The following is a 72089-nucleotide window of genomic DNA, read 5'->3' on the forward strand; positions in this document are numbered from 1 at the left end:
GCGACGTTTGAGAGGCTGATGGAGAGGGTGCTCGTGGATATCCCTCGTAGCCGCTGCGTTGTGTACCTGGATGACCTGTTGGTGCACGGTGGCGACTTCGACAGTGCACTGTCTCACCTGAGCGAGGTCTTGAGTGCCATCCGACGAGCTGGGCTGCGGCTCAACCCCGCGAAATGCCAGCTGTTGGCGAGAGAGACCACGTTCTTGGGCCATGTGATCAGCGCTTGAGGTGTCGCCACTGACCCTGCAAAAGTGGCTGCGGTCCGGGACTGGCCGACTCCCTCGAACGTCCAAGAACTGCGGAGCTTCCTGGGCCTAGCCTCCTACTACCGTCGGTTCATCAAGGGGTTTGCGATGATGGCCAGCCCCCTCCACCGCCTGACTGACAAGGGACAGCTGTTTGGCTGGGGGGAGGCCTGTGCTGCGGCTTTTGCACAGCTGAAGGAGGCCCTCAGCAGAGCCCCAGTCCTGGCCTACCCCGACGCCCGGCAACCTTTCATTGTGGACACTGATGCTAGCAATGTAGGAGTCGGGGCAGTCCTTTCCCAGCAGGACGAGGCTGGAGAACGGGTGGTGGCGTACTTCAGTCGTGCCTTGGGGCGAGCCGAGAGGAACTACTGCGTGACCCGGCGGGAGCTGCTGGCCGTAGTGCTAGCGGTGCGGCACTTCCAGCCATATCTGCACGGCTGCCGGTTCCTCCTGCGCACTGACCATGCATCTCTGACTTGGCTCCTGAACTTCAAACACCCAGAAGGGCAGGTGGCCCGCTGGCTGGAGGTCCTTCAGGGTTATGACTTCGAGATCCAGCATCGGGCAGGTCGACAGCATGGCAACGCTGATGCCCTCTCCAGACAGCCCTGCATAGCTGTCGAGTGCCGCTACTGCCTGCGACAGGAGGAGTGGGCCCAGGAGGTGCTGGGGGTGGCTACTGCTCAGGCCACAGCCGGCGGAGGGGGGTGGCTCCCATTGACAACGCAGCAGCTGAAGCGGGAGCAGGAGGCCGACGCGACGTTGGTTCAGGTGGGGGCCTGGCTGGAGGCGGCGCAATGCCCCGCCTGGACGGGGGTGTCGGGACAGGAGCCCGAAGTGAAGGCCTACTACTCCCAGCACAACAATCTGGAGACCCACGACGGCCTCCTGTACCGGAGATGGCGGGCCCCCGGTCAGGGCAGAGATCTCCTGCAGCTGTTGGTGCCTCGGTCGCTGCGGTCGCAGGTGCTTGAGCTGGTCCACGGCTCGGTGGGGGCAGGACACTATGGGAACACCAAAACTCTCCGCCGCCTCAGGGGACGGTTCTACTGGCCTGGCTGTCGACGGGATGTGGAACTTCATGTGCACTGCTGTGACACCTGCACGGCACAGAAGGGCCCAACTCAACGCTCCACTGCCCCCCTTCAGCAGTACCTGGTGGGGGCCCCAATGGAAAGAGTGGGAGTGGACGTCCTAGGGCCTTTCCCCGTCACAGAGTCAGGGAACCAGTATGTGTTGGTGGCTATGGACTATTTCACGAAGTGGCCAGAGGCCTACGCGGTGCCGGACCAGAGCGCAACGACGACGGCCGAGAAGCTGGTGGAGGAGATGTTCACCCGTTTTGGGGTCCCGGCTGAGCTCCACAGTGACCAGGGGCGTAACTTCGAATCGAAGGTCTTCGGGGAGATCTGCCAGCGACTGGGGGTGGAGAAGACGAGAACCACACCGCTCCACCCACAAAGCGATGGCTTGGTTGAGCGCTTCAACCGCACGCTGGCCACCCAGCTTGCCATTCTCACCAGCTGCCACCAGCGGGATTGGGACCGACATCTGCCCTTGGTCCTTTGGTCGTATCGGACTGCGGTGCAGGAGTCCAGCCAGTGCACACCTGCCGCTCTGATGTTTGGATGGGAGCTCCGGACGCCTGTGGATCTGGTGTTCGGGTCCCCCCCCGAGCCGGAGATTGATGGTGGGCCAGAGATGGACTACTACAGGAGGCTGAGGGAGCGGCTGCAGGTGGTTCATGACTACACCCGCCAGGCCCAGGCCAGCGCCGGAGTACGACAGAAAAGAGCCTACGACACCAAGTGCCGAGGGAGGGTTTTCATGCCTGGCGACAAGGTTTGGGTGTACTGCCCGGTTCGCAAGAGAGGAGTGTCCCCCAAACTCTGCAGTCACTGGCAAGGGCCGGTGGAGGTCGTGGAGCGGCTAACAGACGTGGTGTACCGTATCCGCATGCCGGGCCCGGGGCGCATGGTGGTGTTACACCGGGACAGGCTCTCACCGTACCGACCGCTCGCTCCGGCAGACGCCAGGGCAGGGGATGATGGTGGCACCCCATGTTCTGACCCGAGTGACTTTTCCCCCGCCGGTCGTGACCGGCCGGTGCGCCAAAAGAAGGCACCTGGACATTTGCAGGACTTTGTGTGGGGTAATGGGGTCGTCGGGGATGACTGACCCCTTAGGTGGGGGCTATGTAGCGGGTCAGGGCTGTTCGGGGTTCTGTTTGTACAGTTATGTTTTGTTTATGTTGCCATAGTGACGGGTGACGCCCTCTCGCTGCGACGGTGTGTCCTTCTGGGGTCAGAGGGCGCCCTGTGTGTTGTTGTTGCCGCGCTGAGCAGTTAGCTAGCGGCAGTGTTCTTCTGCAAATGTTAATAAACGGCTGTGCTCCCTGGCTAGCTCACGGGAAGCAAGACCAAACGATACCTCCGTCTCCTCCTTGTCTGAGCTCGCCACAGTATGCATGTATGGCTGTTCAGTAATTCATTTTATTTAATCAATCAGGGAGGAACTTACTATAAAAACTGCTCAGGATACCAGCAACATGTAGCTAATGCTACAATGGTACATTCGCTATGTAAGCTATAGCTAGCTTGCTAATTGTAGCTTTGTTCCCCGTTAATGTTACTGATAGCAAAATCATTCTAAATGGTAATGCTTGTAGGCTTGTGTGATCAAATAACTAATTTATTTAAGGCGTAAAACAATATTTATTTTACATAATTAATCAATTATTAGCACAAAGAAAATGAGTGCTGCTAGCTACAGTGATATGTTAGTGCAGAGCTGGTCAGCCAGGTGTTTTATTAGATCCACAGCAAACCTCTATTATTATACTCAGGTATACATGTATATTTGGGCAACTCTAAACCATTTTTAGCACCAGCCTGTAAATATGTTTATTTCAGTGGTACTGCCATGTAAGTTTAACATCAGTCTTCCCCAAACTCACGTTGGGAGCCAAGGTCAAGTGGCTACAAAAGACACTGCATTTTTTCTTCTGCTTTGTCTTTATGTTGTTGCTGCATATGACAGGTAGCATGTCAAACAACTCTTAAATTAACGTTTATAACAAAATAATGCTGTGTAACCAGCAATAATATGACATGATAGGAAAAGTGACTCTTGCTGAATATAGAGGCTGATAAGAGGACATAAACTATGATTTGGAACATTAAGAGTGTAAATTTTATAAAAATTAGTAATAAAACATGTGCCTCATTGTTAATTATCATTATCTTCAATTTAGAACAACACACCACAGAGATAAGTAACAACTGAAACAGCACGAGTAAATCAGAGCAAGCTCTGGTTTCAGTAGCCACAGCTCCCAGTGGATAAAAACTGATTCTGCTCAGCTGACTGAGAGGCTTGTTTTTCTCTGTGATGTCAAAACAGAGATTGAAATAATTACCAAATAATTCGAATTGGCTTCTTAAAATAGAAGGATCACAAGAGGAAATCCACGTGGAAAGGGATTTTTGTGTAACCAGGACTGAGTGTCAGTTCTTGACGTGTCTGTTTCTGATTTCGTATACTTTTTCCTATGTTGACATGCTAGAAAGAGCCATATCCACTTTCTGCTGGCCCTCACATCCTCCACTGTTGTCTGGAGACGTCCTTATGGAAACAGTAGCTTTAAAAAGCTAGAAACCAGATACAATCAGAGGATTAGAGACCAGGAAAACGTTTTTTTTCTCTCAGAATACGAAGTGTCCTCCTTACCTCCTTAGGTTTGAGTGCCTGTTAACAGTTATATTTTTAGGAAACTGATGTGTTACATGTGATACTTTGGAAAACAACTTTCATTGAGACAACCATCCAGAGTGTTGGTGGTTTGGGTTGTTTTTGGGCAGATGGTTCCCTCTTCATCATCTCTGTAAGCTCCTCCAGCTTCCAGAGTATCAACACTCGATACAGGCAGCCGTAACAAGCTCTGGTTTCTATGGAGACGCCACCTACACAGCCAGCAGTGGAGGCAACACAAATGTGTTCATGATGCCAATCTTCCCCCACCCGCCATCTCCTTCCAGTGTATTAAATGCTGCTGTTTCTTACTCTCCACATGGTGTCTGCCAGCAGGCTCTTTGGGCTCCGCAGAGACTCTGCTGTACAGTTTTTCCTGTCTGAAGCCACAGGTCAGAGCCTCATCATCAGCTCAGCAGACTCGTTAGCTGCTGCAGTCGTTACATAACTCTGTTATTCTGAAGTCTGAGAAGTAATGTGCATCTTCTTCTGGAGTTGAAACCTTCCGGAGTTCAGAGTTTTTGTTTCTTTATGTGTTTGTTTACAGGTCAAACTGCACAGAGATGCTTTTATTAATCCAGTTTTATTTATACAGCGCCAAATCACAGTAACAGTCACCTCAAGGCGCTTTATATGTAAAATAAAGACCCTTCAATAATGTAAAGAAAACCCCAACAATCAGATGACTCACTTATGAGCAAGCATGGTTGACAGCGGGAACAAAAAACTCCCTTTTAACAGGAAGAAACCTCCTGCGGAGCCAGGCTCAAAGAGGGGCGGCCTTCTGCAACCGGTTTGGGTTGAGGGGAGGGAGACACGACAAAAGACACTGTGAAAGAGCAGGAACGGGAATAGAGAACCGCTTCCTGGAATCTGAATCGTTAAATTCTTATAAATTTCCATCCTTATGAAAGAGAGCCAGCGAGTCATAAAAAAGGACATTAAAAATTTAAAAAATACAACCTCCACATAACTGATGACACACACAGTGACCTGCAGTCAGTCTGTCCTGCACTCTCATGTTGCACTGTTGCATGTACACTATGTCACACATCCTAAGAGAGAAGCGCTTATGCCAAACAGCAATATCCTGAGCTAAAACCAAAGCTAACGCAAAGAGACCTAAACTGTTGTTGAGGGTCCAAAACATGTTTACAGTCTTGTATAAAAAACGGTTTGGCTTCTATGAGTTGCAGAGTGTGTGAGTGTATCCTTTTGAATGCTGGTAAGGTGTAAAGTTAGGCTGCTTCGATTGACAGATGTGACGATTCAGGCAACTGTAGCTGTAACTGTGAGGAAAATGCATTTGTGGACTGAGCAGCAGATTTGACTGTGTGTGTTGGCTATGACTGATTTATTGGCTAAAATGAGTAGTTCTGCCCATAGGCTAGTATGCTTATATTAGCTAATGAAACACTCAACTAGCATTTGCATTCAGGCAGGATTTTTCTACCAATAACTTAAAAAAGCAATGAATTCAGCCATCTAGCTAGAATTAACCTCACCTGAACAAATCTGCTATTGAAAAATCATAACATGAGCTGATAATAAGCTCAAAACGTCTCATATGATGTTATGCACCTATTGCTTGAGAGCTGTCTGCCATATCTGACATGATATAACCACCAACTGTATTATGTTGCTGAATCTGAATCTGGCAGTCTGCTACGACCAAAACAGTTGTATGGATGCTTTTGGTGTTTGATCCTGTTTGAGAATGACAGGCAGCAACCTCGAGGAACCAAATGCCAGCCAGTAGGGCTGATAGTGCTGTCACCGACTGGTCTCTACGTCTGCGTCTGTAGGGCTTTATTCACCAGACCCTACATCGTCACTTCCATTGTCAAACCTCTAAAATTGATTATTTGTTTAATCTTAGATGGTTATCAGTCACATGACAGCAAAACCACATTGTGGGGATTGACTTGATTCAGGAACCAGCCTCAAGTGTTCAACTTTGTTCAGTGTTTTTGTGTCTTTAAAAGTGCATATATCCTGTTCAGAAATCCGTCTTTATTTTGATGTAATCCCAGAGTGACTGTGGTCAAATATTTGCATCAGTGTCTTGCTAGAAACCCAATTTCTCTCTAATACAGTTAAGTTTAGTTAAGGGCACCGTGGAGGAGGATATAAAGTGTTTTTGCACAGCATTGTCTACACCAGACAGTACAAGGCAGCCCAAGTGAGGAAACACCTTCGACAAAGCGGCTTAATTTAGCTCCTCATCACAAAGGAGGAATGTGGGAACTCTGCAGGGCGCAGACAGGATAATTGTTTCACCGCTGCCTGGGCGTCAGAACAACATCGACACAGAAACAAACCATCAGCGAGCAGATGTTTTATAAGCTCTGCTGCTTCTTAGTCTAATAAACCAGGAATTTTTATTCCTCGGTCGGTGATTCGGTTTCACCTAAAACACGTACAGTATGTGTGCGATGGATCAAATGTGGTCTTTGTTTTAGGAAACGTCACGTATTGTACATCAGGTGTACTGAGTCCCTAGTTTTTAATATCATTTGGAAGCAAACTAACCCAAAGGTTGACTCAGCTGCACTAAATTATGTTATAAAATTTTATCCTTGGCAACAGAAACTTAGACAAAATATTGTCACAAGATTTTTGCTTGGTTGTGCAACATGATTTAATCTCCCCCTCCTGCCCTTTTGTTGATCTTTTTACCATCTGGGCTCTTAGATCTTGGAAAAGGCTACAGCATCCACCATCCTACAACAAAAATACTTTTCTTTGGACTTCCTGGTTCATCTCCAACTTTCCTTCATGATTAAAGCTTAGAGTTCAGGTTACACTGGACCATCCTTTAGTTATTCTCCTTGTCCCGAGTGCATGCCAGTAACTTTTATCTTCCGTTTTTAGTATTTTAAGGAGCTTGGAAAGAAAAGCAATTGGACTTCTTTAAGTTTCTTGAAGACGTTTCATCTGAGAAGCTTCTTCAGTTCTAAGACCAAACGGTGAAGAGTCCCAGATTTTAAAATCCTGGTTGGAGTTATCCCTTCAGTCTTCGGTAGTTGGCAGTCTTTCCCTGAGAATAGTTCTGTTCAGGGGGTTTGTTCCTGTTGTTAAAAGGACGTTCTTCATCTCCACTGTTGCCATGTGTTTGCTGAAAGAACCATCTTGGTCTTTAATGATTGAAGCATTTTAAGGACACCATTGTCCAGACTAGGCACTGTATAATTAAAGTTGGAGTGGTTTAAATAACTTTAACCTTATCAAATACTTTTTAAAGTTTCCTTGCATGCTAAAACATGTGAAGCATATTAATTTCTGACCAACTTCATATTATTAGCTCTCTGTAATACAGTGCCCTTCAGAACCTCATTTAGTGTCACGGTGCATTCAGTTTTGTGGTTTCTGTTTCTTATCAGGGTTTGATTGGTGTGCCACAGCCTGACCCAACATCTCTGTACACGAGGCAAAAACACCAGTAGCTGGGCCGCGGTTACCTGAACACTTTTTTGGCATAAGTGTCAGTTGTTTCCCTCCAGATTTCAGTCCTAGAGTGCAGAAGACTGCTTTATAAGAGAGTTCTGGTGACGTAAAAGCTTTTCTAATACGATGTTGTGTGCATAATTTGGTTTTCCACTGTTATACTAACCTTACCGGTTTGTTCCTTTGGAAAATGTGCATGTGAGGATGGCTCAGACACAATAAAGTAACCTGAACCAACGTTTTCTGATGGATTTTTTCGTTTCTGTAGATTTTGCTTCCAAGGAACAGTTTTCGAATGAAGTCTAACGTCTAATTTCTTTTAATTTTTTTGTTTTGAGTGGTCTTCCGTAATAGTTCTTCAGGCTTTCTGAAGGTCTTTCAAAGATTTTCTTTGGCTACTTTTCACTTATCTTCAGTCCAGTCCTTGTACCTGATCATTTTCAGGAGTTGTCCTGTTAAGCCACTTAACATTAATCTATGAATCATTCAAGGACTAAGGGATTGAGACAAAAGTCAACATCCCCCCCCCCAAACCTTTTGGGTTTGATAGGCATAAAATAGTATTTTTCACCAACAAGGTGATTTCTGAAGTCCACAGAAAACCAGCATACTCTGACATCTGTGTATAGCACGTCCTTAAAGATAGAAAACTGAGGAAACGGGACAAGTGGAAGACTGATAGGTCTAGAGAGATGATGAAGTCAGGAGAGGTGCAAAAGTCAGTGTTTGTTGTATCTCTCCTGACAGCTGTCTGTAAAACATGGAGGCTCTGTCATGGTTTGGGACTATATTTCAGTCAGTGGTGTTGGAGATTTGTCAAAACTGATGGAATTATGAACCCAGAAGATCTGTCAGACTTTCATCCACATTTTTAGGCTTAAAAATCGAGCTGCCCCAATGACCCCAAACCCACTGAAAACGCAAAAAAAAAAAAAAAAAAAAAAAAAAAAAAAAAAAGCATAGTAGAACACCATCAGTCATTGATTGGCTTCCAGAGCCTGAACCTCCATTACTGAAGCAGTGTGGGATCATCCTTAGACTGGAACAAAAGGCAGCCGACATCCAAAGAGCCTGAATGTCAGTGAAGCCTGGAGAGCTATTCCTTATGAGTACTTAAATTACAAGAAAGCTGTCTGAAAGAGTTGTGGTGCTGTGAAGAATTAATTTGGTCAAATGAACAACTTGATTTTTGTCTTATATTGTTTTTCAATGGCTGTTGGAACCTATTTCCCCGTTTTCTTAACATAAAAACAACAAAAAAGGAGGGGTGGCTCAAGACTTATGAGATCACCAACTGAGCATGTTAGAGAACATGATAAACATGCTTTTCTCACCAGCTGACATATTTAAGGATGTTCCAATGCTGCCCCCTGGTGGAGGAGTGGAACTATAACCACAGTGTTTACCATTTACTGAAAGGGGGAAAAAAAAAAAAAAACCACACGCACACTATATAGATGCACCACGGAAGCAAAAGATAAGGGGGGAAAAAAAAGGGACGTTAAATTAATTTATTTAAAAAAAACAAAACAAAAAAACAAAAAACAAAAAGCATTTCTCCACTGAAGCAGAACAAACATTTTTGTTTCCTTTTACTGTTGGTTGAAACATGTACAATCAGGAAGAAAAAAAATAAAAATAAAAAGGAAACAGACTCGCTGGGTCGCCAGAACAGAGCAAAAGTTAATTAAGCAAAAAGGGGGGGTTGGGCGGGGTTAGCCAACACCACAACGTCAACACAGCCGGGAAGGACCAGGAGGAGGAGGAGGAGGAGGAAGGTGTGAGGAGAAACAGAAAACAAAAAACAAAAGGGAAAATAAAACACGAACATTCAATTAAGTGCAGGTCTGGTTGGGACAAAGCAGTCTTTTTTTTTTCCTCTTCAATTTACATTTAACAACGTCTGTTGTCGGACACATGCAAGGTCAACATCTGGAACTACACAAGGAGATTTCATATGCTTATATCGGTTATCTGTGCACGTATTAAAATATGTAGGCGTAACGAAGCAATTTCATACGGATATGTCAGAACGAGGGAAATAAAGTTTATGAAAAAAAGTTACACTGTTTCACTGAACAGAAAAAAAAAAAAAAAAAAAAAAAAAAAAAAAAAAAGAACAAAACCGAAAGTGAGATTTTTATCTTGGTTACCGAAATGTCACCGACCTCACCGTTTTGTACGCTTCCTTTAATTAAATTATTTCTCTTCTAGGTAAGTGAAAACACAGTTTAAAAAAACCAAAAAACAAAGACCCTACGCTCCACATTTTGAACAACAAAATACTGCATATCTACGTACAGCTGCGATTAAGGAAGGTCAGTATCATGAGAGGCTAGCTGCCAGAGTTTCAGGAATATTGGCTCCGAGTTGATCCCTTTCTGAAAGTCTAATTTAAATTCATTTTTTAAATCTAACCACTGAATGCTCATCGCGCTCGCCGCTTGGTTGGTCACGTCACGCTTCCCGACGGGTCAGTGGGGAGAGATGTTCTCTGTTGGCTGCCGGAGTCTCCGATCCGCTCTGAGGTAGATGCGGCAGAAAGGCAGCATCCAGCCTGAGCCGAGTCAGGGCCTCTCCTAGTGGGATCACTTGAGGTCAAAGGTCAGCTCTTAAGTGTTAATTGTTGTTAAGGCTTCCTGTGGTCTCGCTTCAGTCACTCTCCAGTTTCAGGGGCTCAGGGGGGTGGGACACCTACAAGTTCACCTTTGTCCCGTTCCTATATTTTCTTCTCAACCCACATTCCAGTCTTTAAAGGGGCAGACAATTTTTTTTAGTTAATCTTTGATGGTGTAAAACAAGATTATCCAAAATGAAAAGGAACAGAATCTTCTCCGTTTGGCACCTCGGGCGGCTGTGGTAGGAGGAGGAGAAACAAAACTAACAACAAGGACGAGAGAGAGAGAAACTGTGGATTAGGAGGGGGAGCGAGTGGTGGTGGTGGCGCGCTGCGTGTGGAAACGAACTAGTTGGGTTGGCTGCCTTGGTCGTTAGCTGCCGACGAGACTGAATCTGGTGCGCCGGCCGGGGCAGGCTCTTCTTCCGACTTGCTGCGCTTGGCTTCCGGCTGCTCGGCAGGCTGGTCCCCGTTCTGCCGCTTGGTGGGGAGGGAGGCCGAGGCCGAGGCGTGGGCCGCCAGCAAGTGGAGGGGGCTTGCCACAGCTGAGGCTGTTTGGGGGAAACAAGCAGGAAGACGAGGGTTAAAAGAGGAAACACTTCACTGTTGAGCTGTGGTTCAATAACATCTAGAAGCAGAAGGCCTGTGGGGAGTGTGGTTTGGATCAGCTGCCACAAGTGAGCACACCAAAAACCTTTTCAGATCCAGAGGAGGCAGAAAAATTCTCTGTGGCGACGCTGCTGCTGGATCTCGTGTTTAACTTCAATTTGTGTGGTTTGTTCAAAATAGTTCTCATTTATTAGCCTTTGTGAAACCCAGCCCACTTCCCCCTCCCCTGAAGCAAGCTTTATTCTGATTGGAGGCCTCACTGGGGCTCTCTCCCTCTTGATGCTTAACAGGTTTCAGGTTTAACTTCAGTAAAATAAGGGTAAGTTTATTTTTATTTTGTCCTCTAACATCCAGATGTCAAAATCCAGAAGGAAAAGAATAGTTGCTTAAATGTCCAGTGACTATTTTGGCACATTACACCAAAAGCAACAAGAGCGCATGCTTGTTTCTAAGCTTCATACCCCATACACCACCAGAAGTAAAAGCAATAATGTCTCAGTTCCATCCAAGCATCTAAAACATCTCGACTTGTGCCCTGAACCAGCCTTGATGTCCCTGCTAAGTGTTCCTGTGTCTCACCTGAGCTGGAGGGTCCCTGGATGGCAGTGGTGATGCTATGGGTGCCATTCTGTGTGATGGCCTTAACAGGCAGCTGGTGTTGACCCATGGGGGCCTGCTGAACTATGGTAACAGTCTGCAGGGGGGTGGCTGCTTGGGAGCTCTGGATGATCCGACTGGAGGGACCTATAGAGGTGATGGTAGGAACCGTCTCTACTTTGACTGAGGATGAGGAACACAAACACAAACGCCGGCTTTAGTGGTGGAAACTCATCGCAAGTGTTAGAATGAGGTATGAGCAGGGCTCAGTCAGTGTAGTGACACCAAACAAACACCGAGTGTAAGTGATCAGATCTGCTGAGGCGCTCAGTGTTTGGGGTACAGCAAACAGCGAAATGTTTTCAGAACAACACCGAGGTGACTTTCATGAAGCTGTGCCAAATCCTGGGGCTTCCCCTCAACCTGTAACGCGTCCTTTACCTTTCTCAATATGACACGTTTGATCATGTGACTTCAAACAACTGTCAAAGTTTAAAAAAAGGCAGAATCTCAGATTAGACTGTCACATTTTTGAGAAACTTTCTAATCAGATCACTTGATCCGATTAGAAAGTTGATGCATTCAAATATACTGCGACCATGAATGGCAGCAGCAGCTGAATGACTGGTTAAAAAGCTGCTGCTTTTAACCAAGTGAAACTTTGGAAGACGTCAAGTCTGGTTCAAGAAATATTGTCACAGAAAATAAATACAAGTTTGTTGAATTTCCAAGCTTCTGGTTGAGATGCTAAACTCTTTAGCTCTTGGAAGAAGACTAGGAGTAACCCTTGAAGTTGAGTTTGTCACATATCAGACGTGCTTATAGAACAACACGAGTGTGTTTGCATCAGAGGTCAGTGATGGTGGTCTCTGCAGCTACTCATGGAAAAACCCAGAAACTACTGAGGTATCAAAACTCGTTATTAAGGCTACAGCGGGGCTCAAATGTCTTCCTGTGGAAAGAGTTAGTCTTTTAAACTTGGTTCTGTTCTGCTACTAACTCCTTTAATTTCCTGTCATTTTATTATGATTACTCATTTTGTTGCACAGTACAAGTCTGTGTAGAGACTTAAACTGTACCTCCTTCCATCGCAGGTTAATGCAAATCTTCCTTTACTTTAGATTCTCTTGTCATTGACTGACTGTATTGCACAACTAGCCGAGATGAACAAACGTGGCCCATTAGATGAAGACCCAGGTTAGATTATAACTGTGTGCAAGTTTTAATAAACATCTGACCAATACTGTAAGAGGAGCAGTGATTCCCGAGGACGAATGGACGGACAGATGGACACCTCGCCATGACATGAGCTCAATCCTTTGACTGGATGAGCTAAAAATGAAAGCGCGTGTTAGAAACTGCTGGAACTGGATCAACGTGAAATCAGAGCCGCCCCGCTTTAGCTGTTGATAATGGAGATAACCCTGCAGATTAAAGGGTCATGAACAGTCTAAATATTGGTCGCTTATATTAGTCTATCATATTTTTAATCATGTTTCTGAGTTGTGGAAGAATAAAAGTTTAAGAGCAAAGCCACTAAATTATCCAGCCTATTAATTAGTTAAAAAGATTCAATGTGGCTAATCACGGTGACCCTCAGCATCTTCGGGCCCACAGAGCACAGTGGGGTGTCCCCTGTTGTATGAATGCTACAAGCTACATGCTAGTGAAAATGGCGCCCATGTCTTGTTTGAAGTCTGGCACCTCCTTCGCTGCTCATCTTTTCATTATAGGTCAATATTTCGCCAAAATCTTCTTTAAATTAGTAACAAATTAACAACAGTTATTAATACTGATGAAGGAAATCTTTATTTTACATGGTTAGGAGGAAAATATCTCTTCAGGAAACCGTCCCCAATTCTTGGATTAAGGTAATATTGTGTAATATGGTGAAGAATTCAAGCAGGGTTAGAAGCCAAACATTTCACTCTGACAAAATTCAAAGCCAAAACACTCCTTGTAGAGAATTTAATGCCCTAGCTGCTGGCTCACCTTTGACCTCCGTGTGCTCTCCATTCTCCTGCGTCTCGCTCTTGATGATGGTGGCTGGCTGGGCGATGACAGTGGCGGGGCTGAGCGACCCTGCGGGGATCTGCTGCAGGACGTGGACAGTCTGGACAGTGGGCTGGGAGGTGCTGGTGCTCACTGGGGAGGCCATGGTGTAAGTCACTGGCTTGATGGTTTGAGGTAACTGACGCTGGACTGCTATGAGTACCGGCTGGTTGTTAACAGGCGAGCCTGGCACAGCAAAAATCGAGGTGCACAGAAGTTTTAACACATTGAACAAGAAACAGAAAAGAGTCGCGCAGTCAGTATGTGTGGCGCAAAGTGTCGTCTCACACCTGGTGTGTTTTGTGCAAAGCGTGCTTCCTTGATCACTGCCAGTTTGGGCTGGACTGCTGTGGTGGACACTGGGGTGGGAGCAGAGGAAGTCTCCAGCTCCAGGGGAACTGGGGAGCCCTCTCGGGAAAGGCTGTCAGGGGTCTGGACACCGCTGGAGTGCGCAGAGAGCACCCCTGAGTGATTGGGAGATGCCGGGGCACTCCTGAGAGTCAGAAGGAGTTGTTGGAATGAGAAAAATCACACCATGTCCGCTAAAATGTACCATTAAATTTGTCACGGAAGGACGCAGCCAAACCTGGAAGAGAGGGGTCCATGTGGGGTCCTGAAGCAGGGGACGCCCCGCGGCCTTCGTTTCCTGAAGGCCTGCTCGATGAGCTTGGCCTCCGAGGACGGGTCTATCCTCCAGAATGAACCTTTGCCGGGCTCCTCCTGCGACCGTGCCACTTTGATAAAATAACGGTTCAGAGACAGATTGTGACGGATCGAGTTCTGCAACAGAGAACAGTCTCGAGTTACTTATTGATGACTGAGGTCACGTGTGTGACCGTCTCTGAGGAATCTGTACACTGAGGCAAAGAAACGCACCTGCCAGCCCTTATCTGCTGTCCTGTAGTAAGGATAGTTCTTTGTGATGTGATTGTAAATTCCATTTAGTGTGAGCTGCTTGTCCGGAGCCAGCGTTATGGCCTGGACTATCAGCTGTGCATAGGAGTACGGAGGTTTGGAGTCGTCCTGTGGGGAAGGGACAAGGAACGCAGATTTAGACACCAGAGCAAATTACCTGTGCAGTGCACATGAAGCAAGCTTTCAACAGACATGAATACATAACACTGCTGACATGGGTCACTTTTCCCACAGTGACTGAGCGTCGTGATAGATTTTAGCTCCGATGCTGAAGGTATGCAAGAAACTAGACTAGAAACAGCTGCAGGCTGCAAAATAACCTCAGCTGCTGGTAATGTCTGACAAAAACCTGAGGAGGAGAAGGAGAAGAAGAAGGAGGAGGAGAGGAGAAGGAGACAAATGCTTCAATCTCATTAATCTGACCGTCACAGCGTCCTCATCTTAATTTCCACCTTTACATTCATGTTTGCTTCTTTTACAGCAGCGGCTTTAAAAGCTGTAAATTAAAAGCTCTCAGCTCGTCACCATTTAGTGCAGCTGAGATGACCAAAAGAGAATCTTTGGTCAGAAGTTAAACTCATCAGGTGTTAATAGGTGAACCTGTAGAAGGACTGTTAATGGCTGCCAGCAGCTGCCTTTATCACTCTCACCATCTGCTTTCAGAGGCATGCAACAGTTGGTTGTTGGCTTCAAGTCTAACGGTTCATCCCGTGGGGGCATCCGCAGAGAGCCTGCAGGCCAGCACGAACTGTGCATCGCAGGTTATACACTCAGACGCACATACTAATTCAGGGTCGAACCAGGAGGCATTCAGATGCCATCAGGTTAATAAAAAGGTTGTTTCAAGCCGTTTCACTATAAATCACCACACATTACATACACGAGTCGGTGAACATCAATAATAATTTGCATTTTGAGTTAAAGGATTATGATTTTATATTTCAAGAACCATATTCATTCCCTATTGCATGTTATCCATAAAAGATATCTCTCAAGGCAGCAAGGAATGAGTTACATAGTCTGAAGTGAAGTGTGACGCAGGAAAGTGAAATAAGTGATTAAATGTTGGACCAAGGCTGAAGTTTGGAGCGGGGTGGGAATTCTCACCTTGGGACTGTCCCCTCCAGAGGCCTCTTTATCGTTCTCAGGCTGGGAGTTGTCGTTTATGAGCTGCAGTTCTGCAGAGCTCACCATGCGACCACCCATCCTGTAGCCTGAGGAGCCCGCACCCCGAGGGCTGGAAGGGCAGGAATTAGCAGCACTGCAGGAACAAAACAAAAGAGGACAGTCAGCTGCCAGGAGATTTTATGCTGAAGCATAAACAGCCAACATTATGTTTGGATTAAACCTCAACATAAGCACCTGGTATTTTTCAGAAATGGGGTCACTACATTCGGTGGCTCTGCTCATCCGCAGTCTTTGCTGCAGTGACACGCTTTCTGACGACATCTATGCAAATCGCTCTACCACCCAGATCGTACGGGAACACTGCAATCACCACAATCAGGCCTAAAGCAGCGCAGCTTTAAAACCTTAATCAAGCCTAATTATCTGGTGAACAGTGTGAAAAACCAGGAGCGAACAGGCCTAATGTAAAGGATGATTTGCATATTTCATGTCTGGTTCTGGAGATGCGGGTGCACCAAACAAAATGCACTGCCTCACGACCCCTGCATATACAGCACCTGCTGCCTCGAGCGTCGGTCTAAATGTTTGTTTCTTAACAGCAGAACACTCTAATGTTTACATTTTACAGATGGCGTAGATGTCAGAAGAAAGCAGCCATCTGGCTGAGAGGATCTGAGTGTGAGAGATGGATCCGCTTTCCTCTCTGAGCCCTGTGGCTGGAGGACTAAGCTTAAGCTGATCAATATACAGTGAACATGTCGAGGTCAGCTGACACCTTAAGGTAAACTAAAGCAGCGTGGGAGAGCGTTCTATATCCCTGTGCACTGATCCAGGATCAGGCACTAATGTAAACCTAAGTTAAATTGATTGAATATTGATTTTTGCTTATTAAAGGAATTCTAGTACATACAAACATACAATTTTGTTTATGTGAGAGTTTGTCCCAGTTTTAACTCTTTTCCATCGTTGCCTGTGTCGGGTCAACTCATAGTTTTTTAAAAACACAATTTTTTTGAATTCTCCCACATTTAAATTCAGGGTTCTCTTATTAACACACATCTCTCCTGCATAAATCTATGCAATATGCACTCTGGTTAAATACCCAGCATTCACCTGTGAGGCACATTAGAATTTGCATATTTAAGCCATTTAAAAAAAATAAAATAAAAAAAAGGAGCATTCAGACTTCAATCCCACATCTACTGCTGAATACATCATTTCCAGTAATGAATACCTAATGGTGCCAGTAGGCGATGGCAGAGGGCTCATTAGGTGAGCAATGTTTTCTGGAATGTTGATGGTCAGCGGGGAGATCTGGGGCTGCACTGGCTTCACGGGGGACTCGGGCGCCTCTCGCTTCACTTTCTTCCCGCTGGACAGGGCCGTAAATGCGATCTTGATGTTTGTGCTGGGGAACCTGAATGTGCACCTGCAAAACAGGGAACCCACAGATTTTAAAAACTCAGCAGCTGTCAATGAAAACTGTAATTCAAGGTGACATGAACCTCTGACATTCTTGGTTTAGAGGTTTGTGAGGTATTATCCAGCGCTCAAACTCATTTACACTGTAGGCCACATAAAGCACGCCAACGTCTGTCAATGAACAGAAGTTTTAACTGCACATTTAATCGCAGAGATCCCAACATAAGAAGAAGAAGCACAATTACGACCGTAAGTCTTCAATATTTTCAATTTTTTTAAAAACATGATTGAGAAATGTTGCTGTAGCAAACGAAAGAAATCTGTCAATGTGATTCCTTAAATTGTAAGAAATAAGTGGGAAAATAAAAGGAAGAAACTTTCTGTCATTTAACGATTCATCTGTTGCTCAATGACTTTGATGCAGCACGAACAGCCACCGGTTTACAGCTGAGAGGCCCAACATTTGTGCTCTCCTTCAAATCTTCCAAAGCCGTCCAGTGGGCCGATTTTGGCCCCCGGGCCTTACGTTTGAAACCGTGGAACGGCTTCCCTGCCTCGCTTTAAAGGAGAACGCGGTGGCTTGATGACACCGTGATGTGTGCCTGCTGTGGTGAGGAAGGGAGTGGTGGCCTCACTGCAGCTAAATATATAACGAGCTTTAAGTGTCGACACAATACAATCACATGTAATTAAGGAGAAGATATTTTAAGTATTAAAAGTAGAATCTCACAATATGAGTCAAGAGAAAAGGCGGTAAAATTATTGGATACTTTAACAACCACCACATCGTAGGGTAGGACTTTATTTTTTTATGTGGGTCTGGAGGTAAAATGCAAAATTGAATTCATTCTTGCAAATTTGCCACACACAGTTATAGCAATCTAATAATGCCACAGAGGTAAGAGATATTAAAGCAATGCTTTGGCTGGAGGATAATTACTAAACAGAGGCTGAGGTAAGAACATGCAAATGTTTTGACATTTCACACCCTGATCATTGAAACTCAGTGAGATATCCAGAGAGAAAGGAATCCTTTTCCAGAGAATTTGTCACTAGAATTATATAGACAAAACTACACGTGCTCGGCCATGGAAACCCACGCCATGAAGCCATGAAGCTCCCAGCACAGTTTTTGTGCCGATGCCGGCGGAGGATTGGAGCTCTGCGCTTATAGAGTCAGAGTGTTGGTGGAGTTGCGTTGGTCCTCAGACATTCCCGATCAGCTCTGAGTTTTATTGTTGCAAAGAGAAAAAATTTAAGAGTGAAGAAATTTAAGAGACTTGTTGCAACAGCAGCATCCTATTGCAGTACCACACTCAAATTCAGCGAACTCTTTAGCGTGACCCCGTCTTTCACAAAGGTTTGTACAGGCAGACTGCACAGCTGAGCGCGTGATTGTATACACCTGCAGCAGCGGGAGTTCAAAGATTCAGACAGGTGTGGTCCAGAGGTTGTGAATTTTAGACTGGCTGATATATGAGATCTAAAGAAATCCCAACAGCTGTGGATCTCACAGCTGTTTACTCATTTTCAGATTTTTTATTTTAAACTACAGGATAAACAGAAATACTGAGTGTTGGTTTACATAAACAGTCACACAACGTATACAAAACTGCATATGAAGAACAAGAGGGACTAATGTTATAGAGTGCTGCTGGAACAGGGAAGGAATGAGCGTGTCATTGACCCTCAAACTGTCTGGGGGGGAAAAAAAAAAAAAAAGAAGTTGTGGGTGTGAGAGTTGACAACAATAAATGGGCTGAGATCCTCTGGTAAATCTGAGGATACGCCTTATACAGCCATACAGTGACTATCATGAAAATCACAGTTTGCACAGCACACACGAAAGCCTGCTTCATAAAACAAAACTAAACATTGGACGGGTAATTATTAATTAAAATCCCAGCAGTTATAGCTCAGGAAGTTATTTAAGACCGTCACATCAGCCACATGTAATATGCAAACAGTGTGGGACTTAATTCACTCATCTGTTTTATCCAGCTTCCTTGCAGCCTTTATTTATTTTCCCAGATTGCCTTCCAACTCGCTGCAGGAAATGCAGAAAGTGTTGTTGGTGCATCGTCAAATGAGGAAGTGTTCAACAGACTGTGGTCTCTTCGATTCTAGGTTAGATCTGCTACATGTTCCGTTTTTCTCTTAGTAAACGTGGTTATCGCTGCTCTTTTCATTATTACAAAAATACATATATAATAACAACGTTGCTTTTGCTGATGGTCCAGTCCATGGAAATCAAAGGCTGCCAATTCCTTTGATCGTGGCAGCGGGGCTTTTACACGCCTCGAAAAACTAATACAAATACAAACAGTTACACCAATTATCCAGAACTGATAAAGACATGGCATCAATATAATCTTTTCAACATCCGTCCCTATACTGCTGAACATCATCTGAGGAGCAATCAGGCGTTTCGGGAAACCGTTTAGTTTCCGATAAAAGACTGAAGTTTTATTATTAAAACTGTGGCATCACAGTTAGGCTCTCTTGCTGTTGGTTCATTCAGTCTTTATCTAGTTCAGGATTGGCACCTGCAATAGATCCCATTTTTTATAATAACGCATTAAATTTTGTCCAGTTCATTTCAGCCCATCACAAACACACACCTGCCTGGTTAATGCAACAAGAGTAATGTATTCACATGTATTTAGTGCTTAAGATTACAAGTCACATTTAAACCATACATTAACTTACATCAATGGCCAACAGCCTCACCAGTCGCCTAATAGGCACGTCTTCGATACATGAGGGAAATCTCTATAGGTAAGGTCCCAGCCATGAAAACCACTGTGTTGCTCAACTCTGTTATTGATGCTTAAAAGTTGGTTCTGAACTCAGGCGACCAGATGCACCAACTGGTCATTACCAAGTCTCAACATATGTACAAGAAATCCCAATGAGACCAAAACGGCTCCCTGTCAGACAGCTCTGTGAGCACAGAAGCCCCACTCACCCGCTGTTCAAATCTTTTTTCGAGGGGCAGCTAATCACAAGCGAGTGATTAAAAAGAGGAGCTAAAACAAGCCGCTTCAGTCGGTGGATGAACCGCAGGCCTCACCGAGGCCCAGGATTACCTCAGTTTCACCAACCGGCTGGCTGTTGCCTAGCACCTGCATTGCAAATTTTTCATTTGTGATTTGTAGCAGCTATGGAGGATCAACGAAGAAGAAAAGACAATTTCACTGACACAGAAATGGGAAAATAAGGGAAGTAAGACTAAGAACACACTGGATGGGAAGCGGTCCAACACTCGGTCAGGAAATAAATACACCATTAAGCTGCGTTCTGACTGAAAACAATGCAACAAAAAATAAAAAAAAAAAATAAATAAAAATAAATAAATAATTCATCCACTACCCCAAAAAAAATAAATCTTAGCAGAAACTAAGATTTCAAGTGGATGTTTTTAATGAAACGATTCTGGATTTGACAGCAGCTTCACGGCTGCCGTACACGAGAGGAGATGAAGGGAAAGAGTCGAGAAGGAGGTCTCGCAGCAGTCACAGTCTGATTAGAAAGAACTCTTCTAAATGGCTGCCTGACACCCTGGAGACCGTGCAGGGACACATTTTACTTAGCTGAAGTCTGCCAGGCACAGCAGGGTTTTTTTCTGCCAGGCCCTCACTGAGCTGGCATCTGCTGAGAGAACTCTATCCTCGACACCTACATCTCAAATTAGCTTTGTCGCTAACAGGAGGAGACTGAAACACTTTTTGGAGCCTGGCTGGTGAGGTGAGGGGGGACGCTTTGATTATTCATGCACCCTTTCCAGGAAGGGTTGTGCCTTCCCTGTAGATCTGTTAAAGATATAGAAGATCCTTAAATAAACATCAGACACTTTCAGCGAGTAGCAACTGACAGGGTGGGAACAATGAAATCTAAATATATCAGTAAATCATAAAATCTTAAAAATAATTTGGTTCCTTTGTCTTCGCTGCACACCATCCTGCTGTCAATGAACACTGCTGCATTTTGAAATATATATGATACTTCTGCTTTCTATACTGCACAGGTAGGCCATTAATCAGCTGGTTAATCAACGGTCAGAAAGTAGCAGTAGTATAGAAGGAAACCATTTTGATAATTTAACAAATGTCTTAATTTGCAGTGGGAGTATTTTTAAGGTACTGTTTGACCAAAGTTCAATTCAATTTGATGATATTTACAGCACAAAATTCCAACAACATCGGGTGGGTTATATTGTAAGGTAAAGACCCTGCAATAACACAGAAAACCGCAACAATCAAATGACTCCCTATGAGCAAGCACTTAGCGACAGTGGGAAGGAAAAACTCCCTTTTAACAGGAAGAATCATCTGGCACAGCGAGACTCAGGGAGGGGCGGTCATCTCCCGCGACCAGTTGGGGGGTGAAGTTAAGCAAACATGTTAAGGACGTCTTGAAGCCTCTAACCAAGCAACCAGTGTTTGCTGTTAATAATCGCGGTGCACAGCGGTGAAAAACTAGTAACACGCAGCTAGCGTACATGGCACGTGTCGGGAAAGTTTGTCAGTCGCATAATTTATGCAGCAGCAAGGAATCCAAGTTGTAGCCGGAAACTCCTTTTAACCCTACGCTGTAATTTCCACGCGACATGAACTTAACAGTTGTGATGTAAGGTTACGAGGACTTGGTTACAACACAAGTTGGGACAGATTTCCCGCAGAAGCGTAAATCCAGCCGGACTCTGAACTTTGACATAGTTCCACAGCACTTACACTGACCACATAACAACAGGTTTCCATGGCGCTATAACAGCATTTATACATTAATGGAACCATTAATGTTTTTTCCCCCTGTCATACATTGAGACTGCTCCAGTTGTGGCTGCTAACAGAAATTGCCGCCAATGTCAATGTGCTTACAAGTAATTTATCGGAGCCAAAAATGAACTTTTGTCCTACTTTTAGCTCTGTATGATGTTAGTGAGAGGGTTATCACTAATATGATGACAGCTCTGGCTGCCAAAATTGAAACCCCCACCTGCTGTTCATATTTTTGCTTGCTAAGGGTAACCAATCTGATGAAAGTTGGCTTACGAGGAATTTAAGTTCAGCAGGGTTGCTGCGTTTGCTATCCGTTAGCAGTCGGGGGATGGGCCGTCTACCTGCAGAGATGGAGGCAGTGAGCAAAGTATGTGGAACAACCAGTCGGTGGGCCTCTCGTACTTGTGCTGTTGTTGGTCCATCAGCCAGCCGTGGAGAAGAGCGAAGCTACTGTATAAAAAAAAAAAAGCTGAATTTCAAATGTTCACTGCAGCCACTGTCTGTGCTTTTCATTCTGTATTTTTTGATCTCGGAAACTTCCCCCCCCACAGTCCTCCCATTCCCTTCCCCTTTCTGCCCACATGTCAATCAATTAGCATTCGGCAGACGCATTTATCATCAGCTTCCAGCGACGTGCAGTGAAGATTCTGAAGTGCTGTGCACTGAATGACCCCAGACGCTGTACAAGGTATGTAAGGATTGTGATGACAGGGGCTACTTCACTCTTGATCCACAAGTAAAATTACAGAGTTTCAAAAAAGGATGAATGCAGGCCACAAACACTATGCTGAGAGGATTTAACACATCGTCGCATCATTTACCAGACAAACTGCTGCCAGTCACAGACACAGTAGTGACATAAACTTAAGGACCACCAGGTAAGTTTCAAATATGTTCCGAAGGATTTTAGGTAATGAACGAAAACATTAACATCCAATCAGAATCAATCTGTCATTTCTGCTCATGACTAAATAAACAGATTAGAAAAATATCAAACATTTCTGTGTTGTTTGAAATGATCAGAGGTGGCCTAATTTCAGAGGTAACAAAATGACACTGTTTGCAAGATACATAAAGTAACAAGTGCTAATCACCTCGGCTACTCTAATATCCATTTTCACAGTCTGAATGAGGCTCAGAGAGGGGAAAGCTGTTTACGGTATCCAACACCCCCCTCCTAACATGCAATCACAGAAGCCTTTTTATTTCTCATTTTCCTCTGTGTGAATAATGAGGCTTCAACTCAAAATGCTCAGTTGCTACGCTGCTAAGCTGTGAGGACGGCAACAAACAAAGCTGGTTTCGCTGAAGACTTTCGCTTGATGTTCACCCCCACCCAGCCTGCACAAGAGAATGTAAACAAAAGAAGACAGGAAGAGCACCAACTTGGAGTGAATTTTGGGGTGTGGGAGAGGACAGGGAAGGGGGAGGGAGGATGGGAAAGGGAAGGCTGTTGCTTTTTGTTCACTCCGTTTACATCACCAAAAAGGAATCCCTGGAATACAACCGACCTGTCCCCTGAGCCGCGGCTCTACGAGTTCTCTCATGCTGTCAATCTGCTTCCTCAGCTACACCCGTCTTATCAGTGAGGCTCTTTTAAGGGTCTTCTGTGACATGAAGGTTACTTTTAAAACACGTGAGCACGAGCTGGGTGGTGTTCCATTCATGGAAGTCGTATTAACCGTGATTATAAGCTCACAGTTGGCCTGATCAATATGAGAATTTGACACCCCTGCTGTTCCTTCCTTGATCCTTGTAGTCCTTTTACATATGGGAATGCACTGATCTTTGTATGCTGCCGAAAAAGAGCAGTGCAGAAATGTATTCAGCTTTCAAACACATGCCTGCAGAAAAGATTTTTCTGCAAAAGGACAATTTGGAAATTGCTTCAAGTCAGAACAAGTCCGTGTTGTGTAAAAAGTGTTTTCATATTGAGATGTTGCACAATAGCTGAGAGCAGTGTGCAAAGTCTGACCAGAGCTGGCAGAAGTTTGCAGGCTTGTCGAGATTGCCGGGCACTGCAGTGAATAAACTGTAAACACTTTCTTGCACGCTTAAATCCCAGATAACCGCTTTGGCAAAATGGAAACCAGGAGGTTTTTTTTCCTCTTTAAACCGAATCACACGCAAAAGGCTGAATTAAGGTTTGGAAAAATCTGGGTTGAATACAATACACTAAAAACGGCACATTTTTAAGACATTTCACAAACTTGCAAATTTTAAAATGAAAAATTAATACTCTACATATATTTTTCAAAGTTTACCAAATTGCTTCAGAGATTTACATATATTATTGTATAGAAATTTTAAAAAGGGAGTCCAGCAACAAATATTTATGTTGAAGGTGAGTTTCGGATAGTAATTAAAATATTGCTTATTTTAATTGTTGGGTCTCTTCACAGATCAGAAACATTTCGAGGTGATGTCTTCAAATACTTCATTTCTAAAATTCATATATATTTTAGATTTCATTCATAAGTAGAAAAAAATGTAAATAATCACATGACAAAATAAAGTGACACCATTATGAAAACCGAATCAGTACAAATGAAGGAATGATCGTTAAAACTAGCACATTTTGGGAACTGGCCAATTAAATTAAACAATAAATGACTTTTCTTTTTTTTTTTTTTTTAAACCATAACTGAGCATTTAAAACATTGATTTACTGGTCTGGCTATTTCCTGGCCAGGGCTGGTTTTTGGCATATACATTTCAATATTTGGCATTTAAAAAAAAGAAAGGAAAAAAAAAAAAAAACAGACAGTTGTCCCCACTCTGGGCTGGTCAGCAGTGTAGCTCCTACAAATCTGTCAGAATGAGTACATGTCACGGGTAAAAACCCCGGAGCCCAGAATAGCACATTCAGCAGAGCTGTGTTTAAAGGTAAGGTAGCGGTTATCAATGAAGTTGCAATAAACATCACAATGTGACCATGCAGCTCCACAACCATGCTCCTTTTGAACAACTTCCCCATTACACTGAAATCCAGAATAATGAACTTTCCTGCAGTAACATTTGGTGAAGGCTGGGCTCCACCTATGATTTGGAGGCTAGCCTATCCTACCATTTCTATATTAGTAGACTGTAGGCAATATTATTTTTAAGCTTGCTATATTACTTTTATATAATTTTTTTTGAGCAGTAGTTAAACTGGAAATGTGTATCGAGTCCTTATACCAGTTATCAGTTTCCATAATTACTAATAATTCATAGCCAATTCACCAGTTCTGAAAATGCCAAATCAGTACCCCAAAAAATAATGCCTTAAAAATATTACCTGTAACTGTGTCTGTATAAACAACATGAGCTACATTCATACAGGGATTTACTGGAACAAGGAAACCAAACTGAAGTACCAATCAGACCTGTCCCCGGTCTGGCAGATAGAGTATTTCACAAGAAAACAACGTCATCAAGCCTAATAGTTAAACAATGGCGAGAAGCAGGCTACAACCTGCAACTCGGAAACCAGCCTCTCAGGACATCAACATATGTCAGAAAAGACGTGAATTTCGTGTTTAACAGTTGGATGGCACACACAGCTGTCCTGACCTCCATATGTGCGGACCGAGGTCAAAGGTCCTGCAGGTTGAGCTGCTGTGAGCAGACAGGGCGGGGACGCCAGGTTTGTTTACGTTTAGGGGTCAAACAGAAGCTCCATTCAAAGTACAGGGAGGGAGGCTACAGCTAACCGCTAACTAACGTGTTGACATGGCCGAAATGACGGATGTTTACAGTATCACGAGAATGCATTTCTCGCTTAAGGGTGTCCACGTGACAGAAAGAGAAAAAAACACTACCATTCAATGTCAACAACAGCGTCCCCGTAGCTACGAGTTAAGTTGATTATTTTTAGCTAACTAGGTTAACTAGCTAACTATGGCTGAAATGTGGTAGTTAGGCAGGCGGCTAAATAACACTGCTGCTAACAAAAATGTCAACAAAGAAAAATGGCATTGGGAACAGGATGCGGGGTTCTTGCTAACATGCTAAAACACGTGGTGCTGTCGACTCCACTGCTAGCCTACATAAACCCAATGTTGTTAACTTTAGCCGCCTGGCTGCTGGAGATGGGAGCCCACATGTTCACTGAGGGGTAACTTACATTCGTGGTAGCTGCAGAGGAGGGGCGCCCCGTCTGAGGAACACTCCGTCTACAAACACCCCGTTTTTACCCAGACATTTCAGGTAAAAATCTCCGGTGCCGTCGTCGGTGAATATCTCCAGATGCCTCCGCGAGATGAAGCTGGAGTGGCCCATGCTCACGTCCACGGAGCCCTGCGACGAGTTCCGGCCGATGGTCACAGAGCGCTTTTTCATCATGTATTCGAATTCACGGCCCTCGAGCCGGGCAACCGGCCCAGACGATCCGCTCACCACAGCCATGTTCGGGTTAAAGTCTCTAAACGCCAAAAATACCGGGGGGCAACTAAAGCACCGGAGTACGGACGCCCGACTGTGGTCCTTCAGAGGCGCGTGTAACTAAAGCAAAACTACAAGAGGGGCATCAAATCCAAAACAGGAATCTAAAGGGGAACATGCGAGGCCAGGGACAGCGGCTCCGACCCACCGCCGAGAGAAAGGCTAGCTACCAAATCGAGCAAGGGGAGGATATGGCTTTACTGACAGCGCTAAAAGCCAATCACGAGCAGGGAAGCTGGTGCGGTTCCGCGTCTCCGACCAATCACACGTGAGAATTAATCCGAGGACAGATTCAAGGTCGGTTGAGGGGCCCATATGGCTGGGTGGAGAGCTGCAAGCTGCGGGGGGACGAAAAACGAGCAAAGGAGCGGATCGATGGGTCTACACGTGCAATCAGTCGCAGCAATCACCCCCTCAACCGATGATCTATAATCTGCGAGTGTGCGTCGATATAATCGATTAATCGAGGATCCAGGGCGAGAATCTGACGCTTATATTGTGGGAGTTTGCAGGATTTAGCTCGGCACGGTCTGCGAGGGGTATCAGCGCAAAGCCACCATGCGCCGTTTCTCTTCCTCCTCCACTACAGAATCCACGCCTGGTTTTGCGCAACGCTTCCTTTGCAGCATCTTGTTACTTTGTAATATGAGGTTAGATATATTTTTAAGTGATTATAGTTACGCTCTGTAATCAGTACACACATCTGGCGGCCATCACAGACAGGCAGACCTCATTTTGGTTTGCTGCAGCTTTGTAGCCCCGCGCTGTAACGGTCTGCAGGTGAATGACCTCCATCTGCATGCCACTTGTTTGTAAACAGTGGCTGGCACAGGCGCGCACGAGACTAGTCAATGCATCTGTCAGACAATACGACATCTGATCAGGTGCGAAGTGATAATTAGGTGTTAACAGCCTGTGGGTGCATCCACGAGGTAAAGCCAAGGTTAGTTAACATATCAATGGTTTGAATACACAGTTGGTCAGAGTGTTTGGAAAGTTTAACAAAAGGAAAATGCTGGAATCTGCAGCAGTTTAAGCAAACAGATGATCAAGAATGAAGGAGAAAAAGCTTGGAAATCCATGTTTATGCAGTAATAAAGATTCAGTTTTATTTTGTGGACTTGATAATATAGCCTTTAGTCCCGGATGGCATATCACAGAACATCAAGAGGCTAAAGTAAACTTTGGGTCGTTCACTTTGGGGGTTGCTTGAGACAAAATTACAGCTGTTGGCTTATGTGGTGCTGTACGCTTGGGTCCACCCTTCGTTTTCCCAATGCTTTGTCTATTTTTTAAAAATTTAAATATAGCACCAAATGCCAACATCAGTTGCATCAATTATGTTTTTTTTCCTTTTGTTGTTGTTGTTTATATTGCAATGTAATCTGTACTTGTACGTTAAAACCTTCTATGTTCTTGCTCTTCCTTCGGCTGTGTTCTTTTGGGATTCTCACAGCAGATCATCTGCCTCCATCTCACCCTATTCACACCATCCTCTGTCACATCAGCCCTCTCCTTCACTCCACGAATCTCCTCTGTGATCTTTTCCTCTTGCCTCAATGCTCATCAGAATTTCCCCCTTTATGAGGTTTGATAGATTTGTTATATATCAATGAAAAAAAAAACTAAAGCAACACTGAAACCAGTATGAATCGCAGCACTAAAGTTGCAGCCACCAATGCTACGTAAAATAAGTCCTGCACCGGCCCCAGACAATTACAACCTGGCCCGCTGTCTTTCAGAAAGAAAATTGTAGAAGAAAATCAGTAGCAGCATTATGTTAAACAGTCTCAAAGCAGTCTGTGACTGCAGTGAGTCAGAACTGCTTTTTAACTCAATTCCAGTCAGTCAGAATCAGATCCAGCTGTCACGCCTCACTTCCAGTTTCAAAAACACCAACACAGCAACAGCAAAAGTGCTCAGCAACAGGGTTCCTCCACAAACCAGTGGGTGACATCCAAGTGGCTACATCCATCTTTCAGACTGTCAATGGGCCAAGCATGGGGACACCTGTCACACCTGTGAGTATCTGAGGGTCTGTTTAACATCATTTTCATCACTGGACTGTGAGTGAGAGGGCCCGTGTAGATGTTTGCATGCCTTCCTGTTTTTTGTGACTTAGTCTTTGGGTGTTTTCACACCTATAGTTTGTTTACTTTGGTCCAAATCAGTCGATGATTTCTTTTTAATTTGTAGCTTTTTCCCCCTGTGGTGTGGTTTGTTTTCACACAGAGAAAAATGGAATTGAACTCCAAGTGAACCGACATGCATCACCACAGACCACATTTGAGTATTCAGTCTGCTGATTGGCCAGATGCGTCTGGGACAGGAGCAACAAAAGTAAAAACAGGAAGAAGGTGTTGTCTTCTGGACTATTGGAGAAAACTGAGAATTTCTGTTAATTTCACAGCTAGTTGCTAGACTGTACAGATCTTTACACATCTATAGTACCTTACCATATCCCACATTATCCCAAACTGACACATACGCACATCTGAACTCCGCAGTTGTGCAAACATCCTTACATTACGATGCACCAGCTACATGTGCCCAGATGGCTAAGTTCACGAAGATTTCAAAGAAATATAAAACTTTAATTATACTCAGGTTTGGACATGGAGAGAAACTGCTAGAGACACAATGGCCAAGTAAAAACTGACATGGATGTAGTCATTGTGACTTGTAACAGATTTATGGAAAATACCATCAAGGCTTAGCTTCATCATCCACATTTGAGTTATAAAAATAATCTTCCTTATAGTGTTGATCAAGAGCAACCTATCCATAAAGGACAGATATTTTGTATCATTCTGTAAACATATTTGTGCTGTAAAGCTGGACATTTTAATACGGAAATCTGAGGGGTCTGACTCACTGCTATAGCAGCCTCACGTGGCCAAAAGAGGAACTGCAGTTTTTTGTTGCCGCTTGCTTAAAAGAGGTAAAGGAGTAGAAATAAAATGAAGTAATAGTAAAGATTAAGTAGACATAAAAAAGATAAAAATAAATAAATAAAAAGGACCATTTAGACCATGCAGGAACTAGAGTAAACGGGGATGGCTTTAATTTGGTTTTAAACACTGATACCTCTGGAAACATCTAAATGGCTCTGGTGAAATTCTAAAATGTACAGGACAGATATAAAGATATTTAAACAGGAACAGGAGGTTTGTTGAAAACATATACTTTAGAGGTTCTCACTGGTTATTTCCAACAGGTTGGAGATTGATATCCACATAAAATACTATGCTTTTGTACACTTGGAAGGGTAATGCATTTGCCTTGACTGAAAGTTACTCAGGGTCAATTCCTTTTTGTTTTTAAATGTCCAAAACAAAGAAAAGCAACCTTTTTGAATAAACCTCAAAAATAAATAAAGGCTCACCTGTTGGTTTATTCCAGTGTACACGTTATACATGCGCACCTGCCACTTTGTTAGGGCGTGGCATGGTTTATGGTGTCAGACAGACTGGTCTGAGTATTTTAGAAACTGTTGAACATTTAATGGTTTGTGGAAATATCCAATGAGTGGCAGTTCTTTGAGAAAAAATGCCTTGCTGATGCCAGAGGTCCGAGGAAAATGTCTGCTTTGAGCTGATATGAAGCTCAAGAGTAACTGAAATAACCACTAGTTACCACCAAAGTTTACAGAAAAGCGTACTGGAAAATGTAAATCTCAATTTCAGCTGTGAGATTTAAATAGTAAGTTCATAATTTGGTGTAAACAGCATGACAGCATGGGTCCATTCTGCCTTGTGTCATTTGTTCAGGTGGTTGTTGTTGTTGTGATGCGTTGGGCCCCTTTACTTCATAACCACACTGCGCCCTGATGGCTCCTTCCAGCAGGACAACACACCAGGTCACAAAGCTTAAGTCAAACTGGTTTCTTGAACATGACGATGAGTTCACTGTACTCAAACAGCCTCCATGCTCACCAGATCTCGATGAAACAGAGCACCGTAGGGATGTGATGGAACGGGAGATTCACATCAGAGATCGCAGCTGACGAATCTGCAGGAACAGTGTGATGGTGGTTGAATCTATGCCACGAAGAGTCAAAGCAATCCAGAAAGTAAAGTAAAAATGGGGTCCAACCCAGAGCTAGCAGGGTGTACCTAACAGTAAAATCAGATGTAAAATTAATTTTATAAAATGGTTTTACTGAGATAATTTTGTACAATTGCAATGACGCAAACACAAGAAACTATTTTTATTTTTATTTAACTATATATTGATTAAAGACATAATCAGCTGTAATTTTACAGTATAGTTAATGTAAATTTCCACATGTGTAATAACTCAAACAGTTTTATTTATAGGCTGTAGCCTCATAAACACAAATATTATTTCCACAGATTTAATAGAGAGAATAGTTTGGCCAATTCTGCACTCAACTGTAAGTAGAATCAAAATAAATACAGGGTCACTTTCTCTCCAAAAACGAGGTCATGTGGTTTCATTTCTTCTTCCTTTTCCGTTCTGCAGTAGTGTCAACAATATTCCAACCAGAGACATAAACCTTACTGACCACTGGGGGGAGACATACACCTTCCCTGGTGCTGGAACGATGACATCATGAAGCCAACAGCCATTTTAAGCTGTTAGGCTGGAGATAATAAACACATTATGATCACTTCATCGCCTGCCAAAAGAAAGATTTATCTGCCTACTGCCAACACAGACATTCATCTGCTTTTTAATAACAACATTCAAAGAGTGCAGCTTATCAAAATAAGCTTCCTAATGGGCTGATGTTTATCTGATAATACATTAATACACAATAGAGATTTTCAGTAATTGATAGTTCTCAAACATTAGGTTACAATTCATGATTTATGGACTCAAAATGATTCATTGACGCCTAACAGAAACCACGGCAGAAAAACGAAAGACAAATTTATTCTTCCTGATCTTTATGCTTGTCATACTTTCCGTAGTGACAGTCAGGCCAGTTTTCGCTACAATCCAGGAAGAGTGGCATCCACTAATGGCTAGAAAATATTGGACAAAGCTCTTTAAAACCACAGGCGCTTCTCTGACGTGGTGTATGCTTTACCATATTGTGCTAACCACCCAGGATTGAAATTTGAGTCTCATGGCCTCATTCTACCCCCTCATAAACAGCGTGTCACATGGGAAGTGCAAGTATTGATTGTGTTACGTGTGGCTGTGATTAAGATTGCAACAACATATACCATGTAGGCAACTTTGGGATTTTAGCATAATAGAGAAGGTGGTGTCCCCAGGGGGAGAGGAGCAGCTGAGCAGGAGGGGTTTCCATCTCTTTCCAAAGAGAGAGAGACCCATTACGCCTCTTCTCCATTTCCTCTCTCAGGGGCAGAAACCAAATGGACACATTAATAACAGTTCGCATGTCTGAGGGAGCTAATGGCGCCTTGAGTGCTGATTAAGGCTGGGAAGAATTGGGTGCGGAGAAAGAATATTAGTTTCACTCCCTTTAGTGACTGTTGCGGTGCGTAAACTGAATCCAGCATTCAGGTTGCGCATTTTTGTTTCTTTTTAAGGTAAACTACTTTAAATGAGCTGCTGGTGTGCCGCTGTTTCTGACCTCTCTACTTACATTTCTTTGTGTGAGAGCGTTTAGACTGGGTGGATCTAACTAAAATTAACCCCAACCCAAAACCCACAGTGCCAGTTTGGCCAGTTTGAGGAGCTACCACACAAAGATCACACGTCAGTCATCCCAGAGCATATTTAGTTACTAGTTTCAAAGGCTTACATGAATGTGCAAAGTCAGGTTGAAATATAAATATAAACTCACAATATATAGACAGATATAACAGTGACATAAATAAGGCACAATGCATCAACTTGGCACAAGTTTTCAAATGCATGAAAGTGCTGTCAAATATATTTCCATCAAAGTGTGGGGATCGCTGCTGTCCAGTGCACCGGAAACTTTTAGCCTGAAGACAAATGGTGGAGTTTTCTTTCTCTCCTGGGAGTAGTCAGATGTGCTCCTGGTCTTTGCCAGATTTGGATGTAAAGCACAAAACCTCAGTGAGTTCCAGAGAACCACAGAGTCAGCTCAGTTTGACCTGCTCGTGCGATCAGTTGGAAAGTGATCAGAAGCTCGCCCAGACACGACTCAGTCCAGTTTCACTCACACTGTAGTTACAGGATGTCATGTTTGGGTAAGTTGAGCTCCTCCTCAGACACAGTCAGGTCCCCCATGTACCAGAATATCCAGAAGATCAGACTCAGGAAGATCAGCAAAGGTCCAGATATCACAAAAAAGTCCCAGAAGCTCAACGGGGCGAAGATCCCGATGAAGAAGAGGATCAGGCCGACGATGTCTAAAATCAAAGCCAGCGCCAGGAATGTGCTGCTGCACTTATTTGGCTCCATAGCCGGGACGGATGAGACGGGCAGATGGACGTCGTCTGAAGGCCTGACGAGACTGAAAAGTCTGTGCTTCCTGTCTCAGGGAACATTCTTTTTTTCTATCCAGCACACCTCTACATTTCTTTCATAGCAGAGCTTTGTGGCAAAACTGGTCTAAAAACCAAAACAACGGGTTTTGCTCATTAACAGATCTTTAAAACCCCACAGCATGCCTTCATTCCTCTGAAGGGCTGACTTGTTTTGCACCTTCCACGTGTCATTACTGCGACACCTCAACCCATTGTCTCAAACCAGTGTGACAGATTTATGCACATATATTTCATAATCAGCTGCCACCGAGCTTGTGTTTACACGGTGATAAGCTTGCAGTAATTATTCAGGGACCCCGGATCTTTCTGTTCAGCTAATGAAACCAAAGCGATTCGAGGCGTCGCATCTTTTATCAGATCGCTCAGAGCCTCCTCGTCGCTTCAGTCTCACTGACTAGAGATTTATCCCTGGAGATATACTCTAGTTACCTTTTGTATTTGCCTTGGGAGCAGCTCTGCAGGGTGGATACACTGCATTAAAGCATTTCCAACTATTTGATATTTCACGGTTCGTGAAGCTCGACAATAGTGACACGTATTATAAAGTGCAGCCACAAAGAGGAAATGCACGTAATGGAAACTTCTCTGTGAGTACCTTGTTTGACCAGTCATGCTGCCACTATTTGTCTTTTTGTCTCCGGCTTTGACTCGCTGTCCTCTCTACTGTTAGAGGAAGTGTGCACAGCGGAGACGGATTCAGCTTTATTTACTGTAACGCCGCGGCTTTGATTAAAGCGAGCTGAGCTGTCAGTCACACTGACTCTGTTTGTCAGAAGCCATTTCAGTGCTTGATCAACTGAACCCTGCAGAGGCCGCGTTTGCATAAGGTGTGCCGTCAGTGGAACTTGAACCTCCGGATCAAACAGAGGCTGCTGCTCCCAAACATATCTATAAATATAAACATACTATCAGAAATGTACTCTCCCAAACAAATCCATATCATATCTGCGTATGGAAAATGCTATAAAGTAAAGTTACGCCTTGTCTAGCTTTGTTTTGCCATCACCACTCTGCTGAGTCAAACCAGTCTGACCAGTGTTTGTTTTGAACTGACAGCAAAGCAAACAGCAAACATGACCTATCTTTACTGTGTCTAGTTATCAGTGGAAAAGTGGAAAAAATGAAGTAATGGAAGGGTATCAATAATCAGTCCTTTCTCCTTGTAATTGTAGCTGTGGCTCAGAGGTATATCTGCGCATTCTCTGCTTATCCAGTTTATATTAAATCTACAATCAGGTACAGAAAAAATACAAATAAAAAAAAAAGTCTGATTTTCGTAGACTCTAAATCTGTAACAATTGTTAAAATGAATGTTAATGTTCATTTTTTTATACAAGCAAAAAGAAATAAATAAACATTGAGCATCCAGAATTGTATTTCTAGCTGCAAGGCTGTCCGTCTGCTCAGGGCCCCTGATGTCCTCACTGTTTCTCCCAATTCTTTCCTTTTTATTGCACAATTTTATATATTAAATTTGCAACACAAGCTGAAAATAAGCTCTAATAGATAAAAGCCTCAACAAAATGGGAAAGAGGGGGTCACAATACTAGACTATAATGTAGGTGATTCATAAAAAGAGTTACTGCAAACTATTAGTTGGAAGAATCTAAAGAGTCCGGGGCCAGTGAGGTTCTGGGGCCTGAAGCAGCTACAGCACAACAGGTCGTGTTTTATCTTCTATAGATCCACCGTTCCTAATCATTCTTTTTAAAAGTTTTCTGGAAAGAACAAAGAAAGTTCTGCTTTAACACATTTTCAAATTAAAGTGCCCCGCTGTGCTGAAAAGGACTCACAATTCATTTTGAATTGATTCGCTGAGAATGCCTCGAGTGAACTCTCTTTCTTATTTCCCTGCAAATGGTGGCGAATTCTTTCTAGGAAATGTACAAAGTCATTAATATGAAATTGCAGACCAGAAAAGTAAAGTATAAGCTCAGTGAGAAAGAACAGAGTATAAAGGGCCTTGTGCCTCAGTATTTCTAACATTGTGATTTACAGCCTATTTAAACATGTTTGACAGAACAGGTCCAGACATAATGCCCATCTAAGTTTGACTGAGAAGCCTGGAAAATATAACTTGCAGTAGTATCATCCCTCTTTCTCTGCATACTGTACAGAAGGCTCCAGAAAGAGGCACAATAAAGCGGCCAGATGCGCATTTTAACATGGAGGTACTCATCATGACATCAGGTCGTGTCATTTTTGGCCATTTTGCTCTCCACGTCAGGGATGTCCGATGAGGTATCGTAGCCTTCGTTGGAGTAGGCGGTGGATCTGCCCCACGTCACCCTGCTGGCTTTGTGTGGAGAGGATCCCCCATGGCTGCTCTCCTCATCCTCCACGCACTTCATGCTTTCCTCCCCTCCCTTCAGCTTCATGGTTAACCTCTCGGATAGTTTCCTGGCCAGCTGCACGATGCTGTTCCTCTTCTTACAGCCGTCATCCACCGACACCTGGACGTTGCCCACGTACCACATGAGCCAGCAGGCCAGGCTGATGAAAATGATCAGGGAGCCGGTGTAGATCAAGAAGTCGCCATAAAAGAGTCCGTTGATGCGCAAGTTGGCGAAGATCCCGATTAAAAGCAGGATCACGCCGAGCACGTCAAACACGACGGCGATGAGAAACATAAGAAAGCAGTTTCCGATGCACTTGATCGCATCCATCCTAGACAGATCACAGCCGCTTCAAGCTTGTATAACGGCAAGCTGCTTCATCCTTTATACCTGAGCCGAGGCTGCGCACCTGTGGAGAGAGACGCCCCGCCTTAAAGTAGAAATAAACAATGTGTTCACGCAGGTGCATTCAGTGTACACACAAAACAAACACACACGTATGCACACTTCCTTTTTGCTCGTTTTTCACACTGAAAAGTCAAACATCCTGAATTCTCCAGTTCACAACAACAACAGTCATTTCAGGGAACTTTTCACTGTAGGCGCACTGTGAAATATTAGAAAGACCAGGAGTTCCCCTTATGAGGAAGCGCTCAGCCAGGTGGAGCAGACATCTGCCACGTGGTGAGGGGACAGAGGAAGCAGATACAGCAGGCAGGTTTCGTTTTTGATATTTATTGATATTTAATAAAGGATACAAAATTGTAGTTAGAGTCCAGAATCTCGCAGGCTGGGTCGGGGCAATGCAAATAATGCAGGACTCACAAGACTCCTTAGCATAATATTTGGCTGTCAAATTATACAGATGTATGCATCGTGTATGTTGTGAATATCAGGAAGAAGCAGGTGTATTTATTTGTTGTGCTGATGTTGGATTAGAACTTCTTCGGGTGTTTTTTCCATTCATGGTTGTTTTGTTAACTCCCCAAACATTTTCATTTTCAGTTAGTTTGATTTTAGAGTGCGAAAGGTTTACCACGTCCTTCTTTAATTTCCAATTTTAAAGGGATTTCAAGTTGACTTTTATTTTATTAAGTTATTTGTACTTCTCACATTGCGATACGTGTATGTGCACATACATGTTTGATTGAATCATTTTTACTAACACTTCTAAACCTCCAAACAGGGAAAGTTTTGTTGTGATCAGAACTTGAGTAGTAGAACTTGTTGTGCCCCAAACACTGCACAGTTACATGAACACTGACAGACGTGGTCGTAACTGAGTAACGACAGCTAAACCTTCAAATTGTGCTCGGCCACATGAAAACCTGAAACCGCTTCTTCACAAAAATCAAAATGTAAAAGCATCATAACTAAAATAATGATTAAAACATTAACACTGTCACCTTTGATTTTCAGCTAAACTATTACATTTGATTTGAGTCTTTGCACTTAACTTGCAGGACTCTTCTGCATTATATTTAAAAAAATAAAGGATGAACAACTCCTCAACACAAAGGTCAAAAGTATTAATAATAAAATATAATAAAAATATTAAGCAAGCTTCAAAGACTAAAGTTCAAGTTATAACGGCACTAATTGAAAAGACTTTGCATATACAGTGCTTCTGACATTATGAATGCATCCTACTGGCCTGTGAATAATGATTATTTTCAGCATGAATTAATCCGTTTGTTTCTATAAAAGGGTGAAATATTCAAAAAGCTGTTTTGCTGTCTAAAACCAAAAGGTTTGTATTGTTATATCCAAGGTAAACAAATGTGAAGACCATGAACTTTGGATTAAAAAAATCATTGTAATATTCTGTTTATTGCAAATAAAACTCTGATTACATCAGAGGATCATTTGTAAATGTCTATAAATCTTAAATATAATAAATATATCTCAATATAAACCTGTAGCAACACACCAATAACAACTTCACTGTTATTTTGTACATTTAGACTTGATTTATGTTGATGACTGGAGGTGCATTAATCACTACTGCAGTAACTTCAACTTGTGTAAATTAGTATTTTAGTATTTTTTTAGTTTAACATTTATTTTTAGATGTTATATGTTGTATATGTTCCTGGTTTTGTGTGTTACCTGGCAACCTGTATGACAAAATGTATAAATAATTGCTCAAAGATTAATTCACTTATTTATTAGCCACCTTGGGGAAGCAGACTGACACATGAAAACATTGGATCAATAATTACAGATATTGCATTGTTTCAAATTCAACACATAGAGTAGAAGTATTGGTATTGAAATAGAAATAATCCTGATTAAATAAAGCAAAGATTGCAAACTTACATGTCTTTGCTAATTAAATATTCAGAGTTTCTCTAACATTTTCATCTTCTGATTATTTGACATCTGCTGTGGTTGTTATATTAAATAAAAATATTTAAGCTGAGCAGGCATTAGAATTTAATGTAATGATACATATAAATGAAATACTTTAATTCTGAACAAATTTGAGTGAGTTACCAGATATTTGCACACGTGTCTCTATCTAATATTTCCTCTTCCATTACCTCTGGCTTTGTTCTCGTTAGAAAGCTGCCTCATGGCTGCAAAACACTTTATTGTGTTCGTTCAGCTTGTGTCTGACTCTCTGTGGTGAACAATGCTGCGCTGCAAGGGTTCACATTGGTCTTTGGAGCTTTTTCCTCTGAAGCTGCCTGCCGTCATCACAAATGAGAGCTTAGTCGGTGAACCAACACAGTAAACCAAACAAAGGAGTTAAAGAGGCTAAAATGCTTCTCGGAGCTGAGGGGAACCGTGGAGTTTGGTGATAATCGTTGTTCATTCATTACAAAGAGTGATTCCTTTCTGTAGCAGTCATAGGATTCTTTGTAAATATACAAATATTGATTATTGTTACTTTAAATATGATCTGCACTGCTAGCCCAAAGAGTGCATTTTCAGTGGATAGAAGGAATTAATATTTAATGCACATTACAGTGGAATCTGGCTGTGAAGGGGTTACTTTAAATTGGCTGCTACCTAATATTGAAATCTTATGTAAATGTGCTTTCAGGTCACACCAGTCAAAATGTCACTCTTTACATAATTCAAGGATGAATACATTTAGATTCAAAGCATCTTTCCTTGTGGTTCTTTCAACAAACACTCACAGCCACATTCAGCTGGACACAGTAAAACACAAAGTGACAATAAGAAGATGTCGTGACTTCGACTGACACGGTCAGTCTTTGCATAATTTTTTATTTTATTCTTTGCAAATATTCATAAGGACACTTTACTGCCTTGCATCTTCTTGCTAAATTGTTTGTGCAGGTGTAAATAATTGCATTTTCTGCAGCGCATTCCTGTCCATGCGCTCTCATCCTATTTTCAACAACCGCTGTTATTAATAAAATTACATCATGCACACTAGAAACTTCAATAGTGTCGTCAATCCAGAGAGATAAACATAATTGTTGTCAAACAGTCTTCTAATAATCATTTTCCACAGAGCTGAAAATATTAACCTCAGTTCAGAGTGCTCTCCACGTTTCTCCTGAAATTACATCCAAACATAAAGTTGTGCTGAAAAACATCACAGCCGTCACAGGTTAAACACCGGAGGCCTGTAATAACTCAGGGGCTTCTTCATTTTCGACCGCTTCCTGTTCTCTTTGGTAATAGGAATCAGGACCACGCCCACCACAAAAACCATCAATCCAATGGACAGCAGGGCTGGTCCCAGGATGTTGGTGACTTTCCGGCAGTGGCCAGCGAAGTAAAGGCCGCTGATGATGATGCCACATGCCAGGAAGCTGCCCCCGGTAGACATGAGGTGGATGGGGAACCAAAAGACTTCAGACTTCTTGGGGGAATTCTCCGTAGTCCAAACTGACTCGGTGCGGGACAGGCTGAACACGGTGCTCTCCGTGCGGCTCGGGGGCGTGAGCTGGTCCCTGGACTGGGACAGCGTGCACTCCCCCAGGGGGATGTTCTCTGGGCTCCCTGGCATGACTTCCTGGCTGACTGTATGGAAGCAATGTGGAATAAAAATCAATCTGGAAGGGAGGATGTGTCTTTTTCCTATACACGCACGTTACTAAGGATATTGTAGAATATTTACAAGATACTGCAATAAGCAAAACACTGTGTGTCACAACAAATCCACAAAAGCGCAATGAGGAAGTTTATGCTGCAATCAGAAATTTTAAAGAAAATACAAACGGCTTCTTTGCCCACTGGAAACGAGTCCACACCCAGGAAAGGAGCAAACAAGTCAACAAACACCTACCTTCGAATTCTGGATCAAGTCTCTTAGTCTGTATTTTTGAAGAACTGACAATAAGTTACAGTGAAAAATCACAAATCCTGAAGGAGAAGCCGACAAAATCTCTGCCCACCGTCTGACCAGAGAACCCAGTAAAATACAGCCATACAGATTTAGCAAACATCTACCCACCCTCCTACATTATCTCCACCTACTCAAGAGAACCCTGTGACCACCATCCCCTTACCATCTTCTACCATCGCAGGCGGTCTGTCCTGATATTACATGCAGGGCGAGGTGCTTGGCTTTCTTTCCCCAGAGGATATCCATAGACTCCCCCCAAACCACTCAGACTCACGGCTCCATTGGGCTCTAAAACGATTTCATGAAAACTTCAATAAACAGCTCCAGTACAGCCTTTTTTTTTGTTTTTTCAGAAAAAAAAGCCTCAAATTTTCCAGGACAGGACAATGAGAGGAAAATATCTGCCTTACTAGCCTGAACTCTTTCCATACAAAGAAGAGTAGGGGCAGGAAATAGCTCTCTGTTATAGGCAGATTGATGCAGCAAGCTTTCCAATACTGACGGTTATGTTGGTACAGTATTGATCTCAAAGTACCCTGGAGCAATTATCTGCAAGTTGTTCACTGGTCATGAGATCTGTGTAGTAAAATTAACCCTGTGAAAGTAAAGGAAATCGACCAAAGAAATTTGGTCAAATTTGGGATTTTCCTTTGTCGTCTTCTTATTGAGCTTCTGAGATTTCGCACCTCGGGTGTGTAGGGGACCACAGCGTCAGAGGGGTGTTGCTGCAATCTGATGCTGCTGCTTCCATTAAACCGGCCTGATATTACATTTGTGTCTGCTTCGCTTCATGCGCTCTTTTGGAAAGACAAGTGCCACTATGTGGCCATTGATCTGAACACGAGCTCACACATTAACACAATTACGCTCGATGGAGAGCTCCTCAGCCACGAAGACGGCTCTTCAGGGCTGTTTCTACTTAGCAAAGGCTGCACCTACTCCCTGGTTTCATTAGATTACTGCTGTCCTCTCTTTAAAATGCACCATCATGTGGCGCTGATACATGAAGCTTGTCTATACTTGCAATGAGCAGCATGATCCAGCAGAGGGCAGCGCTGCCATGTGGCTTAGAATTGGACTTCGGGCTTGCTGTGTCATTAACTTTTAGTGAAATTTTAAACAGTACGAGCTGTTAATTGATCAGCTAATTCAATGTTTTACTAATTAACTTAGTTTGTTCTTTTACTTTGCACTGACATATGAGGAATTAATTGCCCGTTCCATGTAGTGCTTGTGATCATGACGTGCCTAATTCTCTTAAACGGCCCATTTAGATGGGCTTTATCTCATTCATTTGATCAGTCATCTGAGGGCATTTTCCACCTGCAGGCCTGCAGACTAGATGTGATGTGAGATTGAGTTAATATATCATTTTAGACAAAAGTTAAAGAACCGTGTCTCATTTGAACGTGTTTTTGAACATAAAGTTTTGTGCACAAGCCAAAAGGTTGGAGGATGTAAAAGGGTCAAAAGATTACCTGATAAAGCTACAAGGATGTGCAGCCCTGATGTGTTTGGATGACTGCACTAATATGCTACAGTATAATATTGTTGTCTGTTTCACAGTTCCTAACTTAGTGGTCTGCCACCCTGAGAATTCAACATGCTGACATTAATTAACCTGTAACCTGATCATAACCACGACGTGGTGGCTCTTTTGCTTCTTGCTGTAATGAGCTAGCATTGGGAGATGAACACAGAAACATAGAAATGATGGAAAGCTGGCCTTGTAATGTGTTTGATACTAAGCACTGCAGAATAAAGTTTTAGTGTGGACGTCTGATCCCTACGTTTGAGAAATGTCTGAGCTAAATAGCTGTCCTGGAATCCAATCGTTTTGCTTGCTTTTCTAGCATCATGTTGCTACAGGCTAACTGTAACGATCCAGAGTAGCGTTTGTGCGACCTTCAGTTTATAGATAAATAAATCTGATTGGTAGTTTCATACATAATAATGTTAATCAAGTTAATTGTTCTTGATCATTGGTTGTTTTCTGTGATTTCATGTGCTTGAGTTGCCAGAGGCATGAGGAAGCCTGTCTCACCTGTCTGTGTGACACTCAGGTTAATGTTGGCTATTCCTGGGTGGAACAAACATTAAGAGGAGCTGAGGTTCTGTTCCCTTCAGCTTCATAGGATCCACATGCTCGTGCCCAAAGAAATACAGTTACAGCAACTGTATCCTCATTACTCATTCGGAGCTGTGAGTTTTTGCTGACAGAAAGAGAGGAATAAGAAGCTGATAATACAATCTGCTATGTGCAACTGAGTCATCTCAACTGAGTCAGTGTTTTAGGGTTAATCATTTGTTAGACAGCAGCAGGAGTCAGAGGTCCTACATTTTAATCAAGCTTTAATATTTATGAATGTTTTTTTCCCTTCTCCTTCAATCCAAAGCCAGGAATGGTATGTTGGCGTGCTGAGCCACGAACTTTAGAAGCGAAGCAGCGCAGGTCAGCTCATTGTACAAAGAAACACCGGTGCTCACAATATAAACTGAGATTCTTTCTCTACTGCGCCTCCACAGCAGATCCACCATGTTCCAGTAAGTGACATTACATTACTCCTGGTTTATACTCTTTACATCTGCAGTTCCCTTTAAATTAAAGTAAAAAATAATAATAATAGATTAAATAATTAAATTACCTACAGAGCCCTTCACAGAAAGATTATTTATCTCAACTGCTGTATAAACTCTCTGCTGCTTGCAGTCTTCATTCACAGGTTTTAAATTTATTAGCTCTTCCTCGTACAAGATTAAAGACCAGGGCTGACAGAGCCTTTCAGTCTGCGGCACCAAAACTCTGGAACATACGCCACTTCATCTACGTTTAGCTGACTCTGTGGAGTCCTTCAAAAAGTAGTTGAAAACTTTCCTGTTTAAGCAGGACTTCTGCGGAGATTATTATATATATTTATATCACTGTTTCTATTATGATTTTATTCTTTTTTAACACGTTTTCGCTGCGTTTTACTGCGAATCGATTTCATCCCCGTGAGAAACACTATAGAAATAAGCTTTCTAAATCCTGGTTTTGTGCAAATACATCCGTTTTTTCCCCCATTGTTGATATTTCATGCTGAAATGATATTATGTGACAGAAAAGCAATGACTGTTGTATGATGGAGTGAAGGAATCGATTTAAATAAGAGTAGCTGTGCAAGATTGTGTAAGACAGGGTGACTCACCGCATTTATACCATCTTTGAAATCATTTATTATGATTCATTAAGTGATCTGGACAAATTCTAATACACATTAGACCTTTAGGAATATACGATTGGCAGATACATTTAAAGAAATGCTTGGTTTGGGTCAGTTAAAGGAAGGGTAATTGGAAATCAGTACAAAGATGACCTTTATTTGTTGGTGAAATATTTCTGTCCTGATGGGAGTGGATTCTTTCAGGATTTGGCCTTCATACTCAGACTGGACAAATATAGTAGGCGACACTCTCCACCAACTTCATCAAAACTCCAAATTAGGGAATATCCCAAAAGATACACCCATCTACGGAGCCCTGCAGGGGACATGGGAGAAAAAAAAATTAAGACGGACTTTTGCGAGATCTCGCAAAACAAACTTGGGATCTCGCAAAAGTTTTGCGAGATCTCGCAAAAGTTTTAGCCGCATTCTTCGGAGGCCGCCAGCTCGAAGCCGACCGGGAGGTCGAGGCACGATGTGCCGGGAAGGCGGTGTTCCTCCCGGCTGTAGTAGGTCTCGACCTCCCGTTAGCTTCAAGCTAAACTAACTCGGGATCTCGCAAAACTTTTGCGAGATCCCGAGTTTGTTTTGCAAGATCTCGCAAAAGTTTTGCGAGACCACGCAAAACTTTTGCGAGATCTCGCCAAAGTCCGTCTTAATTTTTTTTCTCCCATGTCCCCTGCAGGGCTCCGTACCCATCCACAGAATCAAAAATCTTAAGGCACAATAAAGGTCTTCTTGTGGCCGTCAGAGATGGACAGTAACGCATTAAAACTAATGTGTTACTTGTTACTAGAAAAAAGTAACAATTACAGTAAGGGATTACTATTGCAAAAAAAGTAATTAGATTACTGTTACTTTCCTGTAAGCACGCTGCATTACTGCGTTATTGGACCGTGATTTTGTTTGTGAGAGTGTCTCATGACGATGATGTACAAGCACGCGACGTCCGTGGCAGCGACAGACATGTGCAGATCAACAATGAATAATATGGAGTGATGGAGAGAGTACGACCATGCAGCGTTTAAAGCTTAGACATACTTAAATTACTTTAATGTTTTTGTCACTTTTTACAGAATCAAACTTAGTGTCAGCTGTTCACTCTGCGTTGGAAGAAAACTTATTTCTACAGCAAAAAAATTAAACTTCAAATCTGAGCACCGAGCACGCTGCCACGGGAATGTGACATTCACAGGGAAACCCCCGGATCCTCCCACTGACATGACCGCTGTGGCAAACCTCCACCTGCCCCACTCCTGCTGAACAGGTGACAATAGATTTAAGCGCGACAGGACTCAGTGCTGCTGAATCTTTGATTTTATTTATTTTCTGCTGTGTTTTACTTGCATCTATTTGAAAGAGTGAGTGTAAACACAAAACATTATTTTATTTTATATACTGGAATATGTAGGAAATAGGTTTAAATGTTAAATACATTTCTTCCAGTCACAGACTGTTGCATTTAATTCAATTTTTGCTTGATGCAATGTGCATAAAGTTAGAAGATTAAAACTAATAAAACAAGTTTTAAAAAAGAGACTTTTGCATTTGATTACATTTTATATGATGGATTCTGCAGAAAAACTAGAACTGGGCTGAAAAGTCTATTGTTTTATTACGTATTCAGATTGTGTATCATGTTTTTGAAAAGCAACTAAATAATAAAGTAACTAATTACTTTTGAAAATAAGTAATCAGTAAAGTAACAGGATTGCTTTCTTGGAGAAGTAATCAGTAATTAGTAACTACTTTTTTCAAGTAACTTGACCAACACTGGTGGCCTGCAAGGCAACCAAACCTCAAGTCCTGTAAGAAGCCCAACAACAATGCACATGAGTGATTTTAAGGCTACGTCCACACGTACACGTTTGAAAATGGAGATTTTCCATTTTCGTTTTAAAAAATAATCCCGTCCACACGAAAAGGCAAAAATGAAGGAGAACGCTGCTAGGAACATGCCAAAGCAACAGGTGGCGATATATTCCTAACCGTGTAGAAATGTTGGCCAATCAGAAGTCAATAAGCCTGGGCGGGAAATAGTAAACAAAGATGGCGCATAGCCGAGTCCTATGTGTGGAGGGACAGTAACTGTGTGTGTATATGTAAGCATTTAAACACTGCAGAGAGTACAATTAACAGTAACAGTATTTTGTCATTTCACCGAAACAATAACGTGGCGCACAGTGTGACGTCAAAAAAGGCGCACACCTTTGACGCTGCGTTTTCTCCGTTTTTCTCGTCCACACATAAATGCAAAAACTGAGTTTTCAAAAATCTCCACCCTGGCAGGTGTTTTAAAAAAATCTCAGTTTTCAGTGACCGACAACACCGTTTACATGTAGAGCAAAGGTGCAAACGCATAGAAAAAATAAAATTTTTCAAAAATACCCGGGTACGTGTGGACGTAGCCTAAATGTACTTTATGTCAAAACACTACAGCTGGATAGAGTAGACATGTTTCCTTTGAGACATCAGGAATAATCTCTAACAGTTGATTACTTGCTGGGCTTGAATTTCACTGTATTATTGCACATAATTTAACTGATTTTTGCAAATGTAGTACTCACAATAATACTACTACTAATGATATGAGGCCCAAAAGGACATATGGCAGTCCCACTGAAGTTGATGTTAAGACCACAAATCTTCATGATCCTCTCGATTGGTGCAACATTACTAAGGTTTCAGTCTAACTGGCTCAGAATCTGTGGCCCGGTCTTACGAAGGTGACATGAGCTACAGTTGTAAGACTGTGCTGAGGCGCTGATGCAGGTCAAGGATACGCCAAGAACACATAAGATGAAGAGAAACAGCCGCCAAAAGACCGAGCAGAACGTAGAGCGATGATGGAGTTTAAGGTGAACGATAAAACACGATCTGAGGTAAGAATGGGACAATGCCAAACCTGTAGTTAAAATCACAAGTCGGAATTCACCCTTTAGGGGTGAATTCCCCAATTCTGTAATAAACATGTACAATGAACTTAAGGTTTGAATTTGGGCTTTTTTCTTGTAATTAGAAGCTTATTTAACAACTGTTTTATCCCTAAAATATGATCAAACGCTTTTTTTCAGGCTTTTGGCAGCATTTTCTAATGAATGCATGAAAAACCCTTCTGAAAAACAAACAAACAAACAACATTGTCCAAGTTAAACCTGAACTGAACTGTTATGTTTCAACTGTCACTAATCTCAGCAAAGATGCGTCCCATGACTGGACCATCTATTCTCCAGCCACACGTATTTCGTGGGACCCACGTGTCCTGTCACGTCACTTCATATTCCCTCACTGTGTGAAAAATAACTGCTTTGCTCAGTTCGGAACAGTTTCCCAGTTCTTGTAGGAGCTGGATTTTGTTTTCTTTGAGATATTTTTCATCATATTTCGCTGTAGTCTGCATAGCTGGTGACCTTGTAAAGATTTCCATTGGGTACAGTGTAGGCAGTAAAAGACGAGATGGGTTAACCTACACTTGACCCGTGACGAGAGCCTTCTCTGCTTTCTTCTTAGCCGTTGGATAAAAGCCAGACTTAGATTTGCAGTGTTCAGTTTCAAAACCAGAGCCAATTAAACTGTGGAACGTTGTCTCAGTATGTGGTCCAATCAACAAGGGATGTAAACGCTGTGCAGTCCCACAGTGTGATGCCTGGTCTCCCTGCTTGGAGGTGTTGAGACTCTTTATGTCAGCTTTTCCTTTAGATCCACTGTTGTTGTTTTCTTTTTAAATAACACTGAAATGTAAAATAAAATTACGTGCAATTTCAAAATACAATTCCAGGTTTCCGAGACGTGTGGTCAAAGAGAGACTTCTCATATCACAGGCAGATTATGTGACTTAGTAGTGTTGAAAAGTTAAAAGTTGAGCCAGTATATTGGTAAACCAACATACAGGTATCAGTCCAATCCTGTTTGATAATACAAACTGAGAGCATTGCCAGGGATTAGAGCTAATAAGCTTCGTCTTGAGTCAGCACGCTGAGTTTGTTGGTTTGGCAGGAGCTTTAGGATGGGATTCAAATGAACTGTGGACTTTGAGGTGCAGCGCGCACGCCCCCCGGTTAAAGCCACCAGAACTAAGATGCTCTAACAACTCCAACCCTTGCGGTTTTTTAAGGCTGTGGATTAAACAGAAATACTTTTTGGCCAATGAAGCCACACACAGAGCCTCGTTAACTCCAGAGCAAATATCAATAAAACTGTGCAGATATTCATTCCTCTGCAGACAAATTACATTTCAGGTATTACATCACTAATTTATTGACACATGGAGTCCTTTTCTTTGCACAGGTCACCTTGGAAAACTAATTAATCTGCTTTGCATATTTACAGCTTTTTGTAGAGTAATCCCAGAGGTTGAGGCATACAAGCAACTGTAGCATAAAGGCTCTTTCACCTTTGCAAATGCATGAGGAAATGTGATATTCATTGTTTTTCTGAAAGGTAAACAGCAGCCACTAACACTATGCTACATATCAGTGCTCTGTAATGATAAATGAATTAAGAGGAAATGTAAGCATTTACTTTGTAAAGGATTCCACTCTCTCCCAAACCAACAAACTCTCTGTACATGCTGCTATCCACTGCTACTTTTCTGTGACATGCCTGTCCAGATTTCATTTCAGTGATCCCCCTGCACTGTTTTCAATGAGATCTAGGGAAAATAAACCCATCTAATCCCCCTCTACCTGCAAAAACTCATCCATTTCAGCTCCACCATGCACTGCGATCTCCTGCAAATTTCATACATATCTATACAGAGTCCTAACAATATCTGAAGTGGGGGAGATTTTATATTGAGTATAGGTTAATAAGCTCTTAGTGTAAAAGCAATAACTTAAAGTTGCCTAAAGTCAACCCAAACATGGAATAATGTATTATTAAGAATAAGTGAGGGCAAATTGTCTTTGCCTGTTCAGCTTTAATAATTTTTACATATGCATATATTACTTATTTGCAGGTAATCAAGAAAAAAAAAATACTGCTTCAGCATCTGTTTTCGAGCATCAGCCACGGACTTAAACCAGCTGCATGTTGCTGCCATGACGTTATCCATTTGCAGCAGCCTCAACATTGTAGTATTGACTGCTGCTGTACTTGGAGTGCTAATACTAATTAGCTTCATTAGCATGCTGCATCCATCAACGTGTATGGATGCAACGCACAGATAGCACTTCTTAGTAGCTTTGTGAAAGTAACATACAAACATGAGCCTCGAATTTTGTGCAGCAAAACTGGGATTATCTGAATAGTAAGCTGTATTTCTTTGTCAGACAGTCAATGAAAGGTTTCAAAAGGCACCAACAGCACAAACACAGTCAAGAGATCTAGGTCAGTGACTCAAATTAGTTAGGTTTACCTCCACCACGGGCGCAATTATCGATGTTTACTTCAAGCCTTTGCAAAATCCAGCTTAGATGCTTTGGTAGAAAATTCACCCACCAAAAAACTGTTGATACATCAAGACCAAACAATTTATTCTACCTGTCTGCAAACATGATTGTTTCTGTTCTAAATTTGGGTATTTCAACATGGGAGTGTAGGGGAATTTACTCGCTTTTGTAGCAAGCTCCAAGTGGCCATTAGAAGAACTGCAATGTTTAATACTTCGGCGTTGGCTTCATTTTTCAGCCTCAGAGTTTGTTGCTTGAAACATATTAGAATAAAATGTCAGGTTGGTTTGTGCCTGCACCAGTCCACCTTCCTCTTCACACACATCATTTGAGGTCCAGATGGCAGGAACAAACAAGACTGTTCACATTTGATAGAAGTGAGTAAAATGAGAAATGCTTATGAAAACTTTATTGTCCATTTTGATTAATTCAGAAGTGCGTAATTGTTTCTCAGATTGTTTTGGGTTTAATTTGATTGTTGAAGAAGTTAAAGACTTGTTACTCAAGTCTTTCATTTATGAGGTTTGCCTTTGTGGTTTGACTGTCGCAGTAGCACTCAGGGAGACCAACATGCAGCCAGGCATTAATAAAACGCTAACTTATAGACTGAACCCATAAAGTATTTTACAAACAGGTTGCATTTATACCTTTACTTATCTTTTCCACTCTTACTGATTTCTCAGAGCACTCTACAGTACAAACCACATTCACACAGTACTTTTGGAAGAAACCCTGTTTTTTCTTTTTTTTATGAAGAGGTGTGGATAGGAAAGAGGAGGGAAAGACAGAATAGAGACCTTGGAAGAGTTTTTCACACTTATGTCAACCAATGGAGGATTGGCGGTGTTAGGATGAGAGAAAGTGGCAGCCGAGAGTTGAGGAAGAACAGCGATGCATTGCTAAGCCAACAAACTGCACTTAAATTGCACAAAAAAATTAAACAAGGCTCTATTATTTTTGTATTCTTTTTTATAATTAATTTTGTAGTAAGAATATTAGAATAATATTATAAAATATATCAAAATAATTGTACCAAACAGGCAAGACAGATCTCCCTGCACTGGTGCATGTGTATTATAGAAGTGTGAAAACAGTGTGAATCACAACTAACATGAAATTGTGTGGATTGTTGTAAATACTAACAAGAAGTGGATGATCTCACAATTGATTCAAGAGCACAAAATAAAGTAAAAAGACATTTAAAAAAAACAAATCACTGTTCTGTGGAGGCTAAATCCCCTCCACAGAGGTGTAGGGGGATCTGTCTACCTTTTGGGTTATAATATAATATATTTTGAATATATATATATTTTTTTTCATAGGCTCTTTCTGATAGCCCCAAACTTTAAGAGCTTCACAATAACTTAGCATGTGGACCAATTAGTCAGATGGGAGTGACTACAGTGGAACCCCAAAGATGACATACGAGGGAGGGAGGAGAGGAGCAGAACAGCTGAACAGGAGACTTAAGGGATAGTTTGGATGATCCAGTCGGCCCCTAGGACCGTGCACTAAAGCTTTAATGAAAGAGAACTAAGAGACATCATCCCTATACCTAACCATAACCCAATTGTGACCCTGACACCAAAACCACATTTTAAGTCTCAAAAATGCCTTCAAAACTTATGGGGACCGGGATTTTGGTCCCCATAAGTATAGTAAACTTCAAACATTTGGTCCCCACAAAGATATGACACACACACACACACACACACACACACACACACACACACACACATTTTGGGTGTAACTTGGGGTTCATTATCTTGCACAAGAATGCCCAGAATGCACTTTGGACAATCAGAGATTTTTCAAGCACACCCCTACTTTTTCATTTGAGTCACTTTGATGGTATTTATTGAAAAGAAAAAAAAAAAAAAAGAAGCATGATTCATGCTTCAGGGGAGTGTACAGCTTTGGCTGTAAGCACAGATGCAACCACCCACCTGCTGTTCACATCCTTTGTTCATGAGGGGAGTCAGTCAGATGAAAGTTGGCTTAAAGTGAACGGGGCTAAAACAGCTCGTCTCAGACAGAGGAAGCAGTAGGAAAGCACTGAAGCCCAGCGTTTTGAGCTGTGAATCAAGAAAAGCCTAATAGTACACATTTGGAGCTGGAAATAAGCATAATAGGTTACCTTTAACAACTAAGAAATTCTAGAGAATAAAGGGAACACACATTTGCTATACACCTTGAAACTGTCTATTAAATAGGGGAACATTTTATTTACTAGAGTTCACCATCAGGGTGTGATGCTACCTTCACTCTGTGTGTCATTTCTTTAGGAGAAGCCTAATCGTCATGGTCATCTAGTTTATTCATACAGCTCAAATGAAAATAGAGCCCATAACACATTTGATTCCAGCATGCTAGAGAATAGGTATCTGGCCTCCAGTGGTCCTTGGACCTTCATGACGTAAATGGCTTGCACTGCTCTCCCCTGCTGTGGCATGAGACGGAGAAAGGCAAGCAGTGCTAATAGATTCTGTGGGAAAGTGAAAAAGATGTGGACTGTATAAACAGATCAATAGCTCAGCCACGTATCATTTCTGACAGATTTGTTTTCTCAGTCTGATAATTGGAGAAAGAACAAAGCATGCCATGCGCCTGCTGATGCGTGTGGTCTCTGGGTTCACGGCTGTTTCAGTTCAAGGTGGAGATGCTGGAAGGTCCTAAAAGGGGCCAGTAATTATACCCGTAAGATTTTTGCAAGACCTTTTGTCATTGGAGAGGATAAATTTAGGTTGACTGTTGTTCCAGAGAGGCTATTGATTGTTATTTAGTGGTTTTCATTATTTTGGTGCGTTCTATATTAGAAAGAAAATACTATCATTCATTCAACGGCACATTCAGTGAGCAGGTGGACACATTTGAGAAAAAAAGAAAGAAAGAAAAAAAAGTGCAATTTCTTTCAATTTCTCCCTCACTCTCGAACTCATAATTAAGGCTATTCATGCCAGAATAGAGCAGATCTGCATGAAGTGTTGTAAATCAAAAATCGATATTTGCAATAACTGAATACCCTGTCCAATCATGGGGTAAAGTGGGCAGTCATTAGACAGTCTCGACCATTTCATCCTTGGAAACTGTTGGAAAAAAAAAAAAAAACCCTTTCAGCTAGAGGTTATTGACTATCATCTATCATCTTCTAGCTTCAGCTTGTAACTTCAGTCAGATCTTAAATCTGATCAAAATTAAGTCAGACTAAGAAATCGTGGTGCAGAGAAAGCACAAAACAGGAACAAAGGCACAGTCTAAGGGGATTTAAAGGCAAGCAAGCTGCAAGGCTAAATAGACATATATTTAAAATGTAAGTGACTGAATTAAGCTGTCATGAACCAAGTAATCAGGACCCAAAGGCAGACTCAGAAACAGGCCATCGTTAACTCAAAACACACCTTTTAACCTGGCAGTTGAAACAGTCGAAAAATACAAAATTCACAATGTAACAGGCAAACCAAAAGCCAGCGATTACAGTGAACACACAATTGGAGATTAGTAGATGCTGAGACAAAGACTAAAGGAAAGACATCACCATTTATACACTAGAGGGCAATTAAAGGGGAAGTGAACACAGCTGGGTAACGAGTCGCAGGTGATAGTAATCAAAGACAATGAGCCAGGAGGGGGAAGTAAAAGTAAATGTGAAGCACAAAAGAAAAGTGATGATCAAAAGGAAGCAGGAAGTGAGAAGTAATACAAAATCAGGGAAACTCAGCCACATAAAGGAACTTAACAAAGGCGATGAACTAAACCAAGGCAGCTAAGCTGCTTGGGAGCATTTGCAGGGAAATGGATTGTGTTTTGTATATATATTATTTTTTTCCCCATACCTAGGCCACCCAGCCAACCTTCAAAGAAAGCCCATTTCTGCCGCTTGTATCAGCGATCTCACCTTTAGTTACCATATGCAGGGTAGTGACGTAGATCCACCGAGAAATAGACTGCTTCACTTTTGTGCTCAGCTCTCTCGGACTAATACAGCATCAGCGTCACGGCAGATGCTGCCCCAATCCATCTGTAACTCTCTCACTGAGAACTGTTTCAGTGGGAAGCCACCACCCGATGAAGCCAACAGAACCACATCATCTGCAAAAAGCAGAGATGAGATATTGAAGCCACCGGAGTGGAAGCCTGGCTACGCCTAGAAATTCTGTCCATAAAAATTATGAACAGAATTGATGACAAAGGCAGCCCTGAGTTCAACACCCACTGGGTTCAAGTCCGACTTTCCCCATATACCAGTTAAATTTCCTAAATGTTACTAATGCAATTGTGCTTACAGACAAAATGAGACGTCACCAAAAACATAACAATCTTTGCAGAGGTCATAATTAGATCTTGAAAGTCAAAATTAAAAATCTAGGATCAGAAACCCAGGACATGACAGAACCCTCTATCTACTGAATCTATTGACAACCTGAACACCATTTCCTCTAAACTAGACGATGGTTTTAGCTACGAGCACAAAGCAGGAAAGTAAAGCAAAGCAAGATGGATTCTACTTTACATGCATAAGTTGGCATTTTCTACACTTGCTGATTTCGCAAAGTGTTTTCTCATAGTGGATGGTCTGACTGCTGGAATTTTCTCTCTTATATTTCAGGGTCTTTACCTTACAATGTAAAGCACCTTGAGGCGACAGTTGTTGTGAATTCGTGCTACATAAAATTGAATTGAATTAAACTGAATTTCATTGTTCACTCACCTGGCTTGGTTTAGCCACTTAGTCAGGATTTGGAAAAGATCATAGTTTGGGTTAAAACACGCCTCCTCACAGCAGCAGCTTGACGAGTCAGGAGATTTAGACTCACTAATTCCACAACCCAGTGCACTGGGCCAGAGACACTAAAGGACACGTTATGTGTGTGAATGAAGACAGTTGCTTTCATATTTGCTTTTAATGTTTTATTCTATTCTATTGTGTACGCTATCTTATTCTTATCCTTATCATCTGATCCTATTCCAGTGTTTTTCTCATTTTTGCTATGTAACTTTGCACTGTCCACTTTCTGCTGTAACAAAACAAATTTCCCACGTGTGGGACTAATAAAGGTGATCTTATCTTATCTGAAACATCTTTGAATGACATGTCAGGAATAAGAATAGGCTGCATTCTCACCTGGTCTCTCATGAACGTCGCTGGATTTCAGTCGCAAGGCAAAGCAATCGCCACGACCATAATGCAGACTCTTACAATATGTACTCGCGCAGACGAAAACTCTGTTGATATTACGTAGCTTTATTTCCTTTTCCATTCCATACAGCTCTGTGTACTCTGGTTTAAATGGGTATAGTTGGACATCAAAGGCAAAAGGGATTCACAATCATTATCATAACACTGGATAAACCAGCCATTTTCTGGACTCTCCATAAAAACCACGATGTCATTAATGTAACAATGCCTACACATAACAAAGGAATCCTAGTGTAATTTTCTACTTTAGTATTTACAGTCATATATATATAGAGCTGTCTGGGCATACAAACAAGTTGTTTGGCTAGCTGAAGCTTTGTCCCAGCAAAGATTCTTATGCAGTAAAAACAAGGTGACGACTGTTTAGCTGCTGATGCAAGTTTGTGAAATTAAATGGAATTTTGTGTCTTTGGAAAGCTCAACGAGGCTGTCGGGGTCTGCTCTTTGGTGGAAATGTGCTTTCAAACTTATGTGATAAGGTGAAAAGTTATGTCATGCGTCATATTTTCAGAATCATAGATGATATTTTGTACTGTAGATGATGAGATATTCAAAGTCCTGACAATTTTTCATTGGCGAACATTATTCTGAAATTGTTTGTAGATCCCGTTTTTTTAGTTTAGTGAAACTCTGCTATCTTCTGATAAACTCCGCCTCTCTAAGGTACCCAATCATGTTACGGACCTGTTGCCAGTTATATAATTAGTTGCAAAATGTTCCTCCAGCTATTCCTTTTTCCTAATATGACTTTTTCTTGCCGCATTCAAACTTTTTTGTGTGTTTCTGGCATCGAATTGAAAAGCTAATATTTTCATGAAATGGTATAGAAGCTTCATAAACTTTTGAGTTCTGTTGTCAGGGAAATGTGGCTTTATAGGATTAGCAAATCATTGCATTCTTTCTCTTTTAATTTACATTTTGCACAGTATCTCATTTTCAGAACTGGGTTTATAGATTAATAAAACTTGCAGAGAAATAGTTACCACATGACAAAGTTTATCAATTAACAGGCATTCCTAATAACCTCTTTAAAAGAGAAGATGTGCCCTGAAGATCTCAGGTCACTTTCAGCACTGATACTGAGAGTCTGCATGAATATGATGCTTCAGGTGAGAAATTAACAGGCCACTGTGGCTTTGCATATTACTGCGAGCCTCAGTGGGTGAAGCACACTGGCCAGAAGAATACACTCAAAGGACGATTTTCACACTTGACATGAATAATTTGATATTTTCTAACACGTTATCTCAGAATGAGTCCATGGTGAGTCATGCATTCGTCTCGTTTTGACTTTGAAAAAAGGCACCGGAGGAAGGGCTTGCAGTGTTTTTGATAAAAACAAATCATAGAAACTGTTAAAATTGCTGAAAATAAACCAAAATCCTTGTTCTAGTCCTATGTTTGATGTTGGTCAGATTGATTTCAACATATTTGTTTGTTTGTACCCAGGAGGCCACTGGATGATAAAACTCTCCTTCTAAAAATAGCAGTGTCTATGTTTCAATTGAGACTTTTATCCAATTCAGAATCCATACAACTTTCATCAAAGAGCATCAGAAGTGTTGTTTGGAAGACCGGCACCTACACTCAACTGCCAAGCATAAAAGCTGTGTTGTATGCACTTCCAGGGCAGCTATTATATAAAAGATTGTGTAGTGTACTTAAGATGAATAGCCCTTTAATACAGGCTATATGGTGGTCCCGCTAACATATACCACCTAAAAAGTGTTTAAGAAGGTTCAAGTATATATTAATCATATTCCTGCTGTTGAAAGGGCTTAAAACAGCCACACTCAAGACTCTCATGGAGGTCACAGTTTTGTTTGAATTAGGTTGAGACTTAGAAAAAAGGGTGTTTCACGGCTTTGTCCTCAGTGATAGTGTGTCGTTAAGAAACTTTAATAAAAGGACAAAAGCCAGCTCCTCAGCAGTTGTAACTTTCCTGCACAAACGTTTATTGCCACAGAAGATAATGTTCAAGGGAATGATGTCATTCTTTTCCCCTGCATTTTCACTCAGTATGTGAAGACGTGCGTGCCAAATGTTATCACAGTATCATCAGAAAATTGCATTTTCGCATAAAGTTTCCATTTGGAAACCCATTTCAAATGCTAGTCCTTGTCCTTGCTACTGTTGGCCAGAGAGTAGAGCAGACACGGGCAAGAAAGGGGTTTGATCCCGCTCTGGCTTCATTTCCTCTGTGTGCCCAGAGGAAAACTAAAAGATCTGAAACCACTTTGTACTTTAACGTTCAATTCAAACGTTATCTTATAACCTGCACGTGAATGTGAAAAGATGTCTGTTTCTCTGTGTTAACCCTGTGACGGCCTGGTGACCTGTTCAGGGTCGACCATGCCCGTCACCCTGTCACAACTGGGATATGTTTCAGCCCCCTGCAACCCTGAATTGGATAAGTGGAAGAAGATGAATGGAAGAATTAGCATGATACAGGAGGTAGTTAAAACTATTTATAGCATAATAACTGATGAAGACAATAGCAGCCAGAGTAGATGGAGCAGACAGAGAACAAGCACCATCCATGTCCAGTGCAATGAAGACAGAAACTGAGGACGGTGAGGATGGATCTGGACAGTAAGCTATTAATAGGTGTCAGCAGTGTCTGAAAGCATAAACATAAAGGTTTATGGTTGTTTTTCTTTTAAGGACCCTGTAGAGTTTTGTGGGTTTTCTCTGACATTTTATATAAGCTTGAAGAGATGTTCAATAACCCTGTTTTGGGTGGCCAGACCTCCACTGTTAAGGAGATTTTAAAGCCAAGGAAATTCTTGATTATATAAAAAATAAATGTGAAAAGGAGGAACAGTGATGCTACCTGGCTGTTTGTGTTTCTGTAATTAAAGGGCATGGCAGCCAGCAGGTGAACCTGTGCTGTGAATATCAAATGTTCAAGATGTCAAATAAAATCACATCAGGTTTTTGAGTGTGAATGCCCTTTTTGTGAATACCAAGGCTGTCCCTGAACTCATAAGGCTGTCTCGAGAGAAATGCAGGCAGCATGAAAAATATTATTCTTAGTATTTTACACAAAATGTGGAAATTGAACACACTCTAACGCAAGTAAAGTGAGAGGAAAAGAGGGAAACTCCAGCTTATAAGAAGACTCTGAAGTCGCCGACCACTGTATTACAGGAAGTCATCCTCGCTTTGGAAGCAATAAAACCCTAATGATGTCAGCCCTGAAACTGAGTTGAAAGCATTCAGCAAACCAAGTAAACCAATATACAGAAAGTTATGACTCTTGCTTCACAAGAGAGAGCCTGACATCTAATTTTCAGATATCAAGAGGGCTTGGCTTCGTGAACCTCGGGAAATAAGAGCAATCTATCCGGGGTCAAAGGGATGAAGGCAGTGCAGAAAGGCCACTACCCCTGCCTGTATTTATGGCTGAGATTTCACAATCAGTAATCCATAATGCAGAGGTTTCCACGGCAACCGAGCTGTAAAGCTGCATAGTGTTTGGTACAGTTTCTCCCGAAGCACAGAGATCACAGGTCACAGCTTAGTCATGTCCCACCTTTGATGGAGAAACCCTCCAGTAGGTGCAGCTGAAGTTCCTTTTAAATGCTAATTCCCCTCTGAGCAGTGGGACCAATCAATGATATTGATCCACATGCCCATCAGGAGCATGGAGACAATCCTGCAGTCATATAGATTAATATTTTATGTCCCCTTTTCCCCTTTTTAGAACCCCAAGATTTTGTGTGGATGCTGAGCAGGCTAACCAAGGCTAATGTTCAATGATACTTTGATGGCCGAGGCCGTACAGATGTTCGAGCTTAATCAAGATAAATGGGAGCATTCTGTTGTGTGCTGAGAAGTCGATATGGCCATCCCGCTGAGTTACCTGGAGAAACTCCCCGTGGAGCTCTAAGGCCTCTCAGACTTTAGATTAGTCGGTGGAAACAGTTCAGGACTCTGAAAATAAGCAGCAATTAGCAAGTTTCCCTCCTCACTGCTTGGATTCTGCTATTTCAGCTTCAAGAGACATTTACTGTAGCTCAGTAATTAGAAAATGATTCAACACAGTATACGCCAATATAAACTTAGAAATGTGCAATGTGTACCTACAGGCTTGAATGCCTTTTACAAAAATGTGAATTTTACTTGCAATACAAACCATGCTTCATATTTTTCATCCGTGCAAATTAGTCTATTTTTTTACATTTGGCACAGTAGATTGGTAAGTAGTTAAATAAACATCCACTGTGTGTTTACCAACAAAACATTTGAATGACCTGAATGATCTTTCCTTCTTGTACCATCAAAGACAGTCAGTCAGTAAGAGACATTGTATATCACAATTACATCCCGGGAACTGTAACAAGCTTGGAGACCATCTCAATCTGGCGTCTCAGATCTTAATCCAGGACCGGGACTTCCCTCGCCAGCTTCAATCCAAGGCTGCTGAGTTAGAGTGTGTCCATCTGTGGGTTTGAGAGTCTCGCAGCAGTGATTCACAACAGTGACTCACAATGGTGCCTGCTGGTAGGAAAGCATGAGATGGGAAGTGCAGGTGATAACTGGCTTGCCTGGTCTGAACATAGCAGACACTGGTCGTTTGAAACCAAGAAATAAGAGTGAGGATGAGTCAGAGCAAGACACTGAGCTTGGAAAAAATAAAATTCCACAAAGATACTCCTCGGTACTTCAGAAACACTTTTCTGGGTATTAAAATTCTTTTCTCAAGGTAAAGGTTCACCTCACATAATGCACTTAAAATTATCTTCTGTGATGTAAAATCATTGTTTGTTTGTGTGACCATGAGTTGCATCCACTGGCAATATCTCACAAGCAATCAGCATGACGGGCTGCTCCGGCTTTTTGCGTCTGTATGAGGCGATTTCATTAATTACGGTGGAGATGGCACGGGGTTAGATGAAGTCAGACCACTCGTTCTCCTCGGTCCATTATGGCGTCAGTTTGAGGAGAGTATGATTATTTTTGCATTTCTTGTTATGCGGGATAACGTTCGGACTAAAGAAAAATTAATTCATAGTGAGGAGGAAATGAGTCACTTTGAGTCGTGCACATGATCACAATTGCAGCCAACACTGACTCAGAATGAGTTTAACTCTTTACTTACAGAATATGTTTGTAAAATCTTTATTATATTATCCCCTTTAATAATAAATAAGATGTTATACAGGGTGGGCCATTTACATGGATACACCGTATCACTAATGAAGAAACATCAGTGGCTGTCCTAGCTTCATTCAGCAAGAGCCCACAGTGTAGCACTCGCCGCATGTCACTGGAGAGTGGCATTAGTCGAACATCTAGAGCTGGGCGATAGAACGATAACGATATGTATTGCGAAATAAAAATTAAACCATTGCGATAAGCCTCATCTCGCTTGTCCTCTTAAAAAAAAAAAAAAAAAAAAAAAAAAAAAAAAGAAGAACAGCCAATCCAAATTAAGTAGCGCAGAGCCGAACCAATCACAGCTGCAGCGTCACGTCACGTGACTTGTTACGTACAGCACAAGTGCCAAGCCGCACATGTGTATTTGTTTGGGAAGCAGCCAGCGGCCGGGTAATGGAGGAAATGAGTGTGCCGACTAGAGAAAAATCAACCGAGAGCGTGACCGAAGGTTACCGAAGAGAAAACAGATGATGATGGTTCCAATGAGATTGTCGAACGGAAGAGCCAGAGAAGTTCTGTAGTGTGAAGGCTATTTCAAGTCTGACAAAAAACAGAGTAGCGCGCACTGTAAATTGTGCCGAAAGCAAGTCTGGAAATACAATAAACCGGTGCATGCTCAATCTCTGACTGGAAGCGCTAATTCGTCATTCGGCTTTTGTCAGACTAAACTGTTAAAACTGTTTGAAAAGCTAAGCTATACAACAAGGAGAGATTGAGAATTTCCTTTTAGTTCTCAGTTTATTTGATATTGACAAAAGTTAGTCAATTTTGTCTGTTCTTCTGTAAAACAAACTAAGATTTATTTTTAGAATTAATATTTTGTTTCTAAGTGGAATTGACAATTTAGTAGCCTGTTTTGTTTGTTCTATTTTGAAACTTAAACGCTTTAGCGGCTGCCTTTTGTGTAGTTTGCAATATTTGCCTTTATTTATCTGAAAAAGTCTCATGTTCCTTAAGTACATCTACCCTGTTGAACTTATTAAGGGAAATAAATATTTAAATCAAAACGAGCTGCTGATTATTTCACATTTTACTTGTGAGCAACGGCACATTTAAATCTTACAAATATAGTTATTTGGCTTATATCGTGATTTATATCGTTATCGCCTGAAATGAAAAAAACATATCGTGATATGAAAAAATCTTATATCGCCCAGCTCTACGAACATCCCTTCGGGGGATATTAGCTACTCACAAATGGCACCCTTACAAACTGCAGCTACTGCAGCATCTCAACGAGGATGACCCAGATCGGCGAACAGAATTTGCAGAATGGGCAAAACAAAAATTGGAACAGGACCCTCAGTTCACACAGAAGATTTTGTTCAGTGATGAGGCAAACTTTTATGTGAATGGTGAAGTTAACAAACAAAACCACCGCTATTGGTCTGACACTAACCCACATTGGATGGATCCCTCCAAGACTGTTGGAACAACAAAAGTGATGGTTTGGTGTGGTATATGGGGTACAATGATAGTGGGTCCATTCTTCATCAATGGAAACCTCAAGACCACTGCATATTTGAAATTGCTACATGATGATGTGTTTCCCTCTTTATGCACTGAAGCTGGCACGTTCCCTGAGTTTTTCCAGCAAGATGGTGCACCACCACATTATGGGTGCCAGGTCCGAGCATTCCTAGATGAACAGTTTCCTGGAAAGTGGATTGGTCGTCGTGGGCCAGTTGAATGGCCCCCAAGGTCTCCCGATCTGACCCCCTTAGACTTTTATCTTTGGGGTCATCTGAAGGCAATTGTCTATGGTGTGAAGATACGAGATGTGCAGCACCTGAAACTACGGATACTGGATGCCTGTGCTGGCATTTCTCCTGCGGTGTTGCTATCAGTGTGTGAAGAGTGGGAGAAGAGGGTTGCATTGACAATCCAACACAATGGGCAGCACATTGAACACATTTTCTAAGTGGTCAGAAACTTGTAAATAACTCATGAAAAAATAAAGTTACGTTGAAACCAAGCACACCATTGTTTTTCTTGTGACATTACCAATAAGTTTGATGTGTCACATGACCCTCTTCCTATTGAAAAAAACAAAAGTTGTATCCAAGATGGCCGACTTCTAAATGGCCACCATGGTCACCACCCATCTTGAGGAGTTTGTCCCCTCACATATACCAATGTGCCACAAACAGGACTTTAATATCACCAACCATTCCCATGTTATTACGGTGTATCCATATAAATGGCCCACCCTGTAGAACAGAACAAGATACAAAGCATGAAAACATGTTAAAAACACAACAACCTTAATAAACACAGAGTAGTTCTGACCTGGAAGCAGGGCTCATATGTCATCACTTAACAACCAAATAGTGAAAAGGGTTGGTTCATGTATGCAGTACATGTTTGCAGCTATTGCAGAAGTGTCATAAACTTGCATGCTTAGCACTGGTCAACAGTGGCGACATCTCTGGCTGCAAAAAGAAGCCCATTTGTATAGAATTCTCCTAGAAAATGATCAATGACGTTGATCAATGACTTCAGTAAACACCTTACCTGTGACTCTTGGAGTATCTTGGATTGTGTCTTACATTTATTAAATTATGGTACCATTACCATAAACAATTACATCCAAGCAAAGTAAACCATGATATAGACCTACTTTCTCACTGTCAAGCTGCTACTGTATGACTGAGCCGTATCCACTGGCTTCTCAGGTCAGGTATGGTCTTAAAACAAACACCAACCTGGTGATGTCATAGTGGCTCTTTTTTCATCTTTTATTTACAGTCTGAGGGTGGCAAACATAGCCGAACAAGGGAATGCAAATGTTGCCTTTGTTGCACTTATATATTGTTTTCTTACATCATGTGATGTCATCATCTTGTATTTTTCAATACCTTTAAATTGACCCAAAAATGTCTTTGTTAGTACCAAATAACTATCCTGGTCTGTCTGTTTTTATGCAAACCCTTTCTTTTCACAATAAAGACATAAATCTATAAAATGTTATTTCAGAAGGATCGCACGTTTCCTGAGACAGATGGCTGCTGTGGGTTTTAGGAAGTCTTATCCAGATCGACTGCTGTCTGACTGAGCTACATTTAGTGCTCCAATAAATTTATGAACACATGATAAATCTGGATGCGCATCAAAGTGTGCGGCAGATCTCAGCGTTGTTGAAGAGATTATGACAACACAGTCAACGTGTTTGCTGACCACTGTGGCCAGGAGTCGCTCCATTAGACGTTTGGTTGATGCAATTTATTGATGAAATTTCTGTCGGATGATGGAAGTCTCACTTCAACCATGCTGTTTGAGCTTTAAAGATTTCATTCAGCGCTTATCCGACAAACAAACGGAGGAACACTTACTGCCTCGGATTACATTGATACGATTGATTTTTTTCCCTTCATTTTCATCTCTATTGAGACAGCCATTGATTTCGTTTTTTTTTTTACTCACTTCATTTCAGAAAAGGAACAGGATTATAATTACAGCAGCTCGTCTGTGTCTGAAGACTCAAAACAAACCATCGTTTACCCAAAACGATTGTTTGGCTGAACAAGTTTATTATGCGGTTACACTCTCAGACTGTACATATCTGATTGTATCTGTCAACTGCTTTCTGCATGTTCACACTTGTTTTGTAATTGACTCAAACATTGTCAGTAGAAAAAGATTCTTGGCAGACTTTACTTTTTTACACTTGAAAGACAATCGTTTTGAATAATTCATGAGTGTACTGTTTTTCTCCTGAATCTGTTGCAGCTTGCTCCGAACTGTCACGCCAGATTTTAATTGTTCTGAAGCCTCCCCAGACTTATAGAGAGAACACAAAGAGGTTTGACCTTAACGGGGCGATCTTTTTACCATTTACCATGAAAAACATCTGAATTTTTTCTAAAGCATTTTTCTCGTAGGGATTTGCAGGACAGCTGAAAATTCCCATCACACCAATTCCCACAAGAGGCTCCTCTTTTTCACAGTTTCTCTTTTACTGCAGTACAAACCAGTTAAGGTCAACAGTCTTTTATCAGGCAACCCATAAATCCAGTGAGAGGCATGTATTTAAGAATTTCTTACACTCAAATCAATACATGCGATTGTGAATGATTCTCCCAAAGCCAGAAGCCACAGAGCGAGGACTCAAAAATGTGATATCATCAGGTATACAGCCAGGAGCTGCTCCACAGAAAGTGAATTAAAAAAGATAGCAGAGTTGAATGGTGGAGCTTGCAGTGTTATTTTCTGGTAATGTATCTGACAAGTCAACAAAAAAGTAACAGGAAATAAAACCTGTAAAACAAACAAACACAGCAGCAGTGGGGTTTACAAAGTCTTTCATTTGTTTCCCACGCTGTAGTTTCAAGATTTATGCTTTACATGTGGAACCACTGCCAAATATTTTTGATACAATCTTACAATATAGCATTAATATAGAGGTGATAGTTGGGATAGTAACGATCATATCTCTTTGATCTCAGCTCTTTACAGCTCCGCATAATCTAGAGAATAAATACTGAAGCCTGACTGATATATCTGCAGCTGATACTGACCAACAGATACTATCTGATACACACCAGTATGAACATGTAACATACTGCAGAAAAGATGACTGTAGTATTTTAGAAACTGTTTTATCGCCTAATTTTCCAGCAGAGATGCATCAACTCCACTAATGACAATATTCTAACCACTGTCTGCAGCACATGAAGCAGATTAGCATCTAAGCTCAGCAGGAGGTACAGATTCAAGCAGTGTCTTTGTGCTAAAATGCTAAAAAGTTTGTGAGAAAATATTGATGAAAAAAAGGTTTTCTGTTTTCAATGAAACTGAATAAGTGCATTCACACCAACAAGCAAGGCAGCATGCAGCACATCATGAGCAGAGATGGGCAGTAATCTGATTACGTTTTTCAAGTAACAAGTAAAGTAAGGGATTACTATTGCAAAGAAGTAACTAGATCACTGTTACTTTCCTGTAAGCATGCTCCATTACTGCGTTACTAAACCACCATGATTTTATTTGTGAGTGTCTCATGACAATGACTTTTGAGTGTGCGACGTCCGTGGCAGCAACAGACGTGTGTAGATCAACAATGGATGGTATGGAGTGCAGGAGAGAGTACGACCATGAAGCGTTTAAAGCTTGGACGTTACTTTCTTTAAATTACTTTAAATTTGATACTGTAAAAAGTGACAAAAACATTAGTGTTCGTTGTACACTCTGCGTGGGAAGAAAACTTCTTTCTACAGCGAAAAATTAAACTTCAAATCTGAGCGAGCACTGACCACGCTGCCACAGAATTGTGACATTCACAGAGTGACCGCTCGGGCACCCAGCAAAACTCCTGCTAAACAGGTGACAATAGATTTATGAGCTGCTGAATCTTTACTTTTATTCATTTTCTGCTGTGTTTTACATGGATCTATTTGAAAGAGTGAGTGTAAACACAAAACATTATTTTATTTTATATGCTGGAATATGTAGGAAATAGGTTTCAATGTTAAACAAATTACTTCCTGTGAAAGACTGTTGCATATAATTAATTTTTGCTTGATGCAATGTGGATAAAGTTAAAAGATTAAAACTAATAAAACAATTTTTTAAAAAAGAGACTTTTTCATTTCATTACATGTTATATGATGGATTATGCAGAAAAATAGAAATGGGCTGAAAGGTTTATTGCTTTATTACGTATTCAGGTTGTGCATCATGTTTTTAAAGAGTGACTAAGTAATAAGGTAACCAATTACTTTTGAAAATAACAATCAGTAAAGTAACAGGATTACTTTCTTGGAGAAATAATCAGTAATTAGCAACTAATTTATTTTTTCAAGTAACTTGACCAACACTGATCATGAGTACCCACATGGTATATTTGTAACTGTCAAAAAGCAGAGAATAGAAATGTTGCACTTAGTAATTAGTAATCATTATCACATTGGCTATAGCAGAGGGGAGGGACCACCGAGCAAAGGACTGGGCTTAAAACATTAAAAAAAACCAAAAGATATTTCATCAGCACCCATAATAATCTCTGCTAGCTAACTGTCTGCTAGCTAGCTAGCTAGCTAATACAAAGAGAAAAACAATCATTTATGTCCACATTCACATATAGCAGAGAGGGAAATCCCCTCTATCCCATCTACTACTGTATATTCTAAGTTACCCTTGGTGGTAGTAATATATCTGATAAAAGTAAATGACCAAATTCAAATTGTCACACACAAACACGCACACTTTTACCTTCTGTCTTCCACTTAGCATTTCTTGTAGTGACAGCTGATGTGAACGCCATAACCAAAAAGTACAAAAATTATTTGAGAAACTGGGCATTAATCTACTGCTGTGACAGCTTCTGATCTCCTGGTTTCAAACTTCTCACCAAATCTTCTCACTTAGGAAGCTCCAGATTCTCTAATGCGCATGCTGGGTTCTAAGTCGCAGTCAGTCAGCGTTTCAGGCTTTCTGCACAAAGATCCTGTCCAGTGTTGCCAACTCCTCAGTAAGAAAAATCGCTATTGGCTGTCCTAAAAGTCGCTAGAAGTCGCTAAATGACGTCATAGCCTAATTGCATAATTAGTCATGCTAATGTAATTGTAACCTACGTTGTTGGAGAGAGAAATAACATCGTGGAAGAGACATAAAGTGAGTGTGCTGTCCTCGCCCTGAGTCTCTTAGTTTCACCAGCTAGACAGCGAGATAACAATGCTTCAATAACCAGACTTATTTTCCTTTTTGTGCTGATTTATTGAAGAATGGCCTCTGACCATTGCCTTCTCTTTGACCATCATAAAACTGAAAGTACAAAATACTGTATTAGCTAACTAACATTGTAAACTAGCTTGTTACACTCTTACTGCAAGCTAACAAGATAAAACTTTCAAATGTACAAATTATCGTACCATTTTTACACAAAACATAAGATAATAATTATTTTATCGTCACTCATACTTACAGACATATCTTGTCCAAGGCAACAACATTTTAAGGTCTGTATCAGCTTAGAACAATAACATTTCGGCATCACTTTCCGCCATCTTTGATTTCTTCTTCATGTTCTCATTTTTTCCCTTCCCAAAGTAACCAAACCCATATCACAAAGCAGCCACTAGAGGGAGCACTAGGGCAGTTTACAACTATAATATCCAGTTTAAGTTATAAAAGGCAGAACAGTGAGTAAAAAAGGTCCTAAATGCATTTAGAATTTATTTAGAACTACAAATTGAATTTCTTTTAGCAATTATTGTTTTTTTAATTTCACAATTCCAACCCTGCTCCTTTATCCAGGCTTGGACCGGCAAAAGTGACCCGAAATAGGCACTCTGGTGGAGTTACTTTGTGTGTGTTTATAAGTAGTTTTAAACCTTGTGATTCACAAAACGGCATAACAGTAAAAGAAGAACTGCGTTACAGTCTGTGCGGGAGCAGCGGCTTCGCTCATGCGCGATTCATTTGCAGTTTGGACGCACAGGTGTGAACATCTCCTGCCCTGATAGCAGCTGGAGGAGGACTATCCTCCGCCCGTGAACGCTTTGGCACGGGCGAGGTGCCCATGGCAGCACCCGCTGCTTGTTGAGAGTAAAAGCGATACGCGCTTTCATGTCAAAAAGTCGTCATAAATAATTCTCTAACTACAATTTGTCTCTAAAAATGGTAAATGGCCTGTATTTGTATAGTGCTTTACTAGTCCCTTAGGACCCCAAAGCACTTTACACTACATTCAGTCATCCACCCAGTCACACACTGGTGATGGCAGCTACATTGTAGCCACAGCCACCCTGGGGCGCAATGACAGAGGCGAGGCTGCCGGACACTGGCGCCACCGGGCCCTCTGACCACCACCAGTAGGCAACGGGTGAAGCGTCTTGCCCAAGGACACAACGACCGAGACTGTCAGAGCCGGGGCTCGAACTTGCAACCTTCTGATTACAAGACGAACTGCCAACTCTTGAGCCACGATTGCCCCACGTCGCTAGTCGCTTTTTAGAAAAAAAGTTGCTAAGAGGGTCTTAGCGACTTATAAATATAAATATAGCGAAGTTGCTAAGTTGGCCACACTGATCCTGTCATGTGGAAAATCTCTACATGCTTTTGTGGCTTTGTAACATTTGGGGATTTTATGTCATTCAATGCAACCTGAACAGCCACAGAAAATGACAAAACTTAGGAATTTGGGGATTATTATTAATATTTACTGTCTGTTATTTTTATTTTACCATCTCAGCAAAAGATTCAGAAGTAAACCCACAATTCAATAATAATGATAATCTTTAAAGTCTCTGAATCCTTGAGGCACTAAAATTAACTGCTCAAATAAGAACATACGCACCTATCATGGACCCTCATCTCATATTTCTTCTTTTAAGCTGAAAGCATCAAACATCACCGAGAGCAACACATAAGCACCACATAGCTGTGGTTACCAAGAAGCAAGGACACCCTTTTCTAGACTTTAGGTAGTGTGTGTGCAGTGCTGGGTGAAATTAGCACTCTCTGATTTGGCAAATCACAGGAGGGAAACAATATTAATTAGGTTAGCAGTTAGCCTGGTTTTCACATCCCTGGAATCAAATGCAGCACTTTTCATCTGGCAATTCATGCAGTCTGGCTGTGCCCCTTTCTGAAATGCCTCTACACCCATACGCTGAATTTTTTGTGGCACATAACCTCGTTTTCGGGTCCCAAATTTCAGATGACCCCCCGCAGAGTTGTCGAGTTATTGTGTAATTTTCACAAATTCTATTTTCAGATCTCAGCCATATTAGCATAATAAGCTGAACCGCGTGGCTTTGAGCCATAAAATGAGAAACCTCCAATTTAGCTCCATTACTTGTACGGTATGACAAAGATTTACTTCAGGTTTCACAGAAAGTCTGAGGAAAAAAATACATTGACTATTAACATTAAAGCAAGTAACTGAGCATTTTTTAAATCTAAAGCAGGGCTCAGATGAGTCAGTCTAAAAACTGGAAGCACAGACAATATAAAAGATGGATGTAGCCACCCTGATGTCACCCAGTGGCTTTTAGCCAGAAGTCACCTTATACTGATTAAAATTAGCAAACCTGGTTAACAAGGATTCATAAACTTTTCAAGATGGCTGCTAGGGTGCAGACACACAGCTTGGCAGGTCCTGTGCTTTTGCCAAAAAACCCACCTAAAAAACCATCTAAAAACCCCTGGATCTTGACATCAACTTGTCTTTTTGTTTTTATACATTTTTATATTCTGTGGAGTTCGACATGTCCAAGAAAGCTGGATAATTATACCACTTTCCCAGCCAAATGGAGTCCACATCTTTTGTTCACAAGATTCTTGGATTTTGGTCATGCTAGACCACCCCCAGGTGATATAGAACTAAATCCTGGACCTAATTTAAACATCAGTGATTTGGACTGGCTAGAACTAATTAGCCTAGTTAGCCTATGGGCACAGCTATCTCTGCATTGCTTTCCACCTCAACTAACTGTGCTACAACCACCGTCCCAGTTAGTAAGGCTACATCTTCAGCTAATAGTGTTTACGCCCCTGTTGTCCGGGCCTCCACTTCTGCTGTTTGGGTTACCACCTCAGTTGCCTGGGTTTCTGCCTCAGCTGCCTGGGCCTCCATTTCAGCTGCCTGGGCCTCCGCCTCAGCTGCCTGGGCTTCCACCTCAGCTGCCTGGGCCTCCACCTCAGCTGCCTGGGCCTCCACCTCGGCTGCCTGGGTTTCAATCTTGGCTGCCTGGGCCTTCATTTCAGCTAGCTGGGCTTCCACCTCAACTGCTCAGTCCTCCACCTCGGCTGCCTGGGTCTCCACCTCTGCTGCCTGGTTTTCAATCTTGGCTACCTGGGCCTACACCTCAGCTGCCTGGGCTTCCACCCCAGCTGCTCGGACCTCCACCTCGGCTGCCTGGGCCTCCACCTCGGCGGCCTTGGCCACCAACGCGGCTGCCTGGGCCCCCATCTTGGCTGCCTGGGCCTCCACCTCGGCTGCCTGGGCCTCCACCTGCTGTACCCAAACTACAGTCTCCGGACAACAGATGGAAATTAGCCCTTGGCTATAATCTGGCCACCGTGGATCCAGCTGATATCCCCGAGGTGATGGAGGTGATGAGATGGATCCAGGAGAGGGGATTTGTGCTGTCAGGGGGCCTGCATGGTGGCACTGTGGTCGCCAGTTACCCTTTTGATGACTCAGCCTCCCACGAGCAAGAAGGTCACGACAGCCCTTCGGCGGACGATGGTCTGCTTCGCCACCTGGCCCTGGTACATTCCCAGAACCACCCTGTAATGAAGACCGCTTTTTGTCTACATGAGGTGCAGGAACAGTCTGTGGAGCAAGAGACACCATACTTCTTACTCCTCTCAAAGGGAACAAGGTGGGATTTTACATCTTTTAGAAGTTTCTCAAATGTGATCATCAGCAGAGATCTCATTTCAACTGATTTAACTGATTTATTCATTCCATATTACTGGTTTATTTCCCAATCCTCTCACCCCCCAAAGAGATCGGGCACTAAGAGAAATCAGTCTGTAATCCTACAGAAAAAATCTGTGAAAAGAAAATGTTTTATTGTTCTTCTGCTTCTTTTATCTGGAAATGTGCAACCTAATCCCGGTCCAGATTGCAAATGCTTAAGTACTCCTTGTGATTTCAAAACTCGAACAGGTCTTGGTATCACTCATTTAAATGTCAGAAGTCTTCTTCCCAAACTTGATTTTGTGAAAATTTGGATGAAAGAGTTAGATACTGATATTCTTATATTATCAGAAACCTGGCTTACTAAATCAATTACTGACAAAGACATTGCAATAACGGGCTATAATCTTTTCCGTTGCGACCGCGCCAGAAAGGGTGGCGGTGTTGCAATTTATGTAAAAAGCAAATTCCATGTTACTGTCGATTCATCGGTATCTGTTTGTAAACAGTTTGAACTTCTTGCCCTCAAGCTCCAACTTTTCAAGGGCTATTTTATTACCATTGTGGGCTGTTATAGACCCCCCTCAGCTAGTAGTGAGGCTTTAGTTTCACTTAGTGAAAAACTATCTACTTTAGATTTTAATGAAATTGTGCTGGCCGGAGATTTCAACTGGGACTGGTTGTCCTCTGCCTCAGACAGTTTTAAATCCATGTGTGATTCATATAATCTCACACAACTAATTTACAGCACAACTCGTCCAAATCTTAAATGCCCAGAAAAGTCATCACTTATTGATTTATTTTTAACTAATATGCCGTATAAATATTCTCACACTGGGGTTTTCGCAAATGATATCAGTGACCACTGTGTGGTAGCTGTAGTCAGACAATCGAAGCTCCCAAAATCAAGGCCACAGATAGCTTTTAAACGAGATTTTAAGCATTTCTGTGAGCAAGCTTTCTTTCATGATTTATGGGACTATAACTGGAGTAGAATCTACCTGATAACTGATCTTGAGCTGGCATGGAATTATTTTTATGATACTTTTATCAAAATTATAAATAAACATGCCCCTATCCGCAAATTTAGAGTAAAATGCAGAAACAACCCTTGGTTTTCTCCTCAGCTCTCCAGTCTACTCAAAAAAAGGGATGCTGCCTGGGCTAAGGCCAGAAAAACTAAATCCGAAGCGGATTGGCTGATTTTTAGACAGCTCAGAAACCGTTCAACTTCCTTAATTAAAAAGGCCAAATCAGAATTCTATCTTTCAAATACTACTAAACATTTGAACGATCCTAAAAAATTCTGGAAAATAATAAAATCTTCTTATGGGGACATAACTACAAATGAGATGCCAACTTTTGTTGTAAAAGACTCCTGCACTTTAACAGAGAAATGCGACATTCTAAACTGCTTTAATGAGCATTTTGTTTCTTCAGGATCTCTATTTGAATCTTTATATCCAGATTTAAAACAGCTTAATCAACAAGAGGCTCTCTCTGCAACCGCTCAAACTGAATCTGTGGTCCAACCCTTCAGTTTTTCTCCGCTAAATGTTTTTGAGGTCCACAGGGCTTTAAATCTGTTGGATCTAAATAAATCTGCAGGACCAGATCAACTTGATCCCTATTTTCTTAAGTTGGCTGCAGATTTTATAGCAGAACCAATAACTTACATTTTTAATCTTAGCCTCTCGAACAGTGAGATCCCTGTAATATGGAAATCTGCCTATGTTCTCCCTTTGCTGAAAGGAGGTGATCCTTCAGATGTTAATAATTACAGGCCCATATCTAAATTGTGTGTTCTAGCAAAAGTTCTAGAAAAGTTCATTAGTGAACAACTGAAAGACTTTTTGGACAAAAATTCAGTTCTTTCCCAACATCAGTCAGGATTCAGAAAACAACACAGCACAATAACTGCTGCTATTAAAGTGGTTAATGACATTGTTGATTCGATGGACTGCAAAAAATACTGTGCTGCTCTTTTTCTTGACTTGTCAAAGGCTTTTGATACAGTTGACCATGCTATTTTATTAAATAGACTAAACAATATTGGTCTATCTGTAAATGCTGTAAGTTGGTTTTCAAATTACTTGTCAGCAAGAAAACAGTGTGTCCATGCTGCTGGGTCTTCTTCCTCTTTTCTCCCAGTATCCAAAGGAGTTCCGCAGGGCTCCATATTAGGGCCATTGCTATTTTCTCTTTACATAAACAACCTTTGTGATAATTTGTCAAATGCAGCATTTCATCTTTATGCAGATGATACAATTATTTATTGTTCATCCCCTTCAATAGCACAAACCCTGCAATTTCTGCAGTCTGCCTTTGATGTCGTTCAGTCCCATTTAACTCAACTTAAGTTGGTGTTAAATCCAGAGAAATCCAAGCTCATGTTATTCTCAAATGGCAAAGAGTTGTTAGCTACATCTCCTAAGATTAAAACAATTCAAGGATCTGAAATTGAAATGGTCACATCTTACAAGTATCTTGGGATCATTATAGATCAGAATTTGTCATTTAAGACTCACATTCAAAGGCTTGTGTCGAAGTTAAAACTAAAACTAGGTTACTTTTTTAGAAACCAATCCTGTTTCTCCCTCCAAGTGAGAAAACATTTGATTCGTGCAACCTTTTTACCTTTATTGGATTATGGTGACCTGCTTTTTATGAATGCACCTGCCCACTGCCTAAAGAGGTTGGATACTGTGTACCATTGTGCTTTACGTTTTATTACTGGCTATGGAAATCATGTACATCATTGTTCTTTGTATGCTGCTGCTAAATGTCCATCTTTGCATATTCGCAGACTCTCCCATTGGTTGATCTTTATCTATAAATCTCTCCTTGGGCTGGTTCCATCTTATTTATGTGTTTATATGTGTAAAAACCACAACCAGTACAACCTTCGTTCGAACAAAATCATACAATTGATTGTCCCAAAAATCAGAACAGAATTGGGGAAAAGGGCTTTTAAATACGCTGCCCCTGCTTCCTGGAATAATCTGCAGAAGGAACTGAAATTATCAGAATTGGTTATCTTGGGAGAGTTTAAGTCTGTCTTAAAGGAACGAGAGAACAGCTCTTTTACTCAGTGTGATTGTTTTTAATGTACTCTTAATTTGATCTGTTATTGTATATTTTACACATGTTTGTATGGGATATTGTATTTGTTTTAAATGTTATATACCTATGTGGTATGTGACTTTTGTTGCCATGATGCCAGGTCTCTCTTGGAAATGAGATTTTTAATCTCAATGAGATTTTTTACCTGGATAAATAAAGGATTAATAAAATAAAAAAAATTAAGTGCACAGAGACACGTATCAGCTAAATGGTGCTAAGTAGCATGCTATTAATATGCTAAAACTTCACTTACCAAAACTGAAGCACAAATTTGTTGAATGCTCTGCATCTCTGTTTGTCAGACGCTTCCATTGAAACACTCCAAAACACACCAATAGCACAAACATGCTTGAGAGGTCTAATTAGCAGAGGGGAGCAAACAGCTTTCAGCTACAGCTGGCTGATCAACAAACCTGCCAGTCAAGCGCTCCAATCAAGTTTAAGCCTTAGAAAAATCCAGAAGAAGGGCGAGATATTAAAAAACCCATTGTGCGCTATTTTTAAAGAGGGAAAATGTTTACAGACACCAAAACT

The 72089-nt window shown here is 41.8% G+C and overlaps 3 protein-coding genes across 3 annotated transcripts; all 3 read right to left on the minus strand.

Moving 5' to 3' along the window:
* Positions 1-8942: 8942 nt before the first annotated feature.
* On the minus strand, positions 8943-26372 carry foxk2b (forkhead box K2b). The gene is made up of 9 exons (XM_084925120.1): positions 25676-26372; positions 16599-16793; positions 15344-15497; positions 14198-14344; positions 13908-14101; positions 13612-13814; positions 13262-13507; positions 11252-11452; positions 8943-10614 (listed from the first exon to the last, which is right to left on the minus strand). Exons 1-9 carry the CDS (start codon positions 25954-25956, stop codon positions 10412-10414), a joined length of 1824 nt encoding a protein of 607 aa, XP_084781246.1. The 5' UTR covers positions 25957-26372; the 3' UTR covers positions 8943-10411.
* Positions 26373-32326: 5954 nt separating this feature from the next.
* Positions 32327-35126, minus strand: tmem238l (transmembrane protein 238 like). The gene has a single exon (XM_084925121.1). It carries the CDS (start codon positions 35111-35113, stop codon positions 34634-34636), a length of 480 nt encoding a protein of 159 aa, XP_084781247.1. The 5' UTR covers positions 35114-35126; the 3' UTR covers positions 32327-34633.
* A 2949-nt stretch (positions 35127-38075) lies between these two features.
* Positions 38076-38823, minus strand: pirt (phosphoinositide interacting regulator of transient receptor potential channels). Its single transcript, XM_084924756.1, has one exon. It carries the CDS (start codon positions 38769-38771, stop codon positions 38364-38366), a length of 408 nt encoding a protein of 135 aa, XP_084780882.1. The 5' UTR covers positions 38772-38823; the 3' UTR covers positions 38076-38363.
* Positions 38824-72089: the final 33266 nt, after the last annotated feature.

Source organism: Perissodus microlepis, chromosome 4, assembly GCF_051167445.1.
Source record: "Perissodus microlepis isolate ML-2025 ecotype Zambia chromosome 4, ASM5116744v1, whole genome shotgun sequence".
Lineage (NCBI taxonomy): Eukaryota > Metazoa > Chordata > Actinopteri > Cichliformes > Cichlidae > Perissodus > Perissodus microlepis.

Excerpts from the sequence above, each read along its gene's own strand:
- tmem238l (XM_084925121.1), bottom strand. The coding sequence starts at position 35,113 with ATGGATGCGATCAAGTGCATCGGAAACTGCTTTCTTATGTTTCTCATC.
- pirt (XM_084924756.1), bottom strand. The coding sequence starts at position 38,771 with ATGCCAGGGAGCCCAGAGAACATCCCCCTGGGGGAGTGCACGCTGTCC.
- foxk2b (XM_084925120.1), bottom strand. The coding sequence starts at position 25,956 with ATGGCTGTGGTGAGCGGATCGTCTGGGCCGGTTGCCCGGCTCGAGGGC. Across the intron at positions 15,498-16,598 it reads TCGCCTACTGGCACCATTAG|TGCTGCTAATTCCTGCCCTT; the intron begins GTATTCATTACT and ends TTGTTCCTGCAG. Across the intron at positions 11,453-13,261 it reads AGAGCACACGGAGGTCAAAG|TCAAAGTAGAGACGGTTCCT; the intron begins GTGAGCCAGCAG and ends CCTCATCCTCAG.